Source organism: Vicugna pacos, chromosome 35 (genome assembly GCF_048564905.1).
Source record: "Vicugna pacos chromosome 35, VicPac4, whole genome shotgun sequence".
NCBI lineage: Eukaryota > Metazoa > Chordata > Mammalia > Artiodactyla > Camelidae > Vicugna > Vicugna pacos.
Window position 1 is genome coordinate 9111817 of NC_133021.1, and position 72089 is coordinate 9183905.

The 72089-nt window shown below is 41.4% G+C and overlaps 2 long non-coding RNA genes across 3 annotated transcripts; both read left to right on the forward strand.

Annotated features, from left to right (window-relative positions):
* Positions 1-7827: 7827 nt before the first annotated feature.
* On the forward strand, positions 7828-19507 carry LOC140691510 (uncharacterized). 2 transcript variants are annotated; one of them, XR_012067216.1, is made up of 3 exons: positions 7828-8020; positions 17287-17434; positions 19454-19507. It is a non-coding gene; the product is annotated as an uncharacterized lncRNA (long non-coding RNA). The 2 variants fall into 2 exon arrangements; XR_012067217.1 differs by lacking the exon at positions 19454-19507 and adding an exon at positions 18673-18732.
* Positions 19508-27736: 8229 nt separating this feature from the next.
* On the forward strand, positions 27737-58006 carry LOC140691511 (uncharacterized). Its single transcript, XR_012067218.1, has 3 exons — positions 27737-27940; positions 28297-28431; positions 57909-58006. It is a non-coding gene; the product is annotated as an uncharacterized lncRNA (long non-coding RNA).
* Positions 58007-72089: the final 14083 nt, after the last annotated feature.

Below are 72089 nucleotides of genomic sequence, written 5' to 3' on the forward strand. Positions count from 1 at the left end.
AAATGGTGAAAGTTAAAGGCTTTTTTATCAACCTAACTTAATAGGGAAAAGGGAAAGGAGAGAATTGGCTTCCATGACAGGTTTTCTTCTGCATCTTTTGAATCTCAGTTATTTTCAGCTTAAAGAGGTTTTGTATTAACCGTGGGTTCCATCTGACTTTCCATTCCTCGAACTTTGTTCTTCTTTTTCAAGATTCACTCATGTATTCTGACCCCCTGGATTTTCCACGTGAATTTTAGATTGATTGTCAATTCCTGCAAAATACCACCTGGGATTTGGGTAGGCATTCTTTGAATCCTTAGATCTATTCATGGACCTTTGTCATCTTAGTAGAATGAAGCCTTCTGCTCCATGAATATGGGATTATTCTCTTTGAATTTAGGTCTTAATTTCTCTCAACAGACTCTCTCATCTATTGTAGTCTTCAGTGTCCAAGTCGGGTACTTCTTGCTCACCTGTATTGGATGCTGATTCAGAAGAGACACGACCTCCTGGAGAACCTCTGCTTCCACTGAGCTGAAATGGAACTGAGTCCTGAGAAGGCTTTAAATTCTTTTAAAAATAGGATTAATGTACTTTAATTACTCCATAGATGAGTAATGAATGGGTCACATTAGCATAGGATTTTAATCCTTTTAGAATTAGTAGAGTAATACAGACACAGTACAAAAAATTGAAATATTGCCTAAAAAAGAAGTGATTTGTAATTCCCACCCACAGCGGTGTCTGTCATGAATGATTTGGTGCTTATGTCTCAGTCTCTGTGTCTCTCAGTATGTCTCTCTCCATCTCTGTCTCTCACACACTCACAATCAGATCAATTTCCATCTATATTGATTTCACACACATGTGGTCGTGCAGATGGGACCCTGGATGCAGAGAGTGGGTCTGCATACTTCCACCCTGAGGCCTCCCTTGACATTGGGTTGAGACCAGGCACCCACTTTTCCAACTGAACAGCATTCATTCATCCACATGAACCAGAACGAATGGACCCCATCCCCTCTCCATCAATATTATTGTTGCTTTAATTCCGACTGTTTCAACCAGTGCTGTGATGAACACCCTTGAAAAGGCATCTTTGAATAGGTGTGTAAGGATTTTAGCAGGATGAACTGTAAGTATCAGATCTTCTGAGGAAGAGATGCATCTGTGGCCCTTTGATGCGTCCTGCACCCTGTTCTCCTGAAGAGGAGCGTCCCTTCACTCTTCCCTCCAGGGGATCTGCTGGAGCCTCTGCCTGCTTACATTGTCACCAGGGCTGGTTGTCACCTGACTAAAGAACCGCCAGTGTGATGGTGACCAATGCTGTCTCTGCAGTGTTTCCGTCTGCCTCTGTTCTCACCTGAGAGGTCAAGCATCTCTAACACACACTGGCCACCTGCATTGCCTCTCATTGGAACTGCCCATGTCTGTTCTGTTTCTGTTTAGAACACTGAGTTTCAAAAGGATTTTGGACTACAGGAATGGGAAAAATTTCTCCAACCTTGGGTTATGAGGAATGCATTTTCCAGGTTGTGGTTTGCCTTTCAAGCAATTTTTCTGGGCTTTTACTAATTTTTTTGATTCGTTTGGTTTTGTTTTTGCCACAGGAAGAGCTAAGCATCTCCCTTGTGTCTTCTGGCTGTGGTGTCACAGGGGGAACAGCAGTGTCTACCCTGAGATTATGCACAGAGTTACCAAAAGGGCTTCATTTTGTGCATCACATCTTTAATCCCCCTGCATATCCCCTGAAAATAATAAAAATGCTGTTTCAAGTGAAAACAAACAAAAATCCTCAGCCCCAGGTGAAAACATGTGGGCAGGAAGGAAAAAATCCTTTTTTAAAATTTCATTGGCAGGGAACAACCAGTAGAGGTAAAGACACGCAAAGAGAAAGAGGACTTGGGGTTGTCAGGGGCTGGGTGAGGAGGGAGGGGAGTGCATGCTCTGGATCCAAGGTTTCACTTTGAGGAAAGAAATAGTGTGAAACTAGATGGTAGTGATGGTCGCACAACATTGTGAATGCCCCTAATGCTCCTGAATTGCACAATTTAAAAGGGGAAAAGTCTACATTTTATTACATGAAACTCTAAAAAGAAAAATAAAGGATGTCATAAATGATGTGAAACAAGCAAAGGAAACTAAAGAAAATGAAACAAAAACATCTCCAGCGGAAGGGACGTCAAGTTTGTGGGGGGACTGACGGTGGAATTTTGGAGAACATTTTGGAGAAGAAGGTGTGGGTGGGTGCAGAGGGGGCTCTACCCCAGGTGGTGGTGATGCCTGAACTGTTTCTCCGTTGCCCAGCAGTCCAGCTGCAGACGCAGGTTCAGGAGGAGCTGCAGGAGCGGCAGGAGGGAGCTCGAGGTCTCCTGCTGGATCCAGTTCGTCCCATTTTTGGTCTCTGACATCTTCCCCTGCCCCTGCCTCCTCTGTAACTATTGGAAGTGGAGAGAGTTTTAAGTCTTGTGGAAGATCTCATGCTGTGACAGAGGAAAAATTTACGCACCTGCCTCCCTTTCCATGTGCCTCTACAAGGACAGAAATCTTCCCAGAGCTTTCCAGACAGCTCCCACCCAGAAAGTGCCCACAGGATGTATTCTGTGACTGAATTTTTCCAGACAGGTGTTCTGAGGCCATTCTTTTTTCTGGTCCCAACAGTAGCCTCTAGGGACACCTCCCTGTGTGGCCCAGCCTTCGCCCCACCCTCACCTACACACATACACCAGCCCTGCTTTTTGACCTTTGGTCTCTGCTTCGGGGGCTCCTGGTCCTCCACCTGACTTGCAGTGAGGTGGGCACGGTGCTCCAGGTCAGACCAGGGTGTGCTGAGCTACCCGTCAGCCCCGGGTAGGTCCCTGGGAGAGTCCTGGGTGATGTCTGGGTCGGAGGCCTGCCCCACTGATTTGTGGGCCATGGTGGTGGGGACCCCTCCATATCCAGACCCACCAGGAGTCTGCGCTGGCCCTCAGAAGAGTGACACACCAGTCCTTCACTTGGGGAGGGGACGTTGGTGTTCTTATTCATCAGCTTCTTTTCAACATGTGGTATCTGGCTCTGCAATGATAGTGACCAGCAGCTGACCCAGCATGGAAGTCTCAGAGTCCTTCCCGGCCAGGAACACTCCTGATTCTGTAGACTCTACCCTCTGCTGCTAGATCAGACCGGAACCTTGTTCAGCTCAGACATCCGGGAGGGAAAATGCATACCCAGAGAGCATGGGCTCCACCTCGGGTGGCAGGACCCTTCCCCGGCTCTCCACATCCCAGCCAGCCAGCTTTGTCCTGGGCTGTCTACATGACCGGGCCCCCAGGCCTCTGTCCTGCTCTTTCTTGAGGCAGATACCCATCCCCAACATGACTGCTCCACCTCCACCAGGCAGGATGGGGCCGTGTGGCTACCTGGATGGGATCTGAGTGGTGGCCCAGCCGGGGGGGGGCCTGCCCTGGGCCTCCCTGTGTTACCTTTGGGTCTCTCTGGCCAAAAGGCCAGAGGCGCCTTGGGTGAGACCTGACCCAGTGCCGGCAGCGTTGGTAGAGACCCTCGCTGAGGGCTTTCCGGGGCCTGTGGCCTCAGGATAATGGGATGCAGCAGAACATGCCTCTGTCTCCAACCAGGTGAGCTGAGTAGGGACTTCTCTACAGAGCGGGTGCCTGGTGACTTCGGTTCCAAGTTCTGTTGGGCTCTATTGCCAGGGAAGTGAGGTCACTTCCTGGGGTCCACTTCTCCAAGCTTCCTCCTGACACAAAGCTCCTCAAGGGCCTTTCTGGGCTTCCAATCTCTCATTTCTCACTCCATGCCATGTCCACACACAGTGACACCACCTCAGCCCCCCCCATAGCCCTGGGGAGTCCTGGATGCAACCAGTGCCGCAGCTCTGAAGACACAGCTGGGTTCAGACCTGGCTCCCCCTACTCAGCAGTGTTATCATCCTGGACAAGCCACGTGCCTCTCAGGGTCTCCCCAATCCCCCATCAGCACAGTGGGGATCATTCTGGCCCCTGCTTCCTAGAGAAGCCATCCTGTCTCTAGACCTAGAAACACCTATTGCATCTGTCACCCCCACGGGCTGTCATCACAGGGAGATTGTGCACAGACTCAGCAAAGGAAGGAACCCACAGAGGGCTGGTGGAGTGCAAAGCACACCCCACACAGGCCAGGGTCTGCCCTGGGGTCTGGAGAAAGTCACTTTCCTTGCTGCTTGCTTCCCCACTCCCAGTCGTGAGACTGAAATTAAATACAACTCTGACATCGTCCGCTCTGGCATACAACCTCCTAGGTCATTCTGTCATGTTGACATACAGGCCCAGTGTCCCATCTCGGCCTCTGTGGTGGGCGGCCCCACAATGGCTTCCTATTTTTTGCCTTCTGTTCCCACACCCTTGTGGGATCCCCACACCCTCCCCTGGAGGGTGGATCGACTTTGGGACCAGGTTCTGACACATAGACTGACTTGTGAAAATGTATGTGAGTTCCACTCATTACCAGCTCCAGTGTTCCTTCTCGCTGTCTCTGTCTCTCAGTGCCTCTCTGAGTTGTCTCTCTCTCTGTTTCTCTGTCTCCCCCTGCTTCTCTGTGTTTCAGTCTGTCTGTCTCTTTTCCTGTATGTATGTGTGTATATATTTATGTGTATATGTGTGTATTTATGTGTGTGTATTGTACGGGTCCAGGGCAGGTCACTTCTGAAAATCCCTTGACGACATATTGATTATTTTGAATTCATGTTACTGAAGAAACATTATCTTTGAAAATTGTGCAAGCACTTTGGTGGGATCTTCTCTAAGGCTCAGCACTGCTAGGGAAGGGATGCACCTGTGGCACTTTGATGCATCCTACACCTTGTTCTGCCGGAGAGGAGCGTCCATTTGCTCTTCCTTCCAGGGTACCTCCTGGGGCCTCTGCCTGCTCACGTTGTCACCAGGGCTGGTTGTCACCGGGCTAAAGACCTGCCAGGGTGATGGTGGCCAATGCTGTCTCTGCAGTCTGTCTGTCTGCCTGTGTCCTCACCTGAGAGGTCAAGCATCTCCAGTACAAACCGGCCACCTGCACTGCCTCTCGTTGGAACTGACTCTGTGTGTTTTGTTTCTTTTCAGAACACTGGGCTTCAAGATCTTTTTGGACCACAGGGATGTGAAGCTTTTTTCCGATCTTGGGTCATGAGGAAAGGTTTTTCCAGGCTGTGGTTTGTCTTTCCAGCTGTCTTTCTTGGCCTTTGTTTTCTGCTTTTGTTTGGATTTATTTTGCCACAAGAAGAGCTAAGCATCTCCCTTCTGGCTCTGGTTTCACAGTTAGAACAGCAGTGCCTACCCCGAGATTATACACAGAGTTACTAAAAGGGCTTCATTTGGTACGTCTCATCTTTAATCCATCTGGACTTTCCTCTCAAAATACAAAAATGCTAATTCACGTGAAAACAACAAAAAAAATAATTCACCCGTCCCTACTTAAGATATGTGGGCAGACAAACCAAAAAAAAGCCACCTTTTATACGATTTCACTGATAGGGAACCTCCAGGATACGTAAAGACATAGAGAGAGAAAGGGGATTAGGGCTTGTCATGGGCTAGGGGAGGTAGGACGTGGGGTGCTCTTTGTATACAAGCTTTTACTTTGAGGAAGGAAATAGTCTGAAACAAGTGGTGCTGGTCTCACAGCACTGTGAATGCAATTAATGCTCCTTAAAATTGCACAATTTAAAATGGGAAAAGGCTAAACTTTATTCTTATATACTTAAAACAAAAATAGAATATAGTATAATAGAAAAGAAAAAATCTGACTCCATAGAAGATCTGTCCTTTTGGCTTTAACCCTTTGCCCTCTTTTCTAGGCTTAGTTTTACTAGCTCTGCACCTTTTGTAAAACAATGTTGCCTTTAGCCTTAAATATACAGAAGAGCCTACTTTCAAGGCTTTGATTTTTTAAGGATATTAACACTTTTGCACTTATATAAAGACAACAGGTTGTAGAATAGAAAACTACTTTTGTTTTGTTAGGGGATTTACAGAGGCACTATGACCTGGTCTACGTAAACAGCTATAAACCAAGATAATGGCGGACTAATATCTTGGAGAACCATCTTCCCCATGTCAACTTCAGGCTCCTTTTCTACTAAAAAGGGGAGGGGCTGTGGTTGGTTGTTGCAAACTTGTTGGTGTAGGAATTCTTTGTTCTTGGAATCCTTTGCAGCTGTCCACGTGGGTCAGATCATGGTGTTCCTGCAAAACCTGCAACAAAACAAACTTTTTCTATTCTGCAACTTGTTATCTTTATAGGAGTGCAAAGTGTTAATATCCTTAAAGCTCAGACTTTTGAGAATAGGCTCTCCTGTTTATTTCAGGCTAAAGGCAACACTGTTTTACAAAAAGTGCAGAGCTTGCAAGTCTAAGCCTAGATAACACGGCAGAGGGTTAAAGGAAAAGGAACAGATCCAATATGGAGTCAGATTTATTCTTCTCTATTACAGTGACTTTTGGTGAGAGCTAAGTGGATGATTCCTGGGTGGGTCCTCCACTGTCCCAGGCTGGATTTCAGGCAGGATCCCTGCCAGATTCACCATGATTTTGGACCTAGTCTACCACAGAGAAACTGAAAATTATTGGATTAAAATTACCTTTCAAAATCCCTTCAATTGCCTGTAAACTATACCACAGCAGGGGATGTCTCATTGGCCAGTCAACTGCCAGTCTCCCCTGATGCAAGGGACAAGCGTTGCGGCAAGATCCATGGTGGCCTGGCCAGTGCACCTTCCTACTTTGCTCTAAAGCTTTGGCTTCCTCACTTTGACACTTTAAAAGCTCCCTTCCCTCTTCCCTCTGGCCTGGTGTGAATGAACAAGTTCCCTGCACCCACCTGTGCTGAGTCCATGCCATGCACAAAGCCCCATGCACACAGCCCACCATCTGATGTCTAACCCTGGGATTAAGTGCATACTCTGAACTCCCCCACCCCAAAGGTCCGCGTGCCCAGTGCCTCCGCCCTAGGAGTCCAGATCACCACCGAAAGCCCAAGGCCAGTGGCTGGCAGTCTGGGATCAACCTGACCCATCAGGTCAGTTCAGGCACAGGCTGCGGGGATCAGGGTGCCAAGGCAGGAATTGGAACCACCTTCATCCCAGCCTGCCTCACCCTGTAGCCTCAGACATTAACTCTGAAGGTGCACACTAGGCTCGATCCCCCACTGGTGGCAGTAGTCATCATTACTGGAGCACGGATTTCCCCACCCCAACCACAGGGTGAAGGGTGAGTGAGTGAGCTCAGGGTAGGGGTGCACTCAGATTTAAGGGGATCCCATGGTGTGGGGGTACAGGTTGAGAGGTGTGGGGCCCGATCAGAGTGGAAATGACCTGGCTGAGAGGTGAGGGGGATAATTTCAGGATGTTGGGTGTCCTGTGCTGAGGCATGAGGGGTAAGCTTGTGGGTGTAGGGGCCATAGGTTAGGACCTAGCAGGATGGAGTGTCAGGGCAGGGACCATGGTGTGAGGAGAAGGAGCCCTGTCTTCAAGGTCTGGTGGGAGACTGGGCCTGGCCAGTGGTGGGAGGGTAGTAACAGGGAGGGGAAGTTGAGCAGGGAAAGTGGGGCTGGGTGGGTGAGGCCTGGCCTAGGGCAGTCGTGGTTCTAGTTCAATGCCAGGACCCAGTCGGTGGCTGGGTGAAGGCTCTGGGGATGGAGACCCGGCGGGACAAGCAGGAGGGGCCCCATCTGGCTCCTCCCGGCCCCAGCGGCCAGGGCCGGTAAAGCAGGAGACCCACCCGAGCAGTTTGCGCTGCGGGCGGGAGGAGGAGGGGCGCGCACGCGCAGACGGACAGACGCGCGGACGCCGGAACCCACCCAGAACGCGTGGAAGCTGGCGGCAGCCGGCTGCTCCTGGACCAGCTCCTGGAAGAGGAACACGGCCTGGGGCCTGGGCCGCCGCTTGCCCGCGGCTCGGCTGCCGCTGCCGGACAGTTAAGAGGGCGCTGGTGGGGGCGCGCTGCTCGGGGAGCCGGCGGGTGACGCCTGGGCTGTGCAGCTGAGGAGGCGCCCAGGGAGGGGTGCGGAGGTGAGGTCCCAGCCGCGCGTCCCGTTAGGACCCTGAGGCGGGTCCCAGCCGCCGCTGTGGTTCGTGGTAACCCCGGTATTAGTAGTTCCTGAACACCGTGTTTTTGCCGCCGCTTATACACGGGTTTAGGAGAGCAGGTACAGCCCCGGGAGTTGGGAGGGCGCCGGACGGTTCCAGAGCATCTCCGACTGGCCCTCAGACGATGGCCTGCTCCTTGCAGGTGGGTGCGGTGCGGTCGCGGGGCCTCGGATGGAATGGGGACTGCCCCATGAGAGCCCATGGATTTGCTCCCATCTTACCTGCGGCCTGACCTTGGGGGCGGCCTCTAAAGACCCAGGTAAGTGGGACTCAGGTTACAGGTCAGTCTGCTCCTGGGAGATGGGCTCGGTGCGATGAGTGTGCTGGGATGGCTGCAGCAGCAGCGGGAAATTGTTGCAACCCCCGCGCTCTCACAGGGCAGCCCCAATCCCGCCATCGCAGCTGCCGCCTTTCCCTGACAGCACAGCACCCGCCTTCCAGGAGCAGGCTGACCTGTAACCTGAGTTCCACGAACCTGAGGCAGCAGAGGCCAAGCTCAGGCCATGCGCTGGGGAGTTTGAAGCAAATCCAAGGGCTCCCATGGGCAGACCCCATAACCCGCCACTGCCTTCAACCACACCGTGCCCTCCTCCCGAGAGCAGGCTGACCTGCGGACCGTGCCTGGAGCAGCAGAGGCCGAGCCCTGGACAGGCCATGGGGGAGATGGGGGCAAGTCTACCAGCTTGCCAGGTCGCTGCCCATCTCCCTGCCGCTGCCCCAGGTTCGTGGATCAGTTGTTTTCAAGTCAGTGGTTTCCTGAGATGCAGGCGTGGTGCAGTCAGGTGGCAGGGGCTGCAGGGAGGGGTGCTGCCCCAAGGGGAGCAGGTGGACTTGCTCCCATCTCCCCTAGGGCCAGACCTGGGGACGGCCTCTGCTGCCCCAGGTTTGCAGGACGCATGTCATGTCAGCCTGTCCCTGGGAGGAAAGCTCAGTGTACTCGGGGCAGCCTCAGTGGCTGACAAGGATTTTAGAAGTGGGCTCTAGCCCAGCATAACTAACTCTCCTTTCTTCTCCTGCTTCCTCAGTTGGTGGCTGTATCAGCTTTTTCATTATAGGTTATTGCTAGATAATGAACATAGGTTTCTGTGCTATATAGAAGAAACTTAATTTAAAATCTCTTTTTATATATAGTGGCTGACATTTGTAAATCTCAAACTCCCAAATTTATCCCTTCCTATCCCCTTTCCCTGGTAACCTTGATTGTTTACTAAGTCTGCAAGTCTGTTTCTGTTCTGTAGATGAGTTCACAGTGTCTTTTTCTCTCTTTTTTTACATTGCACATATGAGTGGTATCATTTGGTATTTTTCTGTTTCTGGCTGCTTTCACTTAGAATGACGATCTCTAGCTCCATCCATGTTGCTGCAAATGGTTTTATTTTGTCCTATTCATGGTAGAGTAGTATTCCAGTGTATAAATATGCCACAACTTCTTTATCCAGTCATCTGTTGCTACATTTAGCTTTCCTCCATGTCTCGGCTCTTGTATACAGTGGTGCTGTGAATACTGGTGTGCAGGTATCTTTTCACATTGGAGTTCTTTCCAGTTATATACCCAGATGTGGGATTGCTGGGTCATAGGGTAAGTCTACTTTTAGTTTTTTCAGGGATTTCCATGCTTTCCATAATGACTACACCAAACTAGATTCCCACCAGCAGTGTAAGAGGGTACCCTTCACTCTACAGCCTCTCTAGCATTTATCATTCATGAACTTTTGAGCGATGGCCATTCTGAATGATGGGAGCTGATACTTAATTATAGTTTTGATTTGAATTTCTCAGTTTATTAGTGATATCGAGCATTCTTTCATGTGCCTATTGGCCATTTGTGTCTTCATTGGAGAAATGCTTGTTTAGGTCTTCTGCCTATTTTAAGATTGAGTTGTTTGTTTTTTTGTTATTAAGTTGTATGAGCTGTTATATATATTCTGAAAATTAAGCCTCTGTTAGTCGTATCATTTGCAAATATTTTCTCCCATTCGTAGGTTGTTGTTTCCTTTTGTTTTACTTATGGTTGTCTTTGCTGTGAAGAAATTTATGAGTTTAATTATGTCCCTTTTCTTTATTTTTTCTCTTATTTCCATTGCCTGGGTAGATTACCCTAGGAGAATGTTGCTAAGATTTATGTCAGATAATGTTTTGCCTATGTTTTCTTTTAGGAGATTTATCATGTCTTGTCCATCTGCATCTTAAGCCTGTACTCAACATCTGTGCTTCAGTTTTGAATTTTGAGCTTCTTAGAGAAAACCTACTCTTAGCTCATACGTCAGATTCAACATGTCTAAAGCTGATTTCATAATCTTTTTTCTTGCAGCGTCTCCACTTATTCAGTGGGATAATCATTCTTTCGGTCTTGAATACACAAAGGCTTGGAGTGGTCTTTGATTTATCTTTCTCTCACCACCCTCCACATTTTGTCAGCTTCTTGAACTGTATGTTTTTGGTTTCAAGTGTCTATTCTGATTGCTGATACTCTGATGAAGAGCTTTCATCCCTGATACATGAATTTTTCCTTCTGCTGAATTCTTGGATATTCTCTCCCCCCCTTTCAGTCAACCTACAGTTTTGGTGCTCCCACATCTACAGTCAAGTCAAAGACTTAACACAACCAGATCTCAGCCAGGGAGTCTCGACCCTTCATCATTTTGGACTTACCTTATTTGTTCCAATCATTATGTAACTTAGCCTCCTAGGGTAACCTGTGCCTTATTAAAAACCAGGAGTCACCAGCCTTTTCCTATCCAGTCCTCAGTTAAAACAGCTTAGAATTGCCCTGAGAACTAGTTGGAGCCCCATCCCCTTCATAGAGTCTTCCCTATTTATTCCAAATACTTCTAGCTCCTCTTTGTATTCCTGTACTGTTTATGATCAGTAGTCTGTAATCTTGGATTTGAGTACTGACTTGGTACCATTCCTGGGTGGTTTCCAATGTGTCTCCTCACTTAGCTGGTAACTGGAGAAGACTCACTTGTTCAGCCTCCTTTATACCCCTCACCCTGCTTAGCATCGGGCAATAACAGGCATCCAGGCAGTGCTTACCTTCTTTATTTATTCGCAGTGGTGGTGGTGTGGATTATAGCTAATAACTATTAATTCAGTGTTGCAATTAAAAAAGAAAGCCAAGAAAATCCATAAAACTTTATCTCCATGTTCAGTTTAGTGCTTTACCTCAATAGTTTTCTTAAGACTGTGTTTACATTCACATAGTGTTCAGTGCTTGTACAGTTCCCTGAAGCAAGCAGGTGAGATGTCATTATGTTTGACTTTCATGTTACATTTCATATTGGATATATTTGTGCAATGACAAAACCTTCTTTTATAAGTAAACAGCCAGAAGCCCAGAGAGACTAAGAGCCTAACCCAGGGTCACCTGGTTAGTGTTTGGCACAGGCCAGGACCGCAGTTCACATCTTCCAGCTGATCCTCTTCCAGTGCCTTTTCATTCCACTGCTGGGAAATGTAGCCCCATCAGCCAAACGGCCAAGTCACATTGCTGCCCCTTTACCTGCCAGTGATGGCAGTGCTTCAAAAAGTGGCAAAGGAAAGGTCAGAAATAGGAGTGATAAAAGACATGGAAGTGCTGGAAATGGATCCTCAACCTCCTCCTCCCTACTTGAGCGCCACACAAGTGTCCCACTCTGACAGTGCTGTTCATTGTTTATAACATAGCCTTGAAATCAGACTGATCTTTTATAGGACATGCTTTTATCCTGGTCCCTTTCCTACTAGTAGTCACCGTCATGGGCAGAAAGTGCCTGGCTGTGCTCTGTTTGTCACGTAGGTGGGAGGGAAAGTGGGAGAGGGAGTTGGTTGAACTGAAGCCGAGCTTTTTACAGCTCTGTTGTTCTAGGACCAGAGCAGTTCCACTCTTTCTTTCATCACCTCTCCACCTCCGAGTCCCAGCCACCCATTCCTGCCTGCTTCCCCACATGCCACATCCTGGGGGAGGACAGAGTGTTGGGCAATGCCCCCTCCGCCCTCTGCTCTGGGAGGTGCAGGAGTCTGCATTAACTTTTGAGCTGTTTTGGTAATTGGGCTTTTCCAGCTTTTCTAGACATCTCCTTTCCAGCTCTGAGAAATTGGCGATGTAACTTAACCATACATGGACTATACTAATGTATTCAGTGACATTAGTGTCATGTTGTCTATAATTGTGTTCTGTGACTGGATAGGAGGTTTTTTATCTCACAGGATGCTTCACATCTAATTCTAAAGTCCTAGAGGCTTGCAGGTGTAATCCAAGTTCTTACATGTCTGTAAGGTAGACATGAACATTATTTGATAATATGACCATATGTTCATAGATTACGGTTAGTCCACCGGCTCTGTATCTAATGAAAGTTTAAATACCAAACGCTTGAAGAAAATTTGCGGGCCATGTCTTTTTGCCTGTAAGTAGTTGCAAAAACTGAAATCACAACTCTACCACAAGCCACAGTGTTTCCCAGTAGAGAAAGCCCTCTAATTTTACAACCTCTAAGTAATGCAGTGGTTCTTTGAGTGAGATGAGGGATGCCAGAGTATTTTTTGGGACACTAGTGTGGCATGACAAGTATTCTGGGACTGGTTACAGTTGAATCTCTACTTCCTATATCCTGGACTGATTACAGAGGCAATGTTAGTGCGGTAACTATCTTGTGAATGCAAGTGTAGCTAGGAAGACAACAGAGAAAATAGAAGGGATATAAAGAAATGGAGGGACTTCATAGCAGTACAAATGGTGACTTTGACACCACCAGCTGCTGATGTGAACTTGGCAAGAATTTGTGAGAAGTGGTGGGTGTCATTGCAAGCAGGAGAGTCCTGCAGCTTTTGGGGTGAACAGGCAAAGGGGAGAGCAGATATGGTGGCTATCCAGGGGCTATTTTTGTCCTGAATGTGAAAATGTCCAGTCCCCTGTTCAATTTTGCAGCCACAACTTCACATGACTTAGGGCATTATTTCCACCAGAATACCATAAAAATATAAACAACCTCTGTTTCCCAAAGTGTTTGTTCTCGATCTGAGATGACTGTCCTGTGCTGGTAGGTAAGTGGGCGATGGGGCCTATTACATCACCCCCTTTCACTAGAAGTCTACCTCGCTGCTTTTCAACCTACTCCTAGAGGTGCTGTCATTCTGTTACACCTAGGCCTGTAAGACCGTCTTGCCTGAATCCTCACGTGAAGAGGGATGGTTATGTGCAGTTTTAAAAAATTGCTTGGGTCATGTGGTCCTTTGTTCCTTCCATTGGAAATCACTATTCCAGAGCAAATAGTATGCATCTATACAAACTATATTGTTTGTAAGATGTCTTTAGAGGTTTTGCAGTAGGTTTAAATATTTGCTTGGTGATGGCATCTTGATTGATTGAAGGAGGCAACCCTCACTAGGGGCATTGTGTGCTTTCTGTCTGAGAGTTCCTTTACTGGCAGCAGAGTGTTCGTAGGCAGAGTTAGAAAGTTACCTGATCTGAGAAGCCGAATTTGCCCACAGCTGGGAATTGGCGGAAGAGTCTGTTATGGAAGGAAAGCTTTAGGATTATCTGGTAGCAGAGTTCTGGGATCCAAACCCTGGGAAACCTCAGCTTTTGTAGAGTATGTTCTGTAACAATAGGCTATAGGATAATTTTTACACTTGTTATAGGATGTAGAGTTGGGGAAAGGCTTAAAAGTGCAAGAACCTTAAAAGAGAATCTCCGAATATTTTAAAGAAGACAGTTCTCAGAATGAGAGCTTTTCTGGAAAAGACTAGCTCTTCACTTCACAGGGGAAGCAGGGAGCAGGTGTAACTGCACTTACGGTAACTTAAAAGGTAAACCTTACCCTCCCACTTAGCTGTTTCCTGGTGTAGGTTCATCTCCCACATCTGTAGTTTTAGACCTGATGTGTCATTTTCTGGTACTCCATTCTGCTTCTTAGTGAGAGACTGACCCAAAGTCACATAGCAATTGAAAAATTGCGCAAAGGTCTTTATTGTTAAAAATGTGGACCTGTGGCAGGGTGCTGCATTTGCAAGTGACTTTCAGTACAGAGACCACTGAAAAGAATGCAGTGTTATTTCTTATTTTATTCCTTTAAGCCTTTGAATAGAAGGTTTTCTTTGCAGAGTGTCTGGAGTACATCAGAACAAGCAGGAACTAAAATAGCTTTAAGAAAGCTCCAGTATAGGCGTTGCTTATAGTGTGGTATCTGTCTTATGTTAATTCTTTAAAGCAGGAAGTTGTAACTCTCAATTTCTTAAGCAAATATAAACATTCTTGACTCTTATTGATGTTCTTTGTTGGGTGAAGCTGCTTTTGCTTCCATTCTGAGCATTGAAAGGCCTTCTATGATACTTCTACCACTCCTCAGTATTTTATTTTCCCTCTGTTGTGAACTTGTTTTTAAACTTGAAGCATATATAAATATCACTAACTTGCTACATATGTAGATATTCTGTGTTACATACTCAGAAAGTTTGTGTACATCATACGTATCTACATAATTCCCCCCTTTCCAACTGTGTTCCTGATGAAAGGATGGTGGGAAATGGCATTATGGGGATATGTCTTACAGTACACAGTGTTTCCCCTGTTCCCTCTACCATATCTGGATGTTCTTTCATCTTTCAGCTTCTAGACTTACTAGCTCTTTTTCTTAAGCCAGGTGTATCTCATCCCCCTGCGCACACACACATGTGTACACACACACACACACACACACATTCTACTGTAGGGAGTAGTGTGCACCATCCAATTCTCCCACTCCAGCTCTGGACCCACCCACTGGAGGCAGTGTCTTGCACGAATTAATTTGTAAGTTGCTTTTTAAAACTCGAGTGGTCAGGAAATAGGACTGATATCCACACCTAGTAGGCAGGCCCTCAAGGACAACTTCTATGGTTAATGCCAGGTTATCTTAATGTTTGAGTACCTGGGTTTCATGTCTTCCTGTGCCACCTGTGTGACCCATGATTCCCACATTTCTGTCTCCTGCTAGAATTTTTCTCTCCAACTCTGGACTCTTACAATCTTCTGCTGATTTGACATCTTCACTTGAAACTCTGATATCTTAAAAGCAACATGTGTAAAAACTGAGCTCTTTGTTCTCCTACACCCCAAACTGGTTCTTCCTGCAACCTCCCCCATTCAGTTAGTGGAAACTTAATCCATCCAGCTGCTTGGGTCAAAAAACTTGGAGTTATTCTGACTTTCACTGACATACCACATGAATTCTGTCAATAGATCTGGTCTAACACTGCCTTTAAAACATATCCAGAACCCAGCCACTTCTCACCATGGTTCCTGCCTCCACTGCTGCTTCCCTACCCTGAGCCACTGTCCTCTCCTCCTGCACAGCCCTTCTCAGAGGCTTCCCTCCTTTCATCTCTGACCCGTTTCGACTATTCTCACCTGGCAGTCAAGTGAGCCTCGAAAACCTAAGTTAGATTGTGTCGTCCTTCTGCAGTGCCTCCCCATTTCACTCTGGGTAAAAGCCACAGTCCTTACAACGTCCTCCAAGGCCATACAGGATCTGCACTGACCCTTCTCCGCAGCTCCAGCCGTGCCCCCATTCTGGAACATGCGAAGTGCACGCTGGCCTCGGTGATGGTTATTCCGTCCACCTGGGACTTCTCACCTCCAAGTCTTAGTTCTAACCTCAGTCCTCAGTGTGGCCTGCTCTGGTATTTAATACAACATCACCCTCATCCCATACCCTAAACTCTCTTTACCTTGCCCTTTTTTGATTTTTCCATGGTTCCTCTTTCCTAACATGCCACCTCCTCTGCTGCTCTGTTGTGTGAATTGTCATCTCCACCCCCATCCCAGCTAGACTCCAACAAAGCTCCGTGAGGACAGGACTTTTGTATTGTTTATTTATCTATTCCAACTGCCTAGACTAGTCCTGGGTACATAGTAGGCAATCAAAAATTATTTGCTGAATAAATTAAAAGACTATTTTAAAAATGAATCATCCTTTCAGGAATGGGTGAGGATAGGAAGCTGCATCAAGGACAATGGTGCAGTAAATAATGATATTTGCCTGTTGTTCTTTGTGTGATTTATATATGTGTTTTAGTCTTAATTTTGTATCCCAGTTTCTTAATTTAATATCTGTATTAAGGTGTAATTTACAGGCCATAAAATTCACACATTATAATTGTACAAGTCAGCCATTTTAACTATTTCTAGATTTGTGCAACTTTGTCCTCACAAAGTCCCCTTGTGTCCGTCCATATGCAGTTTGCCCCCCCTCAGTGGCACCCTGATTTTATTTCTTTTTTTTTTTTTTTGGCAATCACATCTCAAACGGATAATTTACACAGCAGTACTAATATAGCTTTGCACTTTTAGAAATGACACACTTAAATATGAAATTAGCGGTCATTGCTGAATGTAGGTAGCAGTATCAGACATTGGTGAGAAGAATGGACCTGAGTGTCAGACTGGCTGCAGTCTTACCCAGCTCCACCATTTACCAAGTTACCCAAATTATTTTCTGCCTCAAGCTCTTTATCTGTTATATGGGGGTAATAATAGCAGCTTACAGAGTTGTTGTGAGGATTAAGCAAACAGGGAAACAAAATTTAGTATAGTGGCCTGCTTATGTTATTACCTAAGAAATAGCCTTGCAGGTAGAGGGCAAAATTCAAATCAGTTTCTAAAGTATATGTAAAATATAATCCAGTTCCTGCCTGGTTTGTAAACACTTATGCCTACTGAAGAATTTAAAAGCAGGCTAATTTCCAACAGAAAAGATCATTTCTCAGCATTTCTTTCAAAGAGAGCTGCAAAATCACTTTTACTAACTAAATGTTCCATGCCCAACTCTGACAGAAATTTGACAACAGGGACGTAATTATCTACATTTTTGTTAAAATGATGCTGACCATCAGGAAGTGTTCTCAATTATATTTTAGCCTTTATGTTGAGAAATACTGTGAGACTTCTTCTAAATTAATGGGTGGGGGCATTCATTGTAGCTCTTGTAGCCTGATAAGCCTGCACTAAATTATCTTTTTTAAACTTTTAATTAAAGTAATAAATTAATTTTTTGCTGGGGGGTGGTAATTAGGTTTTTATTTATTTATTTTATTTTTAGAAGAATTACTGGAGATTGAACCCAGGCCCTTGTGCATGCTAAGAACATGATCTTTCACTTGAGCTATACCCTCCCCCCTAAATTATCTTTAATAAGGTCTTTTTCTCTGTTTTGTTACTTTATGTACAGAAGCACAAAGCAGGGTCATCAGAAGCCTCTCAATCACAAAGATGATAGTAGTGAAAAACATTGCGCAGTGACAGTGAATCCTTGGCATATGAAGAAAGATTGTAAAGTCCTGAATGAATTAAGAAGGTATTGTTACCTTAACATACATGTAAGCATGGCTCTCTTACCTTTATTTTTCACTTTATAATGAAAATAATCCCCACCTGTCAAGGTTGCTTTGTTTGATAGAGGGAATATCTAAACCCTTTTCTGCAAGTTTTTTAAATAAGTAAGAGCAGTTAATTTATCAGAAGTGTGAATGGTGTAATCTGGTCTGTGTAGTATGGTAGCCACCAGCCACATGTGGCTACTGTGAATTGAGATGTTCTATAAGTGGAAAATACATAATAGATTTTCAAGACTTTGTACAACAAAAATAATGTAAAATATTATTAATAAGTTTTAAAAGTGTCAATCACACTTTTGAAATGATAATATATTGGATATTTTGGGATAAATGTAATTATTACTGGAATTAATTTCACTTGTTCCTTTTTATTTTCTAAATGGGATTACTGGAAAATTGTGACTTGCACTATGTTTCTGTTGACAGTGCTGGCTTCTAACTTATTGCAAATAATATGAAAAGAAAACTTTGATTAAAAATTTTGTAATTGAGTAGTTGATTTGCATCATATTAGTTTCAGGTGTACAAAACAGAGGCTCAACATTTTTATAGATTATATTCCATTTAAAGTCACCATAAAATACTGGCTATATTTCCCTGTGCTGTATGATACAGCCCTGTAACCTATCCATTTTATACTTAGTACTTTTTACCTCTCAATCCCCTAACCCCTTCCTGCCACCCCTCTTCTCCTTCTCCCCATTGGTAACCACCAGTCTGTTCTGTGTACCTGTGAGTCTATTTCTGTTTTATTATAGTCATTAATTTGTTTTATTTTTTAGATATACATATAAGTTAATACATAGAATATTTGTTTTTCTTTCTCTGACTTATTTCACTTAGCATAATACCCTGTAGGTCCATCCATGTTATTGCAAATGTCATTATTTTATTTTTTAGTGGCTGAACAGTATTCCATTTGTGTGTGTGTTCATGTGTATATATGCGTGTGTATATATATGCATACATGTATATATACATATATATATATATATATATATATATAATATACCACAACTTCTTTATCCAGTCATCTGTCAGTGAACATTTGGGTTGTTTCAGTGTCTTGGCTATTTTAAATTGTGCTGCTGTGAACATTGGGGTGCATGTGTCTTTTTGAATTAAATTTTTCTCCAAACATATATCCATGAATGGGATTGCTGGATCACACGGAAGTCTATTTTCATTTTTTTATGGAACCTCTTTTCTGTCCTCCATAGAGGCTGCACCAATTTACATTCCCACCAACCGAGTAGGAGGGTTCCTTTTTCTCTTGAAAGGTAAAAAATTCTCTACATTTACCTACTTTCCTTTCAGTTTAGGACACAGTTTGGCAAAAGCAAGATAGAATTTAATAGGAGTAGATACAGTATTTATTTTGAATGTCCATGCATTATGGATAGATATGTTATTGATGAGTTGGTTCCCTATTTTTGTAGGTGCAGATGTTTTTATAGCTTCACAGACATTTCAGTCTTGCAGAGAGAAAAATTTCTTTGTATTTTGCTGAACTTGTCCGGGTGTCTTTATCGGATTTGGTCCAGGCCTGCAGAGGTGAATACACATCCAAACCTGAACCATTTGAATGTCTGCAAGATATTAAGAGTCTAGAATATCAGATCTGGACTGTAACTCTGGTAAATGACATCAGTGACTGGACTCAAGAAAACTCCATTTGAGGGCAAAACCTTTCATAAGCCAAAAAGGCTTTGAAACTGTGGCAAAGCCAGAGACTTTTGTGCGCCACTTATGGCCACAAACCCATGAGGACAACCACAGGCCTTCTGGAGTGCCAAGGAAATTCCATGTGAGGAGTCCAGCACTCACAGGAATCCAACAAGTCCCTGTCTGCCAGAGCACCTTCATTGCTACTGTGCTGTTTTGAGTAAATGTCTTTTCATCAGGTTCAAATTGGTTTGTTGTTATTTTTTTGCATAAAAGAACAAATTCTTGTTCCCTGGTGTAAGTAAAAGCCTAACACTTTCTGATTTCTTTTGACAGAGAAAATATGAGCCTGTGGATCTAACCTCATCTGTGATGGTCTGCAGCTGGGAGCAACCAGAACAGTGTCAGTCCCCTTGCAGCCATTGGCTGGGAGCCTGCATGTTCCTTGGAATGGTATTTGAAACATGTCACACTAGCCGTGCCTTTGCTGTGGGCTGGGAGGCGAGTCAGTCAGAATCTGCATTATGGAATGTAAGTTTCAGATCCACAGCTAGGAGATCTTTTTTAATAGCCAGAGAATATAGTCATAAATATATCTATTAATGTATTTATGCAAGAACCTTTTTAAAGATTTTTTTATTATAAAAAGTTACCCCCAAAATTGAAAGTGAAAGAACAGTGGAATTAAAAACCATCTGTACCTTAATTATATATAAAGGATCATAAAATCCTTCTAAACTTTTTTTTGTTCAAATGAAGATATTTTTCCCTTCCAAAAAGGAAAATTATTATTTCACATTTTTTTTGTTTTCTCCTTTTATTATATATTCCATATCAATAAATATAAATCTTTTAAATCCCTTTTAATGGCTGTTTAACAATATATTGAACAGATATGTAAATAGTTCTAGGTTTCAGAAATTTAAAAAATTGTCATTACAATACCACTGCAAAGAATATTTTGGTGTTTCTATTTTTAGTTACTAATTTGGACTAAAAATTAACAAGTTTGCTTTTCTTTATCTAAAACATTGGTTATTTTATAAAGGAACTGTAAGGAATTTAAAAAACTTTTCAGTAATTTCAACAAAGAAATTATCTTTAAGGCAAAAATGTATGATGTATTGCAAATCTATTTTTATTATATCTTCACTTTTACCAGTGTGACATATGTGTGTGTTTGCACAAGTGCTTTAACTACCAGCAACGTAGGAAAAATCTGTATACTAAAAATGTGAAAATATTTTCCTGGTTTGTGTTTTCATTCTCCCAATATAGGTTTTGGATGACAAGCTTGTATTTGCAAAAGTACACCCCCTGTGGGAGGTGTTCTGTACATACGCTGAGATACTGCACATAATATTGCCTCTGAAGCCCAATGATTTGAAAACCCGGTCCTCAGCCTTTGATAACTTCCGCTGTTTGATGAAAGTCCTCCAAGTGGATGAAAGTATCAACAACCGGAACAAGAGTTTTTCATTGCCCTATTTGAGAAGAGCTCCATGAAAGACTTTTATATTCAGGATAGAGATACATTCTTCAATCCAACCACCAGAAACCGCATTGTAAGTCTAAACCGAGTTTAGCTGCTGTCTTGGGGGTGATTTAGAACCTGCTGTTGAATTATCAGTGATTTGGTTTGGTTGGTTTGATTTGGTTTTTAAAAGCTGCCCATAAAAAGGAAAAAAGAGAAAGAAAAGAAATATGCCTACAGATTTCTGTTAGGATAGTAAACAGTGGCTGGTTAGTTACCTTGTATAAGCCACAAGCTCTCTTAGAACATTTTTAGGTTTACTTCATCCTTTCTCAGATCAAGTATCAAGTAAGGGACAGTGTTAAAAAAAATTCAGGATTAACAGGTTTGTGAGCTCCAGGATTTGCAAGGCAGCTTTCCCTCCCCATGGTGTAAGTCAAATGGCAGAATTGAAATAAAGCACCTCATGTATCCTCCGGTGTTAACAGGAAAAGGCTAATCTTCTTGACCTTGTTTCTTCCTGGGTAAAATGAAGATAATATATCAGGAGGCGACAAGCTCATTTAAGGCAGGAAACATGTTGTCTTGTTCACTGCTGAATCTCAGGCACCGGGAAGGCTGAGTTTAACGAGTGAATGAATGAACTGTACTTCCCCCACAGTTACCATGTGGGACAGTGAGGATTAGCAGCTAAGAGCATAGACTCTAGAGGGGAGGGCACAGCTCAAGTGATGGGGCACATGCTTAGCAAGCATAAGGTCCTGGGTTCAGCCCCCATCACGTCCTCTAAAATAGACATATAACCCTAATTACCTCCCCACCCCCCACCAGAATTACCTTATTATCTCCCCACCACCAAAAAAAAAAAAAAAAAGAGAAGTGGCCAAGAGCGTAGACTCAAGCTGGAACACCTGTGTTGGTTTCTCGCTGTCGACCTTGTAAATGTCATTTACCCTCTGTGTCTATCAAGTTCCTCACCAATAAAATGGGGATAATTGTAGTACCCACCTCGTAGAGATGCTATGGGGATTAATGAATCTGTGTCAGTGATACAACTGCCCTGGCTTATATTAAGTACTATGCATCTGTCAGCTCTTTTCATAATTACTGACAGATGTTATTATCGACAAAAGACATATTAGTTCTTTGAAAGGGAAATGCATGTTAGACCATTTCATTTATCACTTTCTGTAATTCAGGCTTTTCCCTCTGAAATACCATTTTATGTCTGTACACTAGAAAGCCACAGGGCTTTCCAAATTTCATCTGTCTGGGTTCTTGTCATGATGGCAATACTGCAGATTGCTGACATTTTTTAGGGACTCTGTCTGAGATGACAGCAACCCCTCAAATTTAGGAGCTCTTCTCTAACTGATAACATCTCGCTAGAAATGAAGTTTTTATAATGTAACAGCTTCAGACGCTTAATGATGCCATAAATGCAAGGATGTTATATCTAAGCTCTTTAAATAAATCCTGTCATTGAAATAAAGGAAATACTATATTATAGCCCTCTATGACTTTGTTATCTTTGCTATCCATTTATCTGACTCTCTAAGACCAAAGAAAGCAAATACTAAGATTGATCATTACTACTATGTGGTACACGTATTTGTGGATGAAGACAATATTGAAATGCACTGTTTAAGATATTAAAATGGACACTAAACAGCTTCTTGATGCATATGCATGAACAGAACAGGGAGCTGGGTGCAGGGAGCAGACACTGAGCTTCCTGGATTAGAGACCCAGCTTAGCAGTCCAGCCCAGCAGTCCACATGTTTCATATTTATGTCCCAGCAAAATTAGCAGTGAGAGTCTTAAATGAACTTTGGGGACACTTGCAAACAGCTGTCATGATTACTATTGTGGGACACCAGGAATCTACAGTGTTTAGTTGGTATCTGTGCATAACCAGTTCTTTTCCACTAAAGCTTCTTGTAATTGCTGGTCCCACATCCAGGCTGAGGAATCATCTCATGTGGTGTTTGGGAGGGAGGTAAGTGGAGTCAGGACCCTTGTTAAGGCTGGGTGGGTAATAATCTGGTGCTAGTACAAGACAAAGGAAAGTAGGTCAGGTGGGAAGGAGAATGACTGGATTTAAACTTTGTTTCTTGAGTAAGCTAAATATATAACATCATGTCAAGTTACTTTGTTGTTTATATTCCATGTGCTGTCACCGAATAACTACTGAATTGTGGGGACAAAAATGCCTGGGTTTTAGAATTGACCCTGCCCCTAACCTGTCAGGGTCCAAGTTCCTCCGGGTGTCCAAAGAGGGGGCTGGACCATCAGGTGTCCCTCCACTGCAGCAGTTTGGGCACTTGGGTGGACTAGATTTTTGCTGTGGAACACTGGCCCGGTTGTAGAACATTAAGCATCTGCAAGGCTCTCACCAGGTACCCACGGTGGTCCCAGGACTGTGACATCCAAGCGTTCCTTTCCACCCACGTTTGCAAATGACCCTCAAGGGGTTAATATTAATCCTGGGTGAGAATTATGAAAAATTATATGGTACCTCCATCCCTCCTGGCAAGTGAGGGCCCCTTATTTACAAATGACCATGAAGTGTTAGCACCAAATTTTATCAACAGAACATGTGAACATTTTGTGACAGTGATGCTCACCTGTTTGCTTCTGATTCCCAGTGCCACTTCAGCCTCCGTCAGAGGACCTCAGCTGCCCCAGTGATCAGGGCCTTCTGTACAGGGAATGGGCTCCTCCTCGAAGCACAGACAAGCAGCAGCCCTTAGGTCTCATCAGGTGAGCTGTTGTGGAGAGCACCCCAGTGGGAAGGGCTCAGGGTTGTCCTCATGGCATCTGAATGTGACAGTCCTCCAAGAGTGTTACCAACCAGGAAGCTCACAGGAGCTCTGAGCTTCGTTGCCCCAAGTTTTTACTGCAGGCTTTATTACAAAGCCATGATTTATTAGGTCACTACCGACATGGCTAACCCAAACCCTAACTGTAAGTCAAACCTTTCCTTAGCCCTAAATTTTGAGCCCCTTCCTCTCCTGGTGGCCACTCACTTGTCACAAAGCTCAAAGCCCCACTCCTCTAATCACATGGTTGGTGTCTCTGGCTGGCCAGTCCCCATCCTGAGTCATCTCATGAACACAAGCCATCCAAGGTTCCACCATGAATAGCAAAGACACTCTTATCTTGGGAAATTTCGAGGCTTTAGCGGTTGCTGCCTAGGAACTGGGAACAAAGACCTACCAAATTCTTCATTACATAGGAGTAAATGTTATATTTCATTTAAATTATAAAATAAGAGAGAAATTCTCACTGCTTTTCTGTATCTGCTGTTCGACACCGTTTCACTACACCACGTGATTGTAATGTCGCGCTCAGCATGTGTCTTCTCAGAGCACCAGCGCCGGCTGCTCCCCGGGGGCTTATGCTGTTTGGGCAAGGCTGCTGGGGGGATGGAGGCCAAGGACAACCGAGAAAACAAAAATAATCGTGCAAATAAGGAAACAATGTCAGATTGAAATGAAGAAATAACACAGTGTTGAGATGGGAGACTTGGGGGGAAGTGAGTTAAGAAAGCTATCTTTGAGTAGGTTACATGTGAGCTGAGATGGCGATAAGGAGGCTGGAATTTGAAGATCTGGGAAAAGTCACCCATGGAATAGAGGCAGCTTGTCCATTGGCCCCGAGGCACAAATGTGCTCAGCAGGTTTGTGGAGACACTGGAGCCAGCGCTGGTGAGAGTGATGAGACGCGAGGTTTAGAAGGGCATCAGGAGCACGGAAAGGAGTGTAGACTCTAAGCGCAGTGAGAAGCAGTCATGATAGCTTAAGCACTTAAGTAATTTTCTCTCACTCACATTTTGCAAAGATAATGTGGAGAATGTATGGCAGGGACCCAGGAAGCAGGGAGGCCAGGTAGGAGGCTCTTGGATTGGGCCAGTTGAGAGATGGTGGGAGCCAATGAGGAATGCATTTGGGGAGTGGGGCTGACGGGATGCAGTTATGGGCTGGCTGTGGATGGTTAGGAGAAGAGGAGGGTCAAGGTAGCCCCAGGTCGGTCTGGAGCCAGGTGTCTGTTCTTTCTTATCTCAGTGCCCCATGCAGGTGCCCACCTACTTGGGCAAACCTCTTAACCTTCAAAGTGAGGGTTTTAAAACACTGAAGTCTATTTGTTGTTTCACATTTTATGGAAAGATTCAAACATGTACAGAAATAGAGAGAACAGTACAGCCAGCCTGCCTGGGTGTTATCAGTCACCCAGCTCCAGAATTATAAACTCAGAGTCACTGTTGTTGCATCTTTCATCTCCATCTCCTCCCCTCCCCCACTATGGGGTCATTTTGAAGACAATCCTACATAGCTTAACCTTTCATTAGTGAAATGACAAGGTCTCTTTCAAATAAAATTGGAATATTCCTTTTTTTTAGGGTTACAAAATAATTCCCTGCTTGTCACAAAAATACACTTTTAAGTAGTTTTGGGGTTGAAATCAAGATCCAGACAAGATTCAGACATTGCAGCTAGCATATCTCTCAAGTGCGTTCTAATCTATAATTTTCCTGTTTCTCATTTTCCTTGAAATTGCTGAGGGGTTTCTCTATTTCCTGTTTGGCTGATTTCATTCTCCCCTATGGTGTTAGACTTGTTTCTCCATCCTATGTATTGGCTTTAGCTAAGTGATTTAATCCTCCCCTAAAAGCTTGATCTGATTGAGGTTCAACTTTGTGCAAAAATAATTGTTATGTGAAGTTTTGTACTCCTGTCATAAGGTACATAATATTACATTCGACTCTCTTTTTTGTGATGACAGCAGCCAATAATGATTGTCACCCGGGATCATTATTTCATAAGGAATTTTATTTCATGTGGTCATACTCTAATTTCCTCCCTCAATTATCAGCAGGATCACAGTCATGAAGAGGTACTTTCTCCTTAACCCGGGTTATCCTTTAGAACACAGTTTTAAAGGAGGATATTTGTTAATATGTAAATATTTAAAATTGATCATTTTTTTTCTTTTTAATTTTTTTTTCTAATGGAGGTACTGAAGATTGAATCTAGGACCTTAAGCATGCTGAGCACACACTCTGCCACTGAGTGTACCCAATCCCCCTTGAGATTCATATTTATATGATATCTTCCTTCTGTTATTTTTGTTTTATGTTATACAGAATTTGAAGGCAGGGCAATGGGTTTGACCACTCTTTAATCATTCTTTATGGGCTTTTGGGGTTTGTGTGTGTGTTTGTGTTTGTAAAGAAAACAATTTTCCTACTATTTTAAGTATGTATTGCTAAGGCAATTATGTTGATCTTTTCCCTGATCCTGGTCCATGTATTCCCATGTTACTTCCCACTAGTGGCCCCATGAGCTCTGTGACAAGACTAGCATGTCGTTAATCCATGTGGAAGGAGATCTGAAGAGATTTATTCAAGGAGATGAAATTTGTAGACAATGTATTGGAAAGTATTGTGAAAGTTGTTCGTTAAGAGAAGGTCTGAGGTTGAATTATTAAGTGCACAGAAATCTAAGCTATGAAAAACCAAGACAATTATTAACTCCAGGAAAACGAAGTAGAGAAGAAAAGGTAAGACTAGCACAAATTGCTACAGCTTTGAATAGTCTGTACAGAGTAATAATAATGTAAATCAAGGATACTGAGCTGATGAAAATTATAATGTAATTGTATCAAAAGGTTGGAAGAATGAAGGTTTGGGTGTGTAGATGAGATGGGGTTTGAAAGAGAGCTGAATCCTCATTTTCCAAAATAGAAAGTTAAATAGGTGATACATAAAGCTGAAAAAGTCAGTAGGCTGTGTTACAAGGATATTAGTCAGAGAAAGGGAGTAAGTATTCCAAGAGTCAGCAGTAGGAGCTGAACGTGGTTGTTTCTGGCCAGGAAATGGGGCGGTTGATGGGAACTGCTCCTTTTTACAATCGGTGTTCGAGAACTGTTTGACTCTTTATTAAATGTATGGCATTACTTTGATAAAAAGAAATCAAAGCTGAATTTTGAAAAAAAAATTGGGGTGCTTTTGACAGAGAGAGATAACAATCAGGCAAAACTACATTTGAAGGGATCCTCATTATTCCTTGCCTTTCAGCAAGGACTAGGAGGCAGATATCTGTTTAAGGTTCAAAAATTCTGTCTGACCTTCCTGCCGACTTGTAACCTTTGGAAGTAATGAACTCCCCGTCACTGTAAATATCCAGGCAGAGGCTGCCTGACCAGCTCTCTAACTGTAGCAGGGTGTGTTTACCATTGGGCAGTTAGAGCAGGCAACTTCTAACATTCTTTCAGTTTTGAATTTGGCATTTTCAGGATGGATAGTTGATAAGAATGTATTACAAAAAGCTTAACAAGAAAGAGTCCAAGACATCTCAAACCCATTGCCAGGGTTTTCTCTGCCAGACACCATCCTGAGCCTGCCACCCGTGAGCCAGGCCACAAAGCCCAGTCACATGAGAATGAACACACTTTTTCGCTCCTATCTGATTTGGCATCGGGCTCAGCCCTTTTCCCCATGGAATGGTCCATGCCCAGGGCTCTGACTATGGAGCTGGTCTCACAGCAGCCCTGTGAGTGCTGGTCCAGCCTCCAGGGTTCCTGCGTGAAGTTTTCCAGGATTCCAGGCTATTCTCGGAGCTGAGTCCCCCTTAGGCTAAGCCCACGGAACTCATCTCAGCTCCAGACTGAGCCGGAAGCCTCAGAGAGAACTCAGAGCTGAGGAAATCCACAGGTTTTACCCAGCACTGCCGAGTCATCAGTGAGCCAGTTGAGGGAAGGTTCAGCAACAGCAAGACACACCTGAGCCGCCGTCTCATTGTTCCGCCTCATCCCTAAACTCTCTGTGTCTGCCTGTCTGTGTCGGTCTCCCTTTTAGGATCAGCCTGGCACCACTTAATGCCCTGCCTCCTTTCTTCTAATCTTGCCTCCCTGGCCTGTTCCATCTACTCCAGGTTAACTGAGAAGAGGTTTTAAAACCTAGGAACAACAGACGTGCTAGATACAAAGAATACAGGGCAGTGCCTTCCTCAGTCACATCCCTCCTGCCCTCTCCCATTCCCACAATGAGTTTTATAAATATTTTGTCAGACAGACATTGCACTCCCAGTTGTTATCATTATCAGCCATTTCCTTATTATCTGTGGTTTACGATGTATTTGCTCCAGGGACATTCCCGAGATAAGGCAGGAGCAGATGACTGAGCCACTTGTTGATGTCCACTTGTGTCAAGCCTGTTAAGAATGATTTTTGGGGGGATTTGTTGAATGTGCCAGACTGTCCAGTGAGTGGTGATGATCCCCTGCATCTGCTCTGGAGTCAGCCTCGTCCTCTCCTTTGCTCTGTTCTCATTTATCTCTCTTCAGCAGGTGAGCCAGTGATCTGTACTTCTATGATACATAAAACACTTCTTATTTCACGGTAGAATTTGGGGGCTGCTATGAAAACGCATATGTTTTAAGAGTGAATTGAGTCGGAGGATTAAACTTAAAGCCCCCTTGATTTAGAATCAGAAATTAATATGATGGAGGGAGGGTATAGCTCAGTGGTAGAGTGCATGTCTAGCATGCATGAAGTCCTGGGTTCAATCCCCAATGCCTCCATTTAAAAACAAATAAATAAACCTAGTTATGCCCCCCAAAAAAGAAAAAAATAAATTAACATGAGGATGAAGCTACAGAGTGATTATTTGTGTCTTCTGAAATTTCCTTCTGTCTTTCTGCAGGAAATTCTAAGGAGAGAAGTTCAGAATCTACTTTGCTTGGCTGGGCTATTACACTCAGATGCTCCTCCTGGCAGCAGTCGTGGGGGTGACTTGCTTTCTGTGTGGATATTTTAATCAAAATAACTGTACCTGTGGGTAATTGTCTTTATTCCTTGTTACCGTTCTTACTTAACTTAGAATGACATTCTCCAGGAGCATCCATGTTGCTGCAAATGGCCCTAAATTGTCAGTTTTTATGGCCGAGTAGTATTCCATTGTATAAATATACCACTTCTTTAGCCAGTCATCTGCTGATGGACATTTAGGCTGTATCCATGTCTTGGCTACTGTAAATAGTGCTGCTATGAACATTGGGATGCAGGTGTCATCCTGAAGTAGGGTTCCTTCAGGATACATGCCCAGGAGCAGGATTCCTGGGTCATATGGCAAGTCTATTCCTAGACATTTGAGGGAACTCAATACTGTTTTCCACAGTGGCTGCACCACACTGCATTCCCACCAGAAGTGTAGGAGGTACCCCTTTCTCCACAGCCTCTCTAGCATTTGTCATTTGTGGATTTTTGAATGATGGCCATTATGACTGGTTTGAGGTGATACCTCATTGTAGTTTTGATTGGCATTTCTCTGATAATTAGTGACATTGAGCATTTTTTCATGTGCCCATTGATCATTTGTATGTCTTCCTTGGAGAATTGCTTGTTTAGGTCTTCTGCCCATTTTTGGTTTAGGTTATTTGGTTGTTTCTTATTAAGTCATTTGAGCTGCTTATATATTCTGGAGATCAAGCCTTTGTCAGTTTCATTTGCAAAAATATTCTCCCATTCTGTAGGTTGTCTTTTTTTTTACATATGGTGTCCTTTGCTGTGCAGAATCTTGTAAGTTTCTTTAGGTCCCATTTGTTTATTCTTGCTTTTATTTCTATTGCTTGGGTAGACTGCCCTAAGGGAACATTTCTGAGATGTATGTCAGATATTTTGCCTGTATTTTCTTCTAGGAGGTTTATTGTATCTTGTCTTATGTTTATCTTGCTGAAGAGACTGTCTTTATTCCATTGTATATTCTTGCCTCCTTTGTCGAAGATTAGTTGACCAAAAGTTTCTGGGTTCATTTCTGGGCTCTCTATTCTGTTCCATTGGTCTATATGTATGTTTTTGTACCAATACCATGCTGTCTTGATGACTGTAACTCTGTAGTATTGTCTGAAGTCTGGGAGAGTTATTCCTCCAGGCTCTTTCTTTTTTTTCTTCAGTAATACCCTGGAATTTCGATGTCTTTGATGGTTCCATATAAATTTTATTGTGATTTGTTCTAGTTCTATTAAATATGTCTTGGGTAATTTTACAGGGATTGCATTAAATCTGTATATTGCCCTGGGCAGTGTGACCATTTTAACAATATTGATTCTTGCAATCCAAGAGCTTGGGATACCTTTCCATTTTTTAAAGTCTTCTTCAATTACCTTCGCCAATGGTTTATAGTTTTCTGTGTAAAATTCTCTCACCTCTGTGGTTAGATTTATTCCTAGAAATTTTATTACTTTGGGTGCTATTTTAAAGTGTTTTATTTCTTTACTTCCTTTTTCTGTTGATTCATCATTAGTGTAAAGAAATGCAACTGATTTTTGAACATTAATCTTGTAACCTGCTACCTTGCTAAATTCTTCGATCAGCTCTAGTAGTTTTGGTGTGGACCTTTTAGGGTTTTCTATATATAGTGTCATGTTATCTGCATGTAGTGACACTTTTACCTCTTCTTTTCCAATTTAGACCCCTTTTACTTCTCTTACTTGCCTGATTGCTATGGTCAGGACTTCCAAGTCTATGTTGAATAAGAGTGGTGATAGTGGCATCCTTGTCTTGTCCCAGAATTTAGTGAGAATCTTTTGAGGTTTTCACCATTCAGTGCTATGCTGGCTGTAGGTTTGTCATATATAGCTTTCATGATGTTGAGTTATGTTCCCTCAATACCCACTTTGGTGAGAATTTTTATCATAAATGGGTGTTGAATTTTATCAAAAGCTTTTATGCATCTATTGAGATGATCATGTGGTTTTAGTCCTTTCTCTTGTTGATGTGAAGTATTACATTGATTGATTTGCATATGTTGAACCACCCTTGTGTCCCTGAGATGAACCCCATTTGAGCATGTTGTATAATCTTTTTTATGTGCTGTAGAATTCTATTTGCTAGTATTTTGGTAAGGACTTTTCTTGCATCTGTGTTCATCAGTGATATTGTTCTGTAATTCTCTTTTTTGGTGGTGTCTTTGCCTGGTTTTGGTATCAGGGTGATTGTGGCTTCATAGAATGAGTTTGGGAATATTCCTTCTTTTCAATCTTCTGGAAGAGCTTGAGAAGGCCTGGTATGAGTACTTCTTTGTATGTGTGGTAGAATTCCCTGGTGAAGCTGTCCAGTTCTGGATTTTATTTGTAGGGATTTTTTTTATTGTTAATTCGATTTCATTCCTAGTGGTCATTTTGTTCAAGTGGTCAGTTTCTTCTTGATTCAGTTTTAGTGGACTGTATGTTTCCAGAAACGTGTCCATCTCCTCTAGGTTATCCCTTTTTTTATGTAGTTTTTCATGATATTCTCATATGATAGTCTATATTTCTATGTTATTTGTTGTAATTTCTCCATTTTCCTTTCTTATTTTGCAAATTTGTGCTCTCTCTTTTTTCTTCTTTGTGAGTTTGGCCAGAGGTTCTCGATTTTATTTACTCTTTCAAAAAATTGCTTTTGGTTTGATTGATTATTTTCTCTATTTCTTTAATCTCTATTTTATTTATTTCCTCCCAGATCTTAATTATTTCCTTCCTTCTGCTGACTTTTTGGGTGTTTTTACTCTTCAGTATCTAGTTCTTTTAACTGGTGGGTTAGATTGTTTTTTTTGAAATTGTTCTTCATTTTTGAGGAAGGCCTGTATCGCCCTAAACTTTCCTCTTAGCACTGCTTTTGCTTTGTCCCATAAGTTTTTTGTGGTTGTTTTCATTTTCATTTGTCTCAATGTATTCCTTAATTTCAACTTTGATTTCATCATTGACCCATTTTTTTTTAATAGCATGTTGTTTAATCTCTATGCTTTCCTTTTTTTTATGCTTTGTTTCTCTGAAGAGATTTCTAGTTTCAATGGCATTGTGGTCAGTAAGGATACTTGAGATAATTTCTATCTTCTTAAAATTTTTGAGGCTTCTTTTGTGACCAAGTACATGATGAATCCTAGAAAATGTTCCACGCACACTTGAAAAGAATGTATATCCTATTCTGGGGGGTTGTAATGCTCTGAAAATATCCACTAAATCTAATTTTTCTATTGTATCATTTAATTTCTCTGTTGCCTTATTTATTTTTTGTGTGGAAGATCTGTCTAGTGATGTTAATGTGGTGTTAAAACTTCTGACAATGATTGTATTCCCATCAATTTCCCCGTTTATCTCTGTTAGTAGTTGTTTTATGTACTTAGGTGCTCATGTTGTATGCATATATATTAATGATTGTAATATCCTCATCTTGTATTTCTCCTTTAATCATTATAAAATGCCTTTATTTATCTTTCTTTATGGCCCTTGTTTTAAAGTCTATTTTGTCTGAAATCAGAACTGCTATACCTGCTTTTTTGGAGTTTCCATTTGCATGGAATATCCTTTTCCGTCCATTCACTCTCAATCTATATGTGTCCTTCTCCCTAAAATGTGTCTCTTGTATGCAGTTTATTGAAGTTTTTTGCTTTATTATCCAGTCTGCCACTCTGTCTTTTGACTGGAGCATTTAGTCCATTATCATTTAGAGTAATTAATGATAAATGAGTGTTTATTGCTATTTGAACTTTTATTTGCAGTTGATTTCATATTTCTTCTTTGTTCCTTTCTTCTTCCTTTTGTGGTATGGTAATTTTCCTTTCTGTTATCTTGGATTGTATTTAGTTTTTGTTACTCACTTGTAAGTTTTTGGCTTGTGGTTACACTTTTTTTGTAAGCCTGTTAAGCAATTACTGTAACTGTGTGTACTAAACAGATAGTAATGCAATCTCTAACCCATCCTACCTAGAACGAAAAATTTAAGAAAAAGAAGAAAGAAAAAATACTCTATATTTTCTTGCTTCCCTCTCCCACTCAATGATTTAGATGTCTTCTTTTACAATTTCATGTTCATTCTATTTGTAATTCATGGTAGTTATCACCTTTCCAGTTATGAGCTCTCATTTCTGTATCATCCTGCTTCTTTTTTATTTAGAGTGTACCTTACAATATTTCTTTTAGCATGGGTTTAGTGTTGCTAAAGTCTTTTAGTTTTTCTTCTCTGTGAAATTCATTACCTCTCCCTCTGTTCTAAAGGATAGCCTTGCTGCAGAAAGTATCCTAGGCTGCATCTGTTTTTTCATTCAGGACTTTGTATATATCTTTCCACTCCCTTCTGGCCTACAGTGTTTCTGTAGAGAAATCAGCTGAGAGCCATCTCTTGTAACTCACTCTTTGTTTTTCTCTTGCTGTCTTTAGGATCATTTCTTTATCCTTCAGTCTGGCCATCTTGATTTTGTTATGTCTTGGTGTGTGTCTCTTTAGGCTTTTCCTGTTTGGGAACCTCTGAGCCTCCTGTACTTGGGTGTCTGATTCTTTCTTTATGTTTGGGAATTTTTCAGTTATGATTTCTTTAAATACCTTCTCCATCCCCTTTGTTCTTTCTTCCCCTTCTGGAACTCTTATGATGCATAGATTGGCATGCTTTATATTATCCCATAGGTTCCATATATTGTTTTCATGGTTTTTTATTTTTTTCTCTCAACTGTTCTGATTGTGTGCTTTCTGTTGTCCTGTCTTCTAGGTCACTTATTCGTTCCTCTGCATTATCTAGCCTGAGTTGTACTGCCTTTAGGTCAGATCTCATTTCAGCCAATGAATTTACCAATTCTACTTGGCTCTTCTTTATAGCTACTATTTTGTTTTTGACATATTTTATGTCTCTAAATACTATCTCTTTTAGTTCCTTCAGTAATTCGATCACTTCTTTTTAGAAATCTTGATCTAATAGGCCATTAATATCTATTTCATTGATCATTCTTTCAGGGGATTTCTCTTTCTCTTTTAATTGGGAATACTTTCTCTGCTTCTTCAACTGCTCATATCTCTCTGGCACTGTGGCTTAAGGAGTATCAGTTATCTATTGTGGCCCTTAAAGGGGTTTATTTCTTTATCTATCTAAGGCCTATGCTGGAATAAAACTTAAAAATGAGAGAGAGAAATAGAATTTTAAAAGAATGGAGAAAAAGAAGGTTTGAAAACAGTGTATAATCAATAATAGAAGAGCAAGTTGAAGAAGAATAGGAATCGAGTTGAGATGTCTTTTTAAAACCTTAATGCAAAGAAGAAAAAACTCAAAACACAATATTTAAAACCTGTGAATAATCAATAACATATCAAATCCAAGAGAATTAAAAATGAAATGAGAATTGTAAACATATAGAACTGTTTAAAAAGTAAAGATTAAAAAGCTAATAGAAAATAAAACAGGTATAAAAAGATTTTAAAAACAAAGATGTGTTCTCCTAGAGACTGAATGCTCTTAATGGTTTTATTGAGAGGTCTTTGTGTCTTCTCCCTGTTTCATGAACTCAGCTTGCTCTGTTGGCCCCCTCATCTGTGCTGCTCACAGTGTCCATTGGCAAGAAGACTGCACCCCTCCAACACTGGGTCAGGTGCTGCTCTCCTTCGCGGTGGGCGGGTGGGTCACTCCCCGTTCGGATGCCACAGTCAGTGCTGTGTCAGTTGCTCCATAGGTGGGCTCAGCTTCAAGAATAACAGGTTTATGGAGATATAATTCACATACCGTAAAATGCAGCCTTTGAAAGTGTGCATTAGGGTTTTATGTACATTTCAGGGTTGTGTAGCCATCACCCCCAAAAGGAACCAGTACCCTTTAGTAAGTCAGTCCCTAACCTTCCTTTCCCTTAGCCCTCAACAGCCACCACTCTACTTTCTGCCTCTACAGGTTTGCCTGTTCTAGGCATTTCATATAAGTAGAACCATACAGTATGCTGCCTTTTTTGATTATCGTCTTTCATTTAGTGTGACGTTGTCAAGGCTCATCCATAGTGTAGCATATATCAATACCCAAATTCCTTTTTGTATTCAAATAATATGCCGTAGTTATAAATACACCACATTGCTTATCCATCCATCAGTTGATGATGAATAATTCTGCTGTAAATGCTCATGGACAAGTTTTTGTGTGAACACATATTTTCACTTCTCTTCAGGATATATCAAAAAATGGAATTGCTGGGATGTATTCTGCTTTTAACATTTTGAGGAATTGCTAATATAGCTTTTAAAGTGACTGAAGCATTGTATATGTCCAGAAGTAATGTATGAGGAGTCCAGTTTCTCCAAATCCTCATCTACACTTTTTATTACTGGGTTTATAGATTCATATTTATATATCATATATCATATATATTTGTCATCCTAGTTGGTATGAAGTGGTATGTCATTGTGATTTTGATTTCTGTTTCCCTAATGCCTACTGATGTTGAACATCTTTTTATGTGCTTAGTTCCCATTCGTATGTCTTCTTTGGAGAAACATATATTCAAATTCTTTGCCCATTTTAATTACATTTGTCTTTGTATTGTCATGTTTTAAGTCTTCTTTGTCTATTCTGGATAAAAGTCCCTTATCAGGGAAAATTTTGGAAATATTTTCATCCATCCTGTGGATTGTCTTCTTACTTTCTTGATGAAGTCCTTTGAAGCACAGAAGTTTTTAATTTCACTGAAGTCCAGTTTACTTGATTTTTTTCTTTTGTTGTTTGTGCTTTTGGTGTCATATATTACAAGTATTTGTAATCCAAAGTCCTGAAGATTTCCTCATTGTTCATTTTCTAAATGTTTTATAGTTTCAGGTCTGTGATTTATTTTGAGTTAATTTCCATAAATGGTGTTAAGATAAAAGTTCAGTTTTCTTTCTTTCCAGGTGTATGTACAGGTGTCCCAGCATCATTTTTGTAAAGATTATTTTTCCCCATTGGATTGTCATGGCACCTTTGTCAAAAATTAAATGGCTGCATGTAAGACTTTGTTTATGGTCTCTTAGTTCTTTTCTCTCAATCTATTTTTCTGTCCTTTCTGCAAGTACCACACTGTATGGATCACAGTTTTGTTAGTGAGTTTTGAATTTGGAAACTTCAAAACTTTGTTATTTTTCAAGATTGTTTTGACTGTTTTGGGTATCTTGCATTTACATATTAGTTTTAGGATCAGCTTGTTCATTTCTGCCAAAAAGCCAGAGCTGCATTGAATATATAGGTCATTTTGAGGACAATGGCCATCCTAACAATAATAAGGCTTCTGATCCATGAACACAGAAGAGCTTTCCATTTATTTTAGGTCATTTTTAACTTCTATCAGTAGTATTTTAGTTTTCAATATACAAGTTTCAGATATTTTTCTCAGTATTCCACATATTTTTTCTTAATATTACTAATTATTTTATTCTTTTTGATGCTATTGTAAATGAAAAGGTTTCCTTCATTTTATTTTTAGATTATTCACTGCTGTTGAATAGAAATGTAATCACTTTTCATATATTCATCTGTGTCTTACAATTTTGGTCAGACTGGGTTATTAATTCTAAGAGGATTTTTTTTTCTTTTCTATTTTTCCTTTGTGGATTCCTTGTGATTTCAATATATAATATCATGTCATCTGGAATCAAAACAGTTTTATTTCTTTCTTTCTAATCTAGAGGCTTTATTTTCTTTGTCTGATTGATTTGACTAGAACCTCTAGTACAATGCTGATTTTGGGAGGGAATAATTCAGTGCTTCTGCATTATGTATGATCTTTGCTTCAGGTTTTTCATAGATGTTCTCTGTCAAGTTGAGGAAGTTCTATTCCTAGTTTTTATCCATTATTCTATTAATATGGTGTATTACATGAATTGACTTTTGTATGTTGTACTGCCTTTGCATACCTGGATGCATCCCACTTAATGGTGGTCTATTTTATATGTTACTGTTTTGGATTTGCTTGTATTCTGTTGAGGATTTTTTGCATTTATATTCATAAGAGATAGTCTTTAGTTTTCTTGTGATCCCTTTGTCTGGTTTTCGTATCAGTGTGATACTAGTCTCATTGAATGAATTGGGAAGTGTGCCCACCTTTTTATTTTCAGACGAATTTGTGAAGCATTTTTTGTTTGTTTTTGTTTTTGTTTTTGTTTTTGTTTTTTCTTTAAGTAGTTGATGGAATTCACCAACAAAGCCATACGGGCCTAGCATTTCTTTGTGTGAAAGTTTTGGATTGCTATTTCAGTTACTACTTACTGTAGGATTATTTGAGTTTTCTATTTCTCCTTGAATTAGCTTCAGTCATTTATGTCCTTCTAGGAATTTACCCATTTCATCTACATTATCTCATGTATTGGCTATATAATTATCCATGGTATTCCCTTACATTCCTTGTTATTTTTGTAAGGGCAGTAGTGACATCCTTCCTTTCATTTCTCATTTTAGTAATTTGAATCTTCTCTCTTTTTTTTTCAGTACTAGATAAAATTTGTCAATTTTATTGAACTTTTCAAAGAACCAACTATTCCTTTTGTTGATTATTCTCTATTGTTCATCTATTGTCTATTCCATTTATTTCTGCCTTTAGTATTTTGATTAGAATGTTTAATTCATTTACATTAATGTAATTTCTTATCAGATTGAAGTTACAACTGCTGTCTACTTTCTATATGTCTTTTTTTCCCATTCCTCTATTACTACACATTTTTGTACAAAGTAAGCATTTTCAAGTGTGTCATTTTAATTTGTTTATTTTATCTTTTTCTTCTCCTCCTCCTCTTCCTCCTCCTCCTTCTCTTCCATTGCCCTGGAGATTATAATTTACATCTTGTTTTAAAGCAATCTAGTTGACATGAATACCAACTTAATTTCAACAGTACACAAAAACTTTGCTTTGGTATCAGTCTTTTCCCTCCCCCTCCTCATGCTGTCACTGTCATACAAATTGCACCTTTATGCATTTATAAGCTCATCTACACAGTTTCATAAGTATTGTTTTATGCAGTTGTCCTTTACATCAAATAGAACAAAACATTTACATGTAATACTCGATTTATACTGTTTTATTTTTTTACTCATGTAGTAGTGCTCTTTATTTTTCAGGCAAGTGTCCTTTCATTTATACCTGCTGGACTATCCTTAGTATTTCTTGTAGGGCAGGCCTGCTAGCAATGAATTCTTTCAGATTTTGTCTTTGTAGGAGTGTCTTAATTTCTCCTTTAATTTTTTTTAAAGAATCATTTTGCTGGCTATAAAATACTTGGTGACAGTCTTTTCCTTTTATCTCTTTGACAATACCATCCACTGCCTTCTGGTCTCCATGGTTTTTGATGAGAAATCAACTGTCTTACTGAGGAGCCTTTCTATATGTTGAACCACTTTTCTCTTTCAGCTGTCAAGATACTTTATTCTTGTCTTTTGACACACTGAGTCTGATGTGCCTATTTTAGATGTCTCTACGTTTATAGCACTTGGAGTTTGTTGAACTGCTGGGATGTACAAATTAATGCTGTCATCAAATTTGGGAAGTTTTCAGCCATTATTTCTTTATATATTCTTTCTGCCCCTTTTTTTCTCTCCCTCCTTCTGGCACTCCCATTATGTGTGTATTGATATTGTTGATGGTGTCCCACCTATCTCTGACACAGTGTTCTATTTTTTTTTATTCCTTTTTCTTTCTGTTCCACAGACTGGATAATTTCAGTAGTTTTAATTTAACTGACTTTTTCTCCAACAAGTTCATATCTACAGAGAAACCTCTTATTGAAGTTTTTATTTTAGTCATATTTGTATCTCTAGAATTTCTAGTTGGTTTTTATTATAAATTTTATTTATTGATATTCTCTGTACAATGAGATGTGCACATAATTTAATCCTTTAGGCATGGTTTCTGTTAGTATTTTGAATATGTGTGTAATTGCTTATTTATATCTTTGTCTAGTAAGTCCAGTGTCTGGGCTACCTCAGGGAGTTTCTATTGACTACTTTTTCCCCATCTGTTATGACCAAACTTTTCTGTTTCTTTGTACATCTTCTAATTTTCTGTTGAAAACTGGACATTTAAAATATTACAATGTGGCAGATCTGAAAGCCAGATTTTCCTCATCTCAAGGGTTTATTGTTGCTTCCATTGTCATTGCTGCTGCAGCTATTTATTTAGTTACTTTCCTGAACAAATTCTTTAAAGTCTGTTTTCTTTATCATGCATGACCATGAGATCAGTGTGTGTGAAGAAAGCCTAGTTGTCATCACTGTAGTAATAATTGGACAGTGATTTCTTTCAATGCCTGGAGCCAATCGTTTGAGCTGTTGCCAGGTGGCTGTGTGTCCACATGCTGAGGGATGCCCTCAGCACCAGCATGCAGTCAGCAGCTCTTCCGTAGCCTTTAGTTCTTGCTTATGCAGAACCTCAAGTTCAGCCAGTGTTGAAGGCTTAGGATTTTCTCAGATCTTTCCTTGCCAAGTGCCACACATGTATATTGCCTTCTACAATTCTCAGAATTTTTTGGAGCTTTTTAACCCTACCTTCACCCCCAGAACTTCTCATTACTCAATTTTGCCTTCTAAGTTTCCTAGTCAGCAACTAGTTAGCCTCTACTGGTCCCACTGCCTCAGGCAGTTGTAATGTTAGATACTCACTGCTGATTTTTTCCCACACACACTCTGGGGACAGGCTGTTTGCACAGCATGAGTTTGTGACAGGTCACATAGTGACAGCTCTCTGGGGGCGGATTTTTTGGGTAACTTTAAATCACTTCTGCCCCTACCTTGATTGTGAGACTATTGCTTATAAAGGCCACCATTTAGGTGAGGATACAGGGATGGGGTAGATCAAGTTACAATGCCTCAAAACTCACTATCTTTATGGAGATTTAGCTGTTTTTCTTTCTCAAATAAAGACTCCCCGGATTGCTGGAAGTCTTGGTTTAATTTCCACAGTTCTACAGAGGTTAATTTTGACAAATTTTGCCATTGTCATTGCTTCATAGAGGAGTAAGTTTTCCAAGATATTTCCTCAGATATTCTAGAAGTGTATCCCATTTGCATTTGTGTTTAACTGAGTTACTTGCAAGACTAACTAATTCTACAGCTCCAGCCCCATTCACATAAGAGTCCATCTGCATGGATTCTCCTACAGCAGTGTACAACCTGTTGTCAGATTGTTGTTTTTCTTATTAAAGTGTAGGGGTTTTTAAAAATATGCTCATGAATAGCCTTTTGTCATTTTTACACGTTATAAAACTTCCACTAGTCTGTAGCTATTTTTTCCCCTCACTTATCGTTGCTTTAATGAAGTTCTCACTTTTAAGGATTTTCAGTAAAGCAGTTTGTGGATGCTGATCACACGGGTGAGGCATTTAACTACTGTCTAAACCTCAGTCTTTGCTCTGATTCACTGTCTGGAATATCTGAACACATCTACTGAACCCCGTATACCAATGGATGCTGACAGACCTAATTAAAAAAATGCTTTTTAAGTAAAGCAAAAAATATTAACTTTGACACTGGAAACGACAAATCTCAAATTCCCTAGCTGATCTTGCTTTCTGTGATCATGAGCTACATCATGTTTTTAGAGCCGACAGGCATATTGAACTACTGATTTTATTTCATCGGATTTTAGAATGCAGAACACATTTCAGGCCCACTTATAGCACCATATGTGTATCTTAAAGGATATGTACATATGATGATGTCTTTAATATAAGTACCTTATTTTATTTTAAGTACCTACTGCTGTGCACCTCATTAAGGAAAGCTTGAAATTGCAGTACTGAAATTTTTCATACCACCATCATCCCATAGCATCTCTTTTGCACTTAGATGTTGTGTGGCAGAGTATTATTCTGCTCCCTAGAAATGATCAATGTTGAAGGGGAAAAAAAAAACCCTCCTCAAATAAATATACTCCAAATCACACTTATCTGAACAATGGCCACCATTTTAGTCCATAGTCCACACAAATCCATCTACTCATACTGACTCAGAGTCCTCAACATAGACAATCCACCCCTGAATTCAGGGTCCTCAACACACATTCTATCCCCTCCCCATTCCTTGTTGATTCTGACCTACTTTTGTCCAAAGCGTCCTGCCAGTCTCTTTGCTACCTGACTGCAGTTTTTAATTTTTACCTTTGAGTTCCAGATTGCGCCTAGTGATTTCCAGAGAAACGCCAGACACTTGGCTCATCAGGAGGGGCAGTGAGGATTTCAGAAAGCTGTTAACCTAACTCACTTTCAGATCAGTGAGTGGCTGTTGTGAGCATTCCTTCTAGATCTCTGCCATGCAGGCTGCATCCACCCCAGCAAAATAACGTAGCTCATCCAACCACCTCAGCGTCCATTCATCTGGGTTTCTTCTTTCAGTGACACTCAGATGCTGCTGATGGGCATTATATATATATATATATATATATATATATATATATATATATATATATATATTTTAATTGAAGTATAGTCAGTTACAATGTGTCAAATTCTGATGTACAGCACAATGTTCCAGTCTTTCATATTCACATATATATGTATGAATTCCTTTTCATATTTTTTTACTAAAGTTTATTATAAGATATTAAATATTTTTCCCTGTGCTATACAGAAGAAATTTAGTTTTTTAGCTATTTTTATATATAGTAGTTAATATTTGCAAATCTCAGTCTCTGATGGGAATTTTTAAAGCCACATCTGGAATCCTTGTTGCGGAAGAGTCTGAGAAATATATTTTTGACCTCATAGCCTTTTGGTTAGGAAGTTGGAATAAAGGCTGACCTGGCTCACCTAACTTGTCTGCCTTTGTGAGTAAAGAGGTCTGGAGTTTCAAGTCCCAATGAAATGTCCCAGCCCTTCAGTAGCAAACTCTTAAAGCAACCAAAATGCTCCCATCTACCAGAGCATGACTTGTCCTTAGACACTGCTGGACATAACCACCGACACTGTCTAAGGCATTGTCTTCATCTGGTGCACACTTTCTTTAGATGTGTAATATCCTGATTAACAGGACAAGCTAGTTTGGATTCCCAAGGCCACAGGCAGCCTTCTGCCTGACTTTGGTGTATATATGTTCATTGACGTGTCCTCTCAGATCAGCTAGAGCTGCCTGGTGTGTGGTTTCCCAGAGAATGTGGGTGCAGTGCTCCCCACCAGAGTCCTACCAGTTGTTTTATTGCAGGAAGAGAGAGAGCAAAAGAGACAGAACAGGAAGTTCTTGTCCAGCCTCAAACACAGTCACCCCCGCCGAGGGCTCTTGCTCTGCGACACACAGCAGTGCAGGTCAGCAGCAATGTGGCCCCGGTGTACTCCAAAACATGGTGTGGTTTTACTGGGTTATCTGTGTCTTTCATGGGCCCTGCAAAGTTCTCGGCTTTGTGAAATGGGGAACTAAGGAACTCCCACCCATGGCTGTAGCTCCCAGGGTTTGCACCCTTACGGGTTTTGAGGATTTGCTGGCAACTCATTCTTTTTCACTGGGTCATTTCTCGGTTACACCTGCAGTCCTGTGACTTCCTTATCAGAACTGCTCCTTACGTTCGGGATTTAGTGAAAGATGCCATTTTAGCCTGTAAGTTCATGTTCAGGGAGGAGGAGGAAGAAGCACAGATCAGAAATGCTGTTTTGCTTTTTTTATTATTGTTTTCATAAGCCGTCTCCTGTTGTCGAATGGACACTGAGCAAATGAATGACTGTTACACTCCCATTTGAAGGATGAGAAAAACGACACTCAGGGAGAGGAGGCAAACTTCCTGAGGTTCCAAAGACCAAAAGGGATGAGCACAGAATAAGATCCCCGCAAATTTCTTGGCTGTCATTCGCCTTTAGGTCAATGACAGAGTGCCATGTGTAGTAGTAAAGTTGTAGCGTGCTTTTAAAAGGGTGCAGATGTTCTTGTTTTGTTTATAAAATCACAGCGTTTTGTCTGAGACTCTGAAAAAGAGAAATGGGTTAGAAAATGTTGGTTTCTCATCCTTGGTCCTTCCTCCCCTTCACAGATATGGACCCTTCCATCTGTAGCAGGAATAAGACAGCCCCAGCCTTCCCATCTCATGAGATCAGTACTCATTCATTTCATTCCTGCCCACCAGTAGGTGATAAAGCACAGCGAGATTTTCATGTCCTGCTTCACTGATTCTTGTGAAATTAGGTGTTTGAAGATAGAAACTCATGAAAGGAAGCTGCCTTTTTTTATATAAAGTGCAGTAATTTTCCTAGCAGAGAAGGAAATTGAGGATTTTCTTCATTGAAAATCAATAGAGATTTCAAGAGCATCTGTATTTCTGATGCATAGATTAAAATGACAAAATCTAGAGGGATTACCGAAACACAAGGAAGATACCAAAAGTGTCTTTAAAGAGCTTTTCTAAGACTGGGCTTGTAAAGAGACTGTTAGTTGACAGAGACCCTCTTCTCACCCATAGTCCCTCTCCTTAGGTTGGAAAGGGCCTGCGCTTCCCATGTGTGCATTCCTGGTGCTTCAAGTGAGTTGTAGGTTAGGGCGGTGCACATGGTGCTCCCTTCAGTTTGTCCATCCTAAGTAACCCCTGGCAGTCAGAGGGCGAGTGTGTTGCAACGACGTGAACCATTCACCATGCTCTCCGTGGTGTGTGCTCATCTCAGCTCATCCAGGCTCAGGTGATGGCAGAGCAGAGAGTGGTGGCAAGAGGTCAGCCATGAGTAGGAGGGAGCAACTGGAGTGAGCTGGGGCCCAAGTGGCTAGGAGTTCCAGGTTGAATTCCCAGGACTTCCCACAGCTCATTCATTCAGCTAATACTTCTTCTGTACCTGTCATGTGCTGGTGCTTCCATTGTGAACAGAACCAAATCCCTGTCCTCATGAAGATGACGTTCTAGTGGACATAAGAAATGATAAACGCAGAAGCAGATCCACGTCAGGACACATGAGTGCCGTCTACTTTGGAGTGCACAAGGTGAGATCCTTTGGGAAGGAATGTATGATACAGGAAAATGTGGGGGAGAGGATGGCCGTATCCCAGGTCTTATTTGGGTCCCTGAGATGCACCTCGTGATGTGTGGGTCCTTGGTTTGCACAGGAACGAATCCAAGAGAGAGCCACAATTCAGTAAATGTAGATTTATTCAGAGAGATATATACTCCACAGACAGAGTGGGCTGTTTCAGAAGGCAACAGAAAGGCCATGAGGCGTGAGGGTTGGGTGCTCCAGTTTAAAGGAAAAGTAGATACACACTCCACAGACAGAGTGTGGGCTGTCTCCCTCAGCAGAGAGAGCAGCCACGAGGTGTGGTTGTTAGTTTTTATGCCCTCAGTATCTTCATATGCTAATAAGTGGGAGGAATATTCCAACCGCTTTGGGGAAGGTGTTGCGATTACCAGAAATTGGGCCACCACTCACCCTTTGACCTTTCATGGTCAGCCTTGAACCTGTCCTGGCACCTGTGGGAGTGCCATATAGCATCCTGCTGTATTTCAGTGAGTGTGTATTGAAGCTCAAGATCTACTGGGAGTTGACTTTTCCACCGTCTCGGTGCTAATGGCTGTGCCATTCTTTTAATGGCAGTGCCCTTCCCCCTTCCCTCCTGTCTCATGAAGGAGCTCTGGACTGATTGCACAATTGCAGAGCAGGGGATAGAGTGGAAAGAACTTCATAAGTGGAAGGTGGAAGGCAGTGTTGGTAGTAGAATTCTCAAGTCAATTATAAAGTAAGGGTCTTCTGTTTGCTGGGATTACCTGGTGTCATATTAGGGAGCTGTGAGCCTTGGGGACTTCAGTGAGTGGGTGGCTCACTGTATATACTGTGTTGCTTCTTAGGCGGCTCAAGAACAGTTGGCTTATAGGTGACCCATTCACTCAAGCAGGGGTCTTTTTGGGGATTTTCTGCACTTGAGGATAACATGGGTCACATGGGGGGCAGGACCAGCCAGTCACAGCTTGGTCCACAGTCACCTAGTGCCCTCGCGGCTTTCATCCCATGGATGCGTCACCTCCCCCTCGATGGGGACAAGGTCACAAGTGGTGGGGCAGCTTCTCAGTGGCGAAGGCATTGCTCTCCAGACCCAACACTCAACAGCATGGACCCCTGGTGTTGGCCACAGTCTTGGCTAGATGAGGCTGTTGAGTAGCTGAGCTCATGAGACGTGGGTGCCATGCTTCCACTCTCACCAAGAGCTCTACTTTTGAAGGTTCTGGTCAGACAGCCATAAATACTCCCTAGCCCATAAACAAAGAACAGTCCCTTTCACTCGGGGAAGGGCACACAGAAGGAGAACGGATCATCCCGAGAGCAGGAGAGGCCAAATCAGTCCTGCCATCAGGGGTCTGACAGACGAGCCAGCTCAGTTCCTCTTACTAGTTGTTTACTTGGAGGATCTGGGGTATTTTGGTGACCTGCAAGTGTCAGGAAATAGTACACGAGGGCTTTGTAGATTTTCTGGTCCGGTGTTAACTCACCCCATTGTAGCTGTTGTGCAAGGAAACAAAACTTGGTGGACAACAGGCCATGGCCTGTGCTCCCTGGTGGAGCCAGGAGATTACAATGTTAAGAACGACTGCGGGGGCATCATTTCTATGTTGAGAGGCCAGATGGCCTTACATATCTCTCATGCTGGATGTCTAAGTTGCAAAGGGAAACTGGATTTCATCCAGCTCTCCAGCCAAGGAGGAGACCACAAGTGGCCTCCCCCACCAACTGTGAGCTCTTTGCCTCCACTGACAGCAGCATGTATAGCAAAAAGCTGGGCTGCCACCTGCGTTTCCGTGTAAACATCCGAGTAGCCACAGCAATGGCCTCGTGAGCGATGGTGTGCCCAAGGAAGCGCTGTGTGGGACAGAGGGAGGAGTGCTGGGGTCAGACACCGAGAGGGCAGGCAGGCAGTGAGGACATCTGTGCAGTGCAGGTGCCATGGAACTGAGCCAAAGGGAGGCTGGTTTTGAAGCAGGGAGCCTGGGCAGTGCCGTGTTGTTCGTAAGAAGATCCTGGGCTCTGGATCCAAGAAGTCATTGGCTTGATTCCTGACCTCAACCCTCATCTTGGGCAAATGTTTGAAGCTTTCTGTGCCTCTGTTTCTTGGTGTCCCAAATGGGGACAATAGTAGCAATTACCTCTGAGAGTCAGGAGCGCCTTTATAGATGTCATTTCATTACGCTCACAGCAGCCCACGAGCACTGTGCTAGGTCCCCCGTTTTACACGTGGCAGACGAGTAATTTTTAATCAGTAATCATGCAACTAAGAATGGTCATAATCAGCATTTGAATTTGATCCCTGTGTCCAGATAATTTCTATTCTCACTCAGTATTACTGGAATACTAGTAAAGTCAGAACAAACACTGCTGGGAAGTGGGTGCTTGAAACATGTTTGACGTCTTTGCCATTGGGGAGTGTTGAGTTCACATTCCTCATAGCCCTTCCGAGGCTCCCTGCATCTCCGGCTGCCCCTGGTGGGGTCTACAGGGCTCTGGGCAGCTTCTCCTTGTTCTCTAACCCCAAGGCTCTCTGCTCTCTGCAGGTTGATTCTCAACCCTGACTGCTGGGTAGAGCTAACGTCTAAAAACAAAAAAAGGTGGGGAGGGTATGGCTTAGTGGTAGAGCACGTGCTTAGCATGCAAGAGGTCCTGGGTTCAATTCCCAGTACCTCCATTAAAATAAATAAAGCTCAATACTCCCCACAAAAATAAAAGAAGTATTTAAAAAATAATAAACAGTACAAAGGCCCCACTCCAGGCTGTGGTGCACTATTTTTTAAAGGCTCCCAAATGCATCCCATATGCAGGAGGGTGAGAGCTATCCCTATACACCTCTTGTGAGCTTGTCCACTCACACCAATTAGCCTCTTGAAACAGGAAAACTACTTGGCTCAGCCTAGAACTTTCTCCCGATTTCTAGACTTTTATTTGCCTACTGCACATCTCTCCTGGAGCCCACAGGCACCCAGCCAGAACTGAATCAGTTGTCTCCTCTCATGACTTGCCCCTCTTCCTGCCCTTCTTTTTTTTTTTAACATTTTTTATTCATTTATAATCATTTTACAAGGTTGTGTCAAATTCCAGTGTTCAGCACAATTTTTTAGTCATTCATGGACATATACACACTCATTGTCACATTTATTTCTCTGTGATTTATCATAACATTTTGTGTATATTTCCCTGTGCTATACAGTGTAATCTTGTTTATCTATTCTACAATTTTGAAATCCCAGTCTATCCCTTCCCACCGTCTACCCCCCTGGTAACCACAAGTTTGTATTCTCTATCCATGAGTCTATTTCTGTCCTGTATTTATGCTTTGTTTTTGTTTGTTTTTGTTTTTTAGATTCCACATATGAGTGATCTCGTATGGTATTTTTCTTTCTCTTTCTGGCTTACTTCACTTAGAATGACATTCTCCAGGAGCATCCATGTTGCTGCAAATGGCATTATGTTGTTAGTTTTTATGGCTGAGTAGTATTCCATTGTATAAATATACCACGTCTTCTTTATCCAGTCACCTGTTGATGGACATTTAGGCTGTTTCCATGTTTTGGCTATTGTAAACAGTGCTGCTATGAACATTGGGGTGCAGGTGTCATCCTGAAGTAGATTTCCTTCTGGGTACAAGCCCAGGAGTGGGATTCCTGGGTCATATGGTAAGTCTATTCCTAGTCTTTTGAGGAATCTCCACACTGTTTTCCATAGTGGCTGCACCAAACTGCATTCCCACCAGCAGTGTAGGAGGGTTCCCCTTTCTCCACAGTCTCTCCAGCATTTGTCATTTTTGGATTTTTGAATGACGGCCATTCTGACTGGTGTGAGGTGATACCTCATTGTAGTTTTGATTTGCATTTCTCTGATAATTAGTGATATTGAGCATTTTTTCATGTGCTTTTTGATCATTTGTATGTCTTCCTTGGAGAGTTGCTTGTTTAGGTCTTCTGCTCATTTTTGGATTGGGTTGTTTATTTTTTTCTTATTGAGCCGTATGAGCTGCTTATATATTTTGGAGATCAAGCCTTTGTCAGTTTCACTTGCAAAAATTTTCTCCCATACCGTAGGTTTTCTTCTTGTTTTATTTCTGGTTTCCTTTGCTCTGCAGAAGCTTGTAAGTTTCATTAGGTCCCATTTGTTTTTTCTTGCTTTTATTTCTTCTAGGAGAAAATTTTTGAAATGTATGTCAGATAATGTTTTGCCTATGTTTTCCTCTAGGAGGTTCCTGCCTTTCTTATTTCAGGGAATGGCATTATAAATTAGACACTGCCAAAGCCAGAAAGCTGGTCAGCATCTTTGTCCCCTTCCTGCCCTTCCATCACACCTGTGGCCAATCCGTCCACCTGCTGAAATGTTTTCTTCTCTCTCCTCCTGGCAGGGCCTCAGCAGGCCTTCACATGAACCTGCCAATAGTCCTCCCTGCCTCTATCTTGTCTCTTTCTAGATCACTTTGCATGTCTCCTCTACCTTGGAGGCACACAGAGCCCTTTGTGATGTGCCCCTGTGATCTCTCCACCTGGTTGCCTCACCTGCCTCCCACACCCTGTGCTCGCTTCTAGACTATTTGCAGTTCCTGGAAGGGACCTGGCTCTCTTTGGCCTCCCTCCTTTGCATGTGCAGCTCCCCAGGGAGAAATGGCCTTAACATTATAAGTTCACCTGATCAATTCTAGGGCATCTCAGAGCTCACCACAGTGGTTCTCTCCTCTGGGAGAGCCTTGGCTACAGTTCCGGCTCCCTGCCCCGAGCACCCTCTGCTGACTGTTATCCAAGCCCTCTTAACACGCCTCCTCAGCCATCATTTCACAATGAGTCCTGTGCACCTAGGAGCTCCCGGAAGCAGGGACTGTGTCTTTTTCCTCTTTATTCTCAGAGCATTGTAGAGACTCAGGTACAATGGTGGAGGACACAGTGGTTATTCTGCAATTTCTCTAGAGTTGGGGCCTAGGGGTAACAGTCTGGTGGGAAGAAGGGCTTAGGGGATTCACCCTGAAGCCACATTTTCAATTAACATTTCATGTTGTTTTTGTCTACTATTTAAAATTACGAGTCTTAAAACAGAATGATGATTTCTAAAAATTACCGATGATTGAGGAAAATGGCAGTTTTCCATATTTAAGAATATTATTTTAAGTTTGTGTGACTGGGGTGGTGGAAAATAGAAATGCAGGGGCTACTAAAGTATTCTCATCCCCTTCCCCACCCTCAGATCCTTTGGACAGAAGAGACAGAGTGATGTGAGGAGAAGGCTTGGAGGGTGCACCGTGCATTGCTTTTAAATTGTGACAGTTACTTGTGCTTTTAATTTTTTTAATGGAGGTAATGGGACTTGAACCCAGGACCTTGTGCATGCTTAGAACGTGCTTTACCACTGAGATATACCCACCCTTCCCCCCGATATTTGTGTTTTTAGTGGGCATAATATGCTGGAAGCAGGTACTTTAGCATCAGACAGTCACCTGCCTCTGACCATCACGTTAATACCTTTCCCTTGAGCTAGAGAGCTTGTCTGTTTCCAAAAGTTCAATAAATTATCTTCATTTTCTTTTTTCTTAAAAAAAAGGTATTAACTCATTTTTCTCTTTAGTATCGCCTATAAATAAAATGTGATTTTATTAACCATTTACCAAAGTGTTAAGTGTAATAAATATTAAGTACAGATTTCTGAAGCATCAGTCATCACTGAAGATCCACATTCTGCTGTTCTCTCTCTCTGTTAGTCACCTTACTTCTGGAGTTCTGGAATCGGCGCCAGGCAGTGCTTGAGTACAAATGGGACACGGTTGAGCAGGAAGAACAAGTCTGGCCAGAATAGGAGGCACGTTGTCCCCAGGTGGAGATAGATGAGATTACCCAGGAAAAGCGGGTGCTGTTTAGATGCACTTTAGTGTGTTTACTTCTGGACTTGTCAGCCTTGGCTGCATGTTGGAATCACCAGGGGACCTTAAAAAATGTTGGTGCCTGGATTCCATCACTGCAAACTCTGATGGTACTCAGTGGCCTGGGGTGCATTCTGGCATAGGGAAGTTTTTAAAGCTCCTCTGGTTATTCTAATGTGCAGCCAAGTTGAAGGAGCACTGCCTGGAATGGTGGACACAGAAGGGAAGTGAGGTCCTTCCTTCATAATAACAGAAAAAAGGGGAAAAGAAAAAGACTGGTATAAGTGTATATGAAAAGAGGCATTGATCTGTATCCTTTCATAACACCAATAAAAAATGCAAAATATAAATTAGCTGCAATGACACAGATGTAGAAGGAAAGACAAATTGGTTTTTATAGTTGACTCCCATTTTTTCACATGCACCTTCATTATTGCGGCCTCCTTTTCATCGTAGACTAGGTGCCCCTTTGTCTTGAACTAAGTCCCGGTCACTGCTCCCCCTTCCTATTGGGATGTGCACAAAGAAGCATGACTCTCATCCTAAAGTCAGAGAAAGGGTAGAAGAAGCAGGGAAACATTTGTTGAGGTGCCATCAGTATTTGAGCAGTGTTTGAGCTAGGCATTTTACATAATTGGAAATGTAAATTTATTGCTGCCACTCCTGCTGCAAAATTAAAAAAAATAAAACTATATATCTTTGTATCAACATTCCAGAGCTATGAAAAGATGATTTTTGAGTCATCTGTATTATTGCTTCTTTCCATCAGCTGAGATAATTTAGAGCTGATGGTGCTTGCGGTCAGCAGCAACAGGACAGTAGGTTGTGAGCATGAATAACTCTTGGGAAAAAAATGCTTTTACTAGGATCATCTGAAAATGTCTCCAAATATTGATTTAATAAATTGAATCACAGATCTACAGAATGTTGGCACTGAAAAGATATGGAGGGAGTAGGTCAAACTCCTCTTTTTATAAATGAACAAAAATGAGGTTCAGCTACCAATAGAAAGTGACATTGGTCTTTTACAATGTAATAAGCTTCTAATAATCCCCATTATGAATAGTTCCCATTGTTTACAACTGAAGATGTGGGTAAAAGCGTATGTTGGTGAAAGACTGTACATTCAGAGATGAAAGCTGAAACTAAGACAAAATTAGATGTTCATAATGCTTTTGAGTCCTGAAAAACAAAAACTTATCATATTGGCAGCATACAAAAAATACTGAAGAAAAGTTTTTTGGTCATTTAAACTGCCAAGTTTAAATTTAAAATTGCCAACTAATAAGTTTAAATTTTCATTGAAACATGCTTGTTGAAAAATTGAAGATGAAGACTCATTTAACTTTATCATTCTTCCTTATTTAAAAAATTGCCTTATTTTTTTTTAGTTTTTTATTTGAAGTATTTTACTTTACTTGCGAAAGCATGCTCCATTGTTTAGAGAGGCCAGCGTCGTGGTAGTGAGATCTTGCGAATGAAGTTGCCTAAATTCATATTTGAACACAGCAGCTTACTTCCTGAGTGATCTTGGACAACTTAACTTCTCTGTGCCATTGTTTCCTATAAAATAAGAATAAGAGAGTTGCTTCTTCATGACAGTGGTAAAGACGGGTCGAAGTAATGTACAGAATCTACTTGGAAGGCCTCCTGGCAGAGAGGAAGGGCCATGTACTTAGTTACAGCTATTATTATGCTATATCTGGTTTTATAATCCAGGTAAATCTTGAGTCTTACTGATTTCATCTCTTAAAAAATTCTAAATATAAACTCTAAAATGGAAATTCTTAAACTTCATAGATGTAGCTAATTAACACATAAAGTTCAACCAAGAAACACACAGTAGAGACCAGTTAGCTGCAGACAGCTGTGATATTTTCTGTCCTGCACAGACTCTAAGCTGTAACTACCGTCACTTCTGAAATCAAAGGCAAGCTAAGGAATAGAGCTTTAAAGCTTGGCCTGGTCAGGTGTTCAGACTATGGCAGGGAAACAGTTTACTGTTCACATGTGAATTTTCAAAAAATAGTATTAAAACGAACACTGTACGTATTTTGTTGTGCGTTTGACATCGTTAACAGAAAAGAAAAAGAAAAAAAAAAACAGAAAAAAACCCATGCACTTACAAACAATGAGGCTATGTCTGAAAATTATTATTTTTTTATATTATGTTTAGGATTTAGTGACCAGTTAGGAAAAATATCATTTCATTGGTGTAATCCCTTGATTGACTAAACTTGTTTTTTTAATTAGGAAGAAGAGCGTGTTCCCTTTACCACCTGGGGAAAGTGTATACATATAACCCTTTGTGCAAGTGCTCTATTTCTGGGTAAGAACCTGCCACAGACTTTTAAAATCTAATGTGAAATGCTGAGAAAACTGAAAGTCAAGCTGGGAACTATGTAGTCTCATAGAGAAAACTTTTTCCAGAGAACATCTGAGCCAATGCAGGGTGCCACTCTGGAGGTTCCACAGTCTCTTCTGCTCACAGTGCTTCACCCAATTCTTTTCACCTCATTTGTTCAAATCAGATCAGTGGTTTAGGATTCTCCAGGGTCTGATTAAGAGACCAGTTGGAGGCATTAAGATTTCTAAAATTTTCCAAGTGTAACAGCCAAGGTAAAATATCCAAAAATAGCCTAACAAAAGGATAGTAGGAACTATCAAAAAATAAAAGTAAAAACTACTGAAAGGTATAAAAGGTGCTTTAATCACATGATTCTAGATTAAAAGATCATATCTCCAAAGTATCAGAAATTATAAAATTCTTTTGGGTTTATTGTGAATAAAATAATATTAGTAATATAATAATTAATAAGATAATGAGAGTTTTACTTGTTCAAGAATAGCCAGATTAGAAAATAGGGCAGGAAGTCCAGATATGGGTTCTGATATCAATAATAATTTAATATAAGAGATGGAAGGCATTACAAATCAGGGAGATAAATAAAGGTTATTCAGTGAATAGAACACTTGTTAGCTACTTGGGGGGAAAAGAAAAGATTGAAATCATACAGTGAACCATATATTGTGATAAATTCCAGAAACACTTAAAAAGTAACACAATTAGAAAAAAAAACTAGAAATAAATATGGATGAGTATACAGCCTCTAGATGAACAGTAAGTTTCAGAGGAAAGTATACAAAGATTTCCATGCATCAGAAGCATCCTAATTTTAAACAAAACACCAGAGGATGTTATTTGTTTACAAATCCGACCAGGGGCTAATTCCTTCAATACATAGAGAGTTCAGATCACTTCAAAGGTAACATCAAAAAATCTCAGGAGCGCAGAAGGCCGAAAAGATGAACACACATTCACAAAGGAAAAAATAGATGTCACACTTCAATGGTAATTCACTCAGTGCACATCAAAATGAAATAGTTTTCCACCTCTCAAGTGACACAGCTCTGTTTATGAGGATGAAATGCCAGTGATCACCAATACCATGCCTAGTTACTGGATAATTTTTGTGAAGTATGGTTGATTTACAATGCTGTGTTAAATTCTGGTGTACTCCTCAAGCCTTCTTAGAAAGCAGTCTAGCAGTTGATATCAAGAGTCAAAAATACTCATATGTTTTAATCCACTAATTCAGCTTTGAAAAACTTTTAATCAGGAATTATTTCAAAATGGCAGGGAAAAGTCAGTATGGATGCAAGTCACAGACATACTTTTATATGTATGTGTATAAATATATATATAAAATCTCAGCCAAAATATTCTTCCAACCCTTCACAAAGTAGAATAGTATGCAGTCATGAAAAAGTGTGTCCATGAAAATATTTTATGACATGTCAAAGTGTTATGATAGATTTGAGGATAAAATTAATATATAAAATGATTTGTAATATACAAACTATGCACCGTTCTGAAGGAATTATGTCTAAAGGTCGAAGCAATTATTCTTATTTTATTTTTTATTCATTTTCAGAGTTGGGGTCTTTTGATTGCAGGTGACAAAATCAATCTCCAATGTGTTTAAATAACAAACAAAAAATGGGGATGCATGGGATTTATTGGTTCCTGTAAATGAAAACCTCCAGTCTGAGGTCTGGCTTCAGTCAAGGAGAGATACTCTAGCCCAGATGATGTCAAGGGCTGCTTTTGTCCTGTCTTCATTCTGTGTCCAAAGATGTCTCAGCATGATGCTTCTAGGCACGCAGCATCCCAGATCATCCATCCAAACCAAGACAGGTCCCTTTTGGCCCCTTTCTCTCTTGATAGAGGAAGCTTATGATTCACATGGCCACCAGCACATATCTCCTCACATAATAGTGGCTCTTCCTGGGTTATTTGCCAATTCTCCAATCATGTGCGAGGCCAATACAATGAGGGGTATTATTTGTCTTAAACCAACTGAGATCTACTTCTGGTGCTTCAGAAAGAGTGGGTCAATCGAGGTTAAATCACAGGACTAAAAACGAAAGGGAGGTTACTTATCCTAAAGCAAGTTCTGGGTCCTCTTCTAAGACTGGGGACAGATACAGGACAGAAGTTCTGTCCATTACTGAGTGCTTTCAAATTTTCTTTAATGAGCAAATGTTAAATTTATGATCAGAAAAGATGATAAATAAGAAACTTAAGGAAGGAGAATGGAAAGCTTTCCTGTTTCTTAAGAAATATTGAACCTATTAAGTGCTTGGAAGAAAAATGGAAATGTTTCAAGTTTGTAAAAGTTCTGAAATGAATTAGAATTGATTTTACAGACCATGTAGGAGACAGTGCTATACAGCTAGTGTGTCTTTGGGCTCTTTGAGTATTTCAGTACTTTCACATAAAAGTTGCTTCATTTGGGGCAAATTGCATCATTTCCACGTGGCTCTATTTCCTCATCTGTAAAAGAGATATAATATTACTTTCCCCACAGGGTAATTGTGAGGATTTTGAAAAATAGATGTGTGCTGAGGCAATAGTAAGCATTTAAGGATTCTTAACTTTTATGTTTACTTAATACATAATTAAAAAATTATTATGCAGACTTTTAAAAAATGCATACTATTTAAATGGCCTATATGTGCTGTACAAGAGAGGAAGGCTTAATATACCTTCTATAATACATTTTTCTCAGCCTTAACTAATTTTCACATTTAATCACACACACACCAAAAAGTTATTCCTTTCACAAGCATGAAGACTTAACTGTGAAGGAAAGGATGATGAAAGAGAGTAGAGGAGAAAATAAAATGCTTTCTCTACAAACTGATGGCTTAAAAACTAAGAAAAACGCCTTTTTAAGACTTTGGTCCATCAACTGGTGACTGGATAAAGAAGATGTGGTATATTTATACAATGGAATACTACTCAGCCATAAAAACTGACAACATAATGCCATTTGCAGCAACATGGATGATCCTAGAGAATGTCATTCTAAGTGAAGTAAGCCAGAAAGAGAAAGAAAAATACCATATGAGATCGCTCATATGTGGAATCTAAAAAACAAAAACAAACAAAAACAAAGCATAAATACAGGACAGAAATAGACTCATGGACAGAGAATACAGACATGTGGTTACGGGGGGGTAGAGGGTGGGAAGGGATAGACTGGGATTTCAAAATTGTAGACTAGATAAACAAGATAACATTGTATAGCACAGGGAAATATACACAAAATGTTATGATAAATCACAGAGAAAAAAATGTGACAATGAGTGTGTATATGTCCATGAATGACTGAAAAATTGTGCTGAAAACTGGAATTTGACACAACACTGTAAAATGATTATGAATCAATAAAAAATGTAAAAAAAATAATAATAATTAAAAAAAGACTTTGGTCACCATATTCATAGCTAATACTTAGGTAGAGATTTTCACATGCCTGCGGTTAATGTTCCAATTGTTTTCACAATTAGTAACTAATTGACTCATCACAATGGTCCTATAAATTGCTATTATTATCCTCCCATTATATGGGTGAGGAGATTGAAGCCCCTAGAGGTTAAGAAATTTCCACAAGTCCTCACAGCTAGCATCGGAGCTGGGATCCAGATGCAGGAGTGTGGCTCCAGGGGGGGCTTGTAAACACTCCCTCTGCTCTCCCCTGCAGGTGCAAGCCAGCCACCCGCTGTTACTGTAAATAACATGATGTGGTTCACTTAGTCCTGAAATTCACATTCTTTGTAGCTTTCTGTCTGGGGCAGTCATCAGGAGCAGCCAGGGACACTGAGTACATGCTTCTGGACTATGACCAAGAAGGTAGATGGAAGGAAAACAGTTTAAAAATGGGATCTTTAATGTGCATTCTTCAATGGGCAGGAAAAAACCTGCCAAGTGAGGAACTGAAACCCTATCAGCCACGTGCAAATTATGCTTCAGACACCCCCGCTGCCCTTGGGTCCACACAGTCAGAACTACAGGGGATCAGGGACATAAAACTTATGTAAATGCAGGGAGTAGGAATACCTGCCATTTTAAGATCTCAAGGAGTATGAAAAGCATGTGAAGCTTTCATCAGCAGAGACCTGCTGTCACTTCCACTGTTTCCCTCAGGGCATGTCCACAGCTTCACTGGTTTTATTCAGAATGAAGACGATAGCTAGCACCTGCTGACCCCTGAATCAGTGATAGGTTCTCCCTTGAAAGGAAGCATATCCCCTTCATGGGTTACAACTAGTTCATAACCTAAGTAATTCTACAGATGTAGAAGGGATACTTTCATTGGTTCTGCTATCACAGACTTCCCTCCAAAATATCATGCCACCAGTTACCCCATTTTCACCCATTAAAATATACTTAACAGGCTTCCTTCTTTAGTGCAGTTTTAGGTTTACAGAAAAATTCACAGAAAGTGGAGTTCCCATATATTCCCTATGCCCTGCACACAGCTGCTCCTGCTGTCAGCATGTTACATTACTGGATGCACTCATTCTTTTTGACATCTTTCATTCCTCCTCCCCTAAAATTTAACATGCCTGATATTCACGTCTCATGGCATTTACGTGCGATTTATATCACTTCTCACGTTTATGTGAGGTTTACAACACATGCATGTTTTCTGTTTAAGCTGGGTTGGGGGCAAGTTTTCTGTGTAAAAATACGATCATTAGTGAGTCTTATGCTGCTGGGTTTTTGGGTTGTCAGGTCCTGTTGACCATTGCTTCAGTTATTGGGATCATTGTCTAAGGACTTTCAGTGTTCATTGTATTTTCTGCAAAACTTCCCAAGAACCTGAATGGAACAGACCCAATCCAAAAGTACCTGACTGTGCAGGTGGGCCACACCCATCACTGCTTCCCTCATCAGTTTTATCATCATGGTGACCCTGAACGCCATATATGAGAAAGTGGCAATCATGATGACTGACTCTGGTAAGGTCCTCCTGCAGCTGAGATAATTTCTACACTAGTTTTAGAACCAGGTCAAAACAGAGACTATCTTTTAAGCACTTCAATTGCAGTACATTACAGTCTTTAGTTAACTTCAAGTGTAAACGTATTTTCTCTAGCCTATGTGAGAAGTGAATTAGCTCCATTTTTGCATTAGTAAAAGGGACAAAGGAAGCTTTAGAATGTCCAAACTCTGTGTAAATATGTCAGTGCTTAATAATAATTTCAATTACATTAGATAATGTACCCTATTGTTGAAAGTAAATAGTCTCTGTATTGCAAATAAGTGGAAGAGGGTCGTGGTTCCAGTGGCAGATTTGCTTGTGCGTTACGGAGAGGACAAGTAATCACACTGTTATATGTCTTCCCCCCATGCTGTTCCCGTTAGTGTAGCTCTATTCTCATCAGCTGCGACTTCTATAATAAATGTTTCTTCTCTCTGGCTTGTATCCCACCCAGCGGCTTAGCGGCCTAAGTTAAGTGCTTCCCACACGTTGCATGTGGCTGGGTGGTTCTCCCAGTGGTCTGCTCAGTTGTCATCTTCTGAAAATACTAAGACCAATTCAAATTCTGAACTAGAAGGATGACCCGTTTTATGTTCCCCAAATGCTTCTAGCAAGTTGCCCCGTGTTTTGTTTGTCTTCTTCAATAGTCCTACCTTACTGCCGTTCAGGGAGACAAGAGAATATTATTTAGCAGGATGTTTAGAAGTAGCTTTCTTTCAAATTACACCTGACAAAGGAAATTTCTTGCCCATTAGATACTTTTGTGCTTATAAATTTTAAGGAACGGGTGACTTTTTTTTTTGCCTTGTGGGATATTTCGTTCTTAGTGGGAGAAACTCTTACAATAGTGTGTACAGTTGGAATTAACATAGTGGATATGTTAAGAAATTCAAAAGAGCTGATATGAAAACAGTGTGAATTGTGTGTGTGTATATATATATATATATATATATATATATATATATACATATTTAGCGTGTTAACTCATGTGTCCGTGGCTTTGATTAGGGTCTCAAAGCCGTTCACAATTTTGCAGACTTAACTTTTCTTTATTCTAGCTGCAGAGCTCCCAAGGATCAGACTGACTATGAGAACAACCCAGCCATGAAGGTGTTCTTGTTCCACTTTGTCAACTACTACTCCTCGTGTTTCTACAACACATTCTTTAAGGGCAGATTTGTGACTTATCTGTGAGATCTGGTGTATTGGCTGTAAAAATACAGAAATGAAGAGGTGTGAATACAGCTTTGTGTTCTGACAGTCTAACCTGTTTCAGGTTTTCTCTTAGTTGCCCAATGAAGAGTGTCTTTACTCTCTGTTCCTTAGATATTTTAGGCATAAAATAATGGCTTTATTTCATGTTAGAGCTATCCAAAATTTAAATGAGATTTTCTTTCTAATATTCCAGTGTGACTCAAGTGGCTGTCTCCTTGAACTGATGACACAGCTGACAATAATCATGGGAGGACAGTCCATCTGGAATAACATACAAGAGGTGTTACTTCCGTGAGTACTCAGTCATGTGATCTTGGGGTGAGAACGGCCCACCCACCCACGTCATTTTCCTGCGTGGCCATCTCTAGAACAGGGGAGACTCTCTGCTTATTAAAGCTCTCCAGATAAGATGATCCAGCCAACATTATAAATGTACCTGCTGTTTAATAATTATGTTTAAATACCTTCCTTTTTATGTTTAACATAAATCCTCAAGTGCTATAGTCTCTGCTTATTAGCACAGCACTGGGGACTGACTGATCAGAGCCCTTTTTGGGGCCATGAACTAAGTTTTCCTACAACTTCCTGCAAATTTCTCCTCCTTTTATATATGCATTTAAAAATCCATAACAGGAATTTGTTGAGTGCCTAGTATGTGCTAGTCACTGTATTAAATGTTGTACATATATGTATGTGTGCATGTGTGTGTGTGTACAATTTAATCACCCAAACAATCCTTATTCTTATCTTCCTTTTGCAAATGAAGATCCTGTGGCTTAAAGAGGGTAACTGATTTGCCCAAGCTCTCATTGCCAATAAGAGACCACTGTGGGACTCAGATGTAAGACCCTATCTCTCTGAATCCAGGTTCTTCTAAGAACAGAGACTCTCTTAGGGTCCTAAGGCACAGGGTTACATAATGTTTTAAGAGACACTGTCTAAAATAATAACAACAGAGGTTTTGACTTACTGTTCTCTTCCTAAAAATGAGAAAAGCAGATGTTAGCAAAGGTCACACTGTCCTTTTGATTTTCACATAAGCCCAATCCCACATCAAAGTGGACAGTCCAGTGTTATCTGCAATTTCTGAACATTTCAAGGAGCTTACTGTATTCGCTTTCTGTTGCTGTTGTAACTAGTATCCCCAAACATCATGGTAGTAGGAAGAAAAAGAAAAAGTCTCCACTAAACAACACAAATTTAACCTTGTAGGGTTCTTGAACGCAGAAGCCTGATGAAGTCAAAGTGTTGACACGGCTGTTTCTGAAGGCCTCAGGGGAAACTGTATCTTTGACTTTTCTGTCTTCCAGAGGCCACCTGCGTCTCTTGGCCTGTGACCTCTTTTCTCTGTCTCAAGGTCAGCATGGTTGTGTGCCTCTGACTCTGAACCTGTGGTCAGATCTCCTCTCCTCTCTCCCCTCTTCTGCCTCCTTCTTCCTCCTTTAACGACCCTGGTGATTACACTGAGCCCAAATCTATAATCCAGCTGGTCTCTCTTAGAGTCGACTGGTTAGCAACCTTAACCACATCTGCAACCATAGGCCCCTTTGCCAGGGAATCTGACCTCTTCCTATGTTCTGTGGATGAGGACATAGACATATTGGCGGGGAACATTTTTCTGCCTACCACACTAACCTTTTTAAGATAATTTCTGGCTTTGAGTATCTGTTTTCATGAAACTGTTGATCTCTCTTCTGTCTTGCCTTCCACACCAGCATTATGCTCCTGGCCAACCTAACTGCAGAGCTCGTCCCTCTCTGTGGTGTCCCCCAAAACCACTTACACAAGCAGGTGTTATTGTTGTTTGTAGCATGGGGGAGAAACTCAAACAACTTGAATTTTGAAATAAAAAACCTCCATCATTTTAAAAACTTCCATGCCACTATAAAATTTTATTTTTTTAACTTTGTTTTTTAAACTATTTTAAACTTTGTAACTTTTTTTAAACTGTACTTTTTTTCTTATCATCCTTCATTGTAGGCTCCAGAAACCTGGTATTCTGCCCACCGCATCCAAGTTTCCTTTCATTGTTTCTCCTCCCTTTCTTAACCTTCCTTCTCTCTCCCTTATTACCAAGTTTCTGTCCATTCTCTTTATAGGGCAGTTAAATTATTTTTTCTTTCTTTCTTTCTGTTTTTGCAGAGTGAACACATTTTCGTGTCAGTGTGTCCTTCCACATTTCTTCACAAGGGCTTCATCTTTCAGCTTCAGTGTGGATTCCTGGGGTCTGTCTCGAAACAAAGGCATTTCCCTTGTCCCCCAGCTCACCACGCCCCTCAAAAAAATGATTCTGATCTCCGCTGTGAAATGAAACTTTTTTTTCCCTACTGTGCAGTAGACAACCCTTAACCTGAGCTCATAGTCAGATATTTCCAGAGGAGTAAAAGTAGGTCATGTGCAAATAATACTACTTTTCTCTGTGAAAAGTAATAGATCAGATAGAGGAAACACTTAACTCAGATTACTCAAAAGAATTTCCTGAAGGAAATAAGTAAATTATTTAATACTAAATTTTGTTGAATCTGGTAATCCGTGAGCTATTTTTACCAATCAAGAAGGATATATTTCCAAAACTGTTACTTAGCAATTTATGTGAAATGAAACTTGCTCACATGAACTAGTTTAAAATAAAGGATGCATTATAGTATCTGTGGTCTGTTTATACCTTCGCTTAAGTAAGCACATTGTTCTAGGTTCCAGTGAGCTGAACTTTCCCTCCATGTATTTCTACTATGGGCTAAAATATTTAGGGAATTTATTTTGAATTATGTTTCCCTTTTTTGAAAACCAGGAATTCTGAATTGTAGCCAAGTTCGAGGGTGGCTTGTTTTTTCCTCACTGCCTCTTCTCTTTGTATAAGTGCAGTTTCCTTCTTAATTTTTCATATAAAATCCTAACATACCAAAGACCTATCAATTACTCTTGCTGCACCAAAACTATACCCATCCTCAAAAATACATAGGAAAGGAAAAGAAAACTTACCAAAATTAGCGACTATTTTCATGCTTTTTAAATATGTCTAAAGGAACATAATGAAATGAATTTCACCATATCTCACCTGCCTCCGCCCCCCCTATCCCATGTAGGGTTCTTGAGTAGGATTCTGGGAGCAAATTAAGGACAGTGATGCCGTGATCCAGGCTCCCTCTGGGGTCTCCCCAGCACTTGGATCGGCACCTGGTATAAAGTAGGTCTCAGTCCGAGCCAGCTGAGTGAGTGAATGACTCACAGGCATCAAATGCGTAACATCAGTGAATTAACAGCATTCTTTGTAGGACTCAGACAATAAGCTGAGTGCCCTGTGGCCTTCCCAGCCTCACATACTATTTTGATGTTGGGGTCATTTCTGGGAATGTTATTCTGTACTGGACAAAAGGCTAGTACAATTCCAGGGTTAAGCAAATTTCCTAGGGAAATTTTATGATAAAATATAAAGAAAATAGTTAAATGCCCAAAATGACATAGCATAGTCCTTTGGTGTTTAGATAATGTATGGCTGTAATTTTCTTACTTTATATGTTTCTACATTTTCCACTGTGTGTATGCACTACTATATAATAAGAAAAAGCAAATGTTTAAAAGAGAAAATTTCTCTTCTCCAGATATGATTTGGTTAGAGGATGAGTCAGATACATATAATAAGAGAATCTTAAATACATGCGTCCATAATTCACTCTTTAAATTCAGGAACAGGAAACTCAGGAATGAAATAGTTTAAGAGAATCAAAGATACTTGTATTCAAGATTAGCAAGTAGGAGTGTCCTCAACAGAAATGGTGATAATCTATAATGCAGGGATTAAATGTGATAATGAAGGTACAAAGACAACATGAAGTAGAAAATGCCACGTGGCAAGCACAGAGTAAAGGGCAATATACTATGATTATGCCAATATGTGTGGTCAATTCCCAAGCAAATGATTGTGTAACCCCTGCTAGAGGGAGAAAGCTTCCAGCCTTGGCAGGAGAGGGGGGAGGATCCAGTGTCTGTATTTTTTAAAATGTCTACAGTTGCTTCTCATGTGCAAATTGATATCCCTGCACAAGAACCTTAAACCAACAGAAAGCCCAAAAGACCGTGGACAATGATGGGTAGACGACAGCCCAAGCTTTTCTGCCACAGATGAGTGATTCCACTCAGGAACACTGAGCAAGAGGCTCAGAGTCTTAGCTAAGGACAAGCAAGTCGGGACTTCTAATATGACCTAATGCCATCGACGGGGGAGGGCAGTTCAGCACAAGAAGGGAGCGCCAGGTGAGTTAACATGGAAGTTTCATTCTGGATCCAAACCGTGATGGATTTGGGTCCCAGAGGGTAAAAGCCCTTCTTCCCTGGGGCATGGACCGGATTCCACAAGTGGCTGAGACAGGAAGTATGAGGCAGAGAAAAATTCCCCCAGGAGAATCCCGAGTCTGGGTGCCAGGGAGGGTAATGGACGAGTGCGGTCCCAGCGCCACCCGCACTGCAGGGCTCCGAGGGGCTGTGGAGCTGTGCGCCCCCGGCCGGACCACAGACCTGCCTGCAGCGCTCTGGGCTGCAGCCTGGGGAGTGGCTTCAGCAGCAGGCTGGCCCCGTCATTTTCGTAGGTGCTACAGTGACCCCCACCCCTGTGGCCACGGTGATCCCAAGCCAAGGGTCTAAGTGACTTCAACCTTATTTACAGGTGACCACAGCCGGTTAGCCTGTGCTGCTCAAAAGGAAGACCCCACATGGGGTTTTGCTGTGTCAGGGGGGTTGCTAATACCTGGCCTGCTTTGAATTTTTTCATCCTCATAGCAGCCTGGGCAGTGGAAGTTTCATCTCTCAATTTTATTTCAACTTTTTTTGTTGAAACTATAGTTGGTTTACAATATTGTGTTAATTCTTGTTTAATTCTTGGACTATATATATATATTCCTTGTCATATACTTTTCCACTAAAGGCTATTAAAAGTTATTGAGTGTAGATCCCTGTGCTATACAGAAGGATCTTGTTGTTTGAAACAAAAATTACTAAACAAAGTAACAAAGTAAGCAGACTAAACCTAGCCATGTATATGACACAGTTGAGTTTATCTCAGGATTTAAATGTGGTTTTGATCTCCAGGATCTCTTTATCAAATTATCATATGTAAAGTGCCTGTGGAACACTTCTCAGAAAAATGTTTTAAAACCATAAGATTTAGAGAATAAAGAAGGAAGATAATTATACTGAAAAGCAGATATCAAAATATAGAAATGGGCATTTGTGATACAGTAATATCTGAAATATTGGAAGAACGTGTTGAATAAGAGGATCCAGTGGTGAGTCTACTAAGCGCAACATTCTGCCATAGCAGTGAGTGTAAATCATCTTCTGAGATCTGCAACAATTGCATTTTGAATGTAAATAAAGTTAAATAACAAATAAGCCATGAAGTGTGGATTCAGATTCAGCGGTATCTCGAGTCCATATCCCCAGCATTTCCCAGGGCTCCCTGCTCTTCCCCTAATGTCATTGAAAGAAGTGGGGAAAGATTGTGAAGCGAAGGGCATGTTCCATTGCAAAGAAATCTCGTAGCAGACCTGGGAGCATGGCCAATGAAAGGTTAATGCTGAAATTAGAGGCCGTGGGAAACCAAGCAGAGGCAGCTCTTTACAAGTCACATCATATGCTCTGTGTGTGTCTACGTGTGTATGCATACAGACGTGTGGGCATGTATGATGTATACACCTGCCTTTCGTGTGAAGCCGCCTCACTGTCCAAATTTGAAATCCATCCAAACGTGCAGTGCTGTCAGCCGAAGCTCAGCCAGATGCTAAGTTGTCTGTTGTTGCTCTGTCTCTTCTGCTGAACTCCACGAGTAAACCACGTGCCACCTGTTGCTTTCAGAGACAACAGCTCTGTAGGCTACAGGTCCATGCCTTGTTTCACTGCCAACTCTGATTTCCTTTCAGGACAAATTGCCATTTGAAAAAGGGGGAAGCATTCAGTTGGCCCACAAGCCTCTGAGTGAGGAAAAAACATAACGTTAGAGACAGCTCTGTGGGACAGCATCCAGAAGGGGGCAGAGCATTGGGCTGCGAGTCGAGGCTGTGTTTCTTTCAAGCTCTGCACTGAATTTGAGGTGGCATGTCACTTCTTTGGCCCTTGATTTGTTCAGCTTATATTAGGGTCTTGGACCTGTTCTATCCAAATTAGAGTATCACTTTTTTGCTCGGTGACCCTCCAGGGCTCCGCAATTCCTTCAAAGGGAAAAATGCCCACATCCTCACGGCAGCCTCTAAGGCTCCACCCCCAAAACCACCACTTATTTCCTATTCACTGTGGCCCACACCAGTCTCCATGCTGTCTGTCCAGCGTGAGGGACCTCCAGGCCTGTGATCACTGTTTCCTCTGCCCATTCTCTGCAAACCCCTTTGCTCCCGTCTTTGCCTTATTCAAAGGTCACTGCCCCATCCCCACTCCTCCCTAGCACACATTCTTCACTCTCCTTTATTTTCCTCCACAGCACTTATCACCAGCTCACAGAACCTGTATTTCTTTCTTTTACTTATTTTCTCTGACGATTTTCAGACTGGAAAGGCCATGGTGGATAATAGCAGAAAAGTGGGGGTAAAAAAGACAAATGAGGGAAGGCATCTTCTAAAAGCTAAAATGCCCACCTGAAAAGGAGGTAGGAGATAAAGTAGTAGTAGTCGTTACAATTTTGGTAAACCCAAGGCACGTAGTCAGGACTAGTTTTCACAATATTTGAGGGTAGGGAGGCAGCAATAAAAAGAAATTTATCCTGAAAACAAGAAATTAAATTCTTGGGAAGATGATGTGTTCAGCTTGAGATATCAGTAATACTTTTATGACCTTGGTCTGATAATATCCTGCCTTATAATTTGATCTGTTTGACAGCTGGATCATGAATCTAATGATGCCACAATTTCGGGAGCAGAACAGACCAACCCACGATGGGAACGGGAAAACCATCTGTATCCCATGAGCAAACTGGGGTTATTTTATGAATACCCTGAAATGAGTAAGTCATCAGTGGAGATTTCTGTGCTGTCGGTTATACTAGAGTATGCTTTGGGTCTCAGAAGCATCGGTTACCAAGCCAAACAATGTCCTAGCATACCGAAACGGAGCCCGCTTTTTTCCATTAGATGCAATTATGCAGTCAGGCTTTCAAATAGGGTGCCTGTGTATATCTTTGTCAATATTTATGTTGTACAAAGCTGAAGATTTACTGCCAAGGAATGAAATGGAATACTTATTCAGATATGTCTCCACCATTGATTCTCAGATCCTTCTGGTCATGTCGTCTAAGGATGAACTCAGAACCATTACTAGATGTGACTCAGCTCAGGCTGTAGCCCGTGTGGCACAGCTGTTGGCTGATATCCTTCTAAACAGAGTCATGTGAGCCAGTCAGCCTGTACAGAAAGCCCGCAAGCGCATCCTGCCTCATTGCAGCAAGGTGCACCGGGTCACCCCTTCCACATCTCACACCTGCCTTTGATATTGTTCCTATTTCTTCTGGCTGATGGTTTCTGCCTGGTTCCTTGAGTGACCTCATGACACATCACTGGCTTGAATTCAGGATGAATTTGCTGATCTGGAGTATCGGTAGAACACAGATCCCCTCCTTCTCCAATGTCTTTGTCCATTTCCGTACATTTGCTTGGGCTCTGTTCCTCTTGGTTGAACTTGGTTTTGAGCTCTCAGTTGCCTTTAAATTGTTGCATCTCAAAATAGATTTCCATAGGAAACGTTATCTTTTCTATTATGCATGGTGCACCTTTATCTACTAGAAGGCTGTTGATGTGCACGTTTTGTATCTGAAACCTTTCAGCTCACCACTGCCTTGAAGTAGTTTTTTTTTTTTTAAACTTAGGAGACAGGAAAGGATTTTTGTCAATAGGCTTTGCATTTATGCATGCAGGTTCTTGTCTGCAAAGGCACCCTTTGTGCTTCCTGTTTATAAGTCTACAGATGGAGTTTTCTTTTTCCTAAATTACATTCTATATATAAAATAATTGCTTTTAAAAATATACATTATACATAGAAATGCATCTGGTTCCCTCGGTGAATGAAAGGTCATATTGTGGCATCTTCAGTCAGCTATGCTTTGTGGCCTGGTGTCTGATTTGAGTTTCATCTTTGATTTTGCTGTGTTTAGTGACCAGGTTCCATGAAGGGTGCAGCTGCTGTCCCTGGTGTAGAAATTATGTTCGTTTATTCTTCTTATTTTCAAAAGGACTTTAAGCCAATGACCTGTTATTCCAAAATGAGTCATAATGGTAAATATGTCTTATTGGGGGTATTATCAGCATTAATAATAACAACAACATTCTGGGGGCAGCATATCATTAGGTATTTTAACACACACACAAAAAGCCTTGGAAAAAAGTTATTGTTCTAATTAAGTCAAATAAATGTCATGAAAGGAAAAATTGTACGCTTTTGGGAGAAATTGATAGGGCTTTTAGAACTTTATAGTCTCATTAAAATACCAATTAAATAATTCAGCCTAACTCTACCCTACATAACAGGATGGAGTAACAGCTATTCTAGAGAGATTTTTCAGATTTATTCGTTTTCCTATTATCTAAATAATCCCTGACGAATTAGAAAATTCAATCCATTTCTGAGAGTAGGAAGTCTGTTATTCTGTATTCAATGCTGGAGTGAAACTTATTTTGTGTTCTTTTCATTCATGGGAGATAGAATTTCCAAGTGCTTTTTGAATTATTTTTGTTCCTCTAAAATAAATTGCCTTTGGTGGTGATCTCCTGACCTCAGTTTCCTCCTCCCAGTTTTCCCCATGATCATTAATGACACCCCACCTGCCTTTTAGTTATGCCTCTTAGCTGCTGAAGGGGAACAGCTACTGATAGATGACCCTGGAGCCCTCCACCCATGCTTCGTTAGGCCTTGCACGCAGCCACCAACCCTAGTCTCCTTCGCCTGAATTACCTTTCTCTGCTTTTCTGCCTGGAAGGACTCTTGCCAAGCCTTGACAGGGACCCCTCCACTTTTTAGAGATTATCTGCTCTCCTGTCTAGGCATGAATTGTACTTGATTCTTGTCTTGATGGTGCATGATCGTGTCCATGTCCATTGTGCTCCCCGACTGTAGTGATCCTGTCGGAGGCAGTAGTCAGACTTTTCATCTTCCCGTCCATGTCTGGAGCACCACAGCCTGGACCCTGGTTCTCCTACGTGTTTAAGTGACTTGAGCTTGGAGTTTCAACACACTCACATACAACTATTAGATGAGGTGGCGGTAACATTGCCCCCAATGCCCCCACAAGGTTCTATATGGCAAATGGTTTTTTCTGAGTGAAATTTCTCTTCTATTTGTTTTCATGAATTCCCCACTGTCCTTTGAGATTATTAGAGTAACCCTGAGTTGTTAACCACAATATCTCTCCCCCCACCAGTGAATGATCCTGCTGCCTGAGAACTCAGACATGGGACATAAGAGAAATAATCTATCAGTCTTAAAATCTGGAAGCCATAAGATACCGTTTTGTACTTAGAGCACCCACAGCACAAACACCAGTCTCTCAAGAATTTGACACTGCCTTCCCAGAGGGCGGGTGCCATAAGTGGAATGCTGTGAGGGATGAAGTGAGAGCTCTGCATCTCTGGTACTGCCTTTTCCACCCTTGCTGTGTTAACTTGATCTTCCCTTCATATATTATGTTCTCCATTTAATTTACTGCATTTAATATCAGTTGTTCTTCAACATCTCCTTGCACCCGCCCCCTCCTTTCCCTATCTCTCCAGTGCTCTCCCACCCACTCCTCTCCTGCGCTCTCCAGGAACAGGCCTGTCTCCCCCACGCCCTCACCTCTGTTCTGACTGCCCACCACCTGCACTGACATTTCCTTAACTCCGCAGAATAAACTTTCCAAAATGGCAGCTGAGTAACTGGGGGCGATTTTAGACCTCTCATCTCTTTACTGATTCATTCATTTATCCAACCAACAAACATTGAGTACTGCTATGCCAAACACTGCATCAACTGCTGGGGAGACCAAGACAGGTAAGACTTGGTGTCTGCACTTCCCAGGCCAGGCGAGGCATGGCAAGTAGTTAATGGATTGCTAAGCAGGTGAACACAAATTGGACTTCCTAGAGCTGGAAATATTTGAACTGAATCTTGAAAGGTGAAAGGAAGTTAGCTCTCAATTTTGTGGTAGAGGGAGTGGACACTTCATGCAGAGAGGTAGAGACATATATGTGTACACAGCATGAAGTGGCTTGGCCAGACTGAAGAACAACAAGTAGAGCTAGAACAAAGGATCCATAGGTGGGAATATCAGGTGCACAAGGCCTCTGTCACGATGGGCCTTGTGTGCTTAGACTTCAATATATCCTTAAGGAAGCAGGGATATATTGGAATATTTGTAAGAGAATTGCATAATGTTTATGTTGCAGAATATCTGGTTATTCTGGCAGCAGAATGGAAGATACTATTTTTGGGGGGAGGCCCATATTTTGGGGGAAAGGATATTTCGGGGACCAACCCAGGTAACCCAGACAACAATTGGCACATGCCTGCAGAGAGGCCGTGGGCAGAAGGAGAGAGACATGGGCGGCATAAGTGGTGACTGCTGCAGTGGGGACTGCAGGACCGGGGCGGCGGGCCGCAGAGCTGCTGAGTTGACTTTCAGTGACCCATCCAGAGAGCGGATCTGCAGGGGGAGTGTAAGGGGAGGAGCTGGTTTCGAGGAGATGGTTCTGTGTGTGACATTTGGAGTGTGAAGTGTCTATGGGACATCTAAGGGGTGATGTCCATTGTTAAGCTGGTTTCACCAGTCAGGAGCTCAGAGGAGCTGTGGGTGAGGCTGTGGGGGCGATTCAGTCCTGCCAGGTGGAGGACTGAAGACGAGGCCTTGGGGAAAAGGGCCATGTACATGGCAAATGGGAGAAGAGAGGTCCACCAAGAGAAAGAAGAATAGCAGTGCAGTTGAGAGAAAACGAGTTGAGGCAACACAGAGAAGGCTGTAACCTGGCTTAAGAGGGATTTGAACACTGAATAAAAGGAGCGTAGTGAGAAAGGGGGTTGTGTGGGGCATAAAAGCAAGGGCTAAAGCCCACCTCTAATTGTCTAAACTGAGGAAAAGGCAGAGGAGGACTACACTTAGGTAGCTTTTAAAAAACAGATCTGTGTGTATCTGTGTGTGTGCATATGTGCACACACACTTTTCTGCCTGGGCTTTTAATATTTATTTAATTAAAACAAAAATTAAGGGGGGAAAACTTTCCACTGAGAGGAAAATATTTGTCCACGGCAAAAGCTACCTGGTAATCAAATAAACAGGAGCTGAAAATGCCCACTGGTTTGAAACACGCAGCCACAGGCAGTGCAACTCCTTTCTCAGTGCCGCGGTGAGGGCCGTGGGGGATGCAGGGCTCTGAGCCCTGGAGGAGTCTTCAGCGCAGGCACTTCTCCAAGATACTGGACTTTAAAGGGAAGAAGAAAGTATAGAAAGTATCAGAGAGCAATACAGGGCAGTGAGAGAGGGTTGGGCAAGGGTCAGTTTTGTTTTACAGGGGGCGTTTCTGGCCTTGCTGTGTTGCTAGGCCTTTGCTCTTGTTGGTATTTGTTCCAAAAGCTTTTTAGAAAGTTCTTCTCGCTTGACTATCTGAACAGATTAAATCATGTTGGGTTATTTCTAGTGTTTTATTTTTAATTAAAAAATTTTCTGGAATTTATTTTAATGTCAAAAGTGCGGACAATGTACCAGGCCTTCTGATTTAGTTAATTACACCAGTACCTGAATCCACTGATTTTAAGTGTCAGTTTTATAATATTACTAAAATCTCTTAAATATCCACATCTATTCTTGAAATGTATTCTATTTCATTCATACTCTCAGTGCACTATTTCTATACTGTTTCCATGACCATAGATTAATATCTCCTACAGTTGGTCCTATTTTATCCTTTTCCAGAGTGTGCCTAATATTACAAATTCAAACATCTCTCCTCATTATTTTATTTGTATATTTGTGTATATTTCTGGAAGTAATTTAGGATCACCTTTCAGAAATTTTTCTTAAATCCATTCGGGTTTATTAAGTAAATTTGCATTCAGATACTAAATTTATTTTGGAGAAAAAATGTTCTATGTCCCCCAAATTTGAGTCTGCCAACTGAAGAGGATGGTGCATTCTATTGTTCATTCAATCATCATTTTTTTTCTTTTTTAAGTCATTTATCAGAATCATTTTAACATTTTTCATTAATTTATTTCTGAATAGTCTGTGCCTTGGTTGTCATTATAAATGATATCTTTTCTGGGTTTGAACAGGGATGATTGCTAATGAAGTCTTAATTTCTAGTTTCTCTTGAATTAGAAAGGGATCTGACAGTGTGGGGCCCTCTTTCCAATATGGTGACTGTGAGCAGTGCATTTCATTAAGATGTCCACTTGCCAATTTGCCAGTGGCTGCACCTACTCCACATTTTTCTGATACTTACCCGCCCCCTGTAGGCAGACTTGTTCATGTAGGGTTAGGTGGGTTATGGAAACAGATACTGACATCACTGCTGCCACGCTGCTGACCCTGTGGCATCACTAACTCTGGTTCTTTCTCTGTGACTTCCCTGAATATGACATCTCCTTTTAGGCTGGGGACATGAGGCTTCTTTCCAGCACTGTCGGTTTTTCGGCAACACACCCCTGCCTCTCAGGTCAGAAGCAAATGTCAGCTCCTCCTACTCATCCACCCAATCCACGGTCTTGCCGTTCCTGGCCAGAGTGGTCCCTATCCCTTGACTGAGCAGTAACACTAAAGGGACTACAAACTTGCCTTTCATCCACTGTCTTAGTTACATACCTGTGGTAGTTTACTTAAAAGTCTGCCAGTTAGGGTCTAAAAGTCTTTTAGATCTCTGGCCTTATCATTTCTAACTGCTCCCCCACCCCATGGAACAGCTTACCGCAGATCTCTGCTGCCCCATCTGTAGCAATGCCCTGTAAATTACAGACAGAGAGAAAAGAACTTCTAAGCCACCACCATAACTTTGACTTCCTGTGACCACACAGACCATAGAAATATCAAGATAAAAATTCCTGAAGAAGGATATTTTGCTTAGGAAGACACTTTAATTGCATACCTTTCTGTGACTTGTAATAACTTCATAGACTCTCTGAATGTGTTGCACTCACCTTCCCAGACTCAAGGGAGCTTGCTCACTTGCCTATTTTCAGTGCATTTCCTCCAACATTCTCTATGCAGAGCTTTCCCAAAAGTACATTCCTTATTCCTTTTTAAATTCTTATATACAACCACAATATTCTTTTTCTTAATCCTCAATGACAAATCATCTTCCAAGATTGTATTATTTCAACACTGAGAGTGAATAATATGCTTCAAGATTCCCAAGTTTGTTACCAGAAAATAACTATGATTGGTTGAAGATTTTTAAGTATGTTATTCCTACTAAGGGTATATACGTGAAAGAAACAGGTTGTAATGTGTCTTCTTCCGAGAGATTTTATATTTGCCTTTTGTTTGGATTCTTTCACTGTTGAACATTATTATTATCATGAATGTCTTTCCTCTTTGGGATTTAGTTCACCATTTGCCCCTCTCTCTTTACAGGAGTAAAGGAATTGATGCTGTCCTTCCATCCATCCACCACTCCATGTTGTGTGTCCATTCCTTCAACAGGTATTCAGTTTGGGTTCACCACCTTATCTGTGGCCTCTTTCCAGTGGCCAATCTGTTGGCTCTGGAGAACAATATATTGCAAATCAGAGTGGGTATGTGGAAACTTGACTACCCTGTATAGACGCATGGTACCAGAAAAAGCCCAGGACATCACAGCATGGCAGCCCACCATGCAAGGAACAGCAATTCTGGCTGTGGTGGACCAATGTGAGTAAAAAGTCTTCATGGGCTGAAGACTTTGAAAAGTCCAAACATGCATTGGCATTACTTCCTAAGGAATCCAGTGTTGGGCATTGTTTAATATGAGAGGCAGATGCTAACACTGACATCGCTATAAACAACATATTTGTTGTAACTGCAATTGTTATTATTTTGATATATTTTCTTTATAAATATTATTTATGACTTACAAGAGCTCTTACAGAGGCAGTTGTTAAGAAGCGTGGCCATTATACTGTTGCAGAAGTGTTAATTCAGTAGAAGCATGGTAATAGTATTAATAAGTACTCACTCATTTGATCCTCACATGGCTCTAAAGGTTACCCAGCAGTGCTTGTATAATGGAGATAGAAATCCATCTGTTTAAGTTTTTGCAGAACCTAAAATAAGAGCAGTCATTCCACCGTATTTTACCATATATTCCAGACTCTCAGTTTAAAGTAGGAACTACCTGATGAGGTCATATAAACCCTTTGTGAATCCCCAATCATTCATTACATTCCTGGACCCCTG